Below are 72089 nucleotides of genomic sequence, written 5' to 3' on the forward strand. Positions count from 1 at the left end.
AATTATAGTTAATCAATAAATACAAATATAAAAAATGAATCAAAAATAATATAATATTAAATATTAAAAACACAAATATTTAAAATTCTACCATCATAAAATGGATTTGTAACTAATTATCAATATACAATGATTAAAAATGATTATAAAATAATTTAATTCTCAAAGATGCATCGAATAATGATACTTACAAAATTGGATGTTGGATTGTAGCAAGTTTAGCAGAGACAATAATAAAAGATGGAGATTTAGTTAGAATGGTAGAACCAGGAAATAGAAAAACTTAATATCACCAATCCAAGCATAATTTATGATCCACTTATTGTAATCCAATGGATTGTACAACAATTGGCCGACCAAAGTGAGAAAATAATTGCTCATGTAAATAAATTTCAAGATAAACTCATAGTTCAAGGGAATGAAAATATATCCACTATAATTCAAAAAGATCACAAAGAATTTTCCCATGAAAAGCAAGAGTTAGAACAAACATTATATCATAGAGCCCATTACTTTTAATATTTTCCCAATATATTTATTATCCACATGTAATTGGATATAAACTCAATAATTTCTAATTTGAGAATTCTTCTCTCGACAAGTAACTCAACCTCAAAAAAGTCTACCCATGAGAATTAGGTTTTAAAGAGAAAAATATTAATCCTAACTACAGCAGGAGGAGAGACAATTGTTTAGAGAAGGAAGAGAGTAAAAGTAGAAAATGGCAATTTTACTGATGTAGGGTACATATCACTAGCTGACAACGTACAATATTTGTAATATTTAAATAATTTGATGCCCCTAAAATAATTACAAGACAGTCATTTGGCCATCACTTAAGCCACTAAAGGAGCTAATCTCAAAGAACAGAGGGCGCCACCAGGTCAGCAGTGTGGAGCGAAAGGCAAAGGTAACAAACCAAAATACCTTTGTTAAACTCATAAGCATAAACAAAGAGGGTTAGAGCAAAAATTTCTGTGTCAAAATGACTAATAGAGTAGAGCCAAAAACATTTCATAGTTCTCAGTACCACGATGACTGCATTGCAATTATAAAATAAAAACAATGGCTACCCTTATTGGAGAAGTTTAATGGGAGCAATGAGGAAGTAACTAAACAATTTTCCTTTACATTCAATGGGGAGAAAGCCTTGGTAGGTAATTTTTCATTTAGGGTCTCAGAAGACACCATAGCACAGTCCTTAGGGATCATCCCAGAAGGAGAGAAATACTTCAAGAAAAAACAATTCAAAGAAAAATCATGGACCCAATTCATGTCCAGATCGAGGGTTTCACCCGTTAACTGGAAGAAGGGTGTCCCTAGGAGCTGGTTGATGCATCCATGGGACGAAATGGTGTATATCATCCAAAAACTTGTTACTTGTGAGGGCCGCTACAACATAGTTTATTTATACCACATCAAACTACTGTTACATTTGAAAGGGCAGTGCACTATTAGCTTACCATATTTCCTCTTGCAAAGCTTAACCAAAATGTCAAAAACCATCCAAAAGCAAAAAGGTAATGAGGACAAAAGCTTATATCTTTTCGGGCTAATTAAAATTCTTATTGAGTATGAAGTGCAGAAAAGGGGAAAGAAATGGAAGGAATTCCTGATTGCCAATCATATCAAAGATGGAGAGGATGAACAAGAGCGGCAAGAGAACTCAGAATTCATGCTTGACATTGATGAAGATATCCCTGTGCACAAATCAAGCAATGTCCCTCCACCCGGTAGCAGTGTGAGGACGAGAAAGATGAGACAAGAGGCTGCCCAGAAGATGGAGCAGGATAAAATTTTTACTGCATATACAAGGAGATCTAGGAGAGCACAAAATACTCTGCCACAAGAAGACCAACCAGAATCAAATGCACATGTACCAATGGACATCGAGAGCAGTGCTCACTCACATCCTGGACCAGAAGCCGAAATGGAGGTTGAGAGAAACAATAAGCAAGAAAAAGAATCACCACCTGCAATCAGGAAACCAAGGAGGCTGGAGAAGCAAATTGAAAAGGTAAAGGAAGAACCGATGGAGGCCAACATGCTCGAGAAAGTCATTAAGAGGGAAAACAAAATGCTTAGGACTCAGATTAAGGAAACCCAACAGAAGAATGAAAAGCTTAAGGAGCAAGTCCAAGAGCTCAAGGTTGAACAAACTGACCTTTGCAAATGGGCAACCAAATGGTATACCCAAAAGAAAGCCCTCAAGGAGAAATACAAACATTTGAAACATGAGCTCCACATTCAGAAAGACACCCAAGCTAAGAAGAATGTAGATGCATTATTAAAGGCAGTAGAGGTATAGGCAGGAACAGAGTACAGAGGCAGTACATCAAGGTTAGCATGAGGACATGCTAAGCCATTAAGCTTGGGGGAGATGTTGGTACCATTCCATTACCATCCCTTTTCTTCTTAAAACACATCATTTGTCTACCTTTTTCCTTCATAGAACCCTTTTATCCATTGAAATTGATTAAGTAATAGTATTATAGTTATTAGTTTGCAGTAAAGATTAATTTATGAATTTTTATGTTAGAAATTAGGAATTTTTAATAAAAAGGTTACAGGAAGTAATAACATACTGTAAATGGTTTATCATCTGACATGTGGCATGACAGGCAAGCCAAAGCAAGGGATAGGAACAAGAACTGGAATGTACAAGCATGGAGAAACATCGATCCTACAGCAAATCAAACACCCCTAGTTATGCAGTCAACCGTGGTCAAAACCCCAGCCTTTTGGTGACAAAGGCAGCAACAACCATAGGTTTCCCAAACAGGTTTTGTTTTGTTTCTTTTTGGAAATCGGTTTACAATGGAAATGACCATAAAATCATTCCATAGTAAAAGCGGAAACAGTTGCATAGTGAATGTACATTCAATTCAAATGAAGACCGTGTATTAATTATTTTTAAAAATACAGTTATAGTTACAGTTACGAATCGTGTTATCTATGTATCGTTTTGAGAACAGAGCTTTTTGTATGATCTTCAAAACTTAATACCAGAACTCGATTATAGTCACAGTTTTATTAGAACATTGTTCATGCGTTAATACCTTCGTTGCTTGAGCGTATTGCAGTGTACCATTGAAATGCGGATGGGCCCTGCGTGGATTGGTATACTGCTCTTTTCATTTCATTAGCAGCTTTTGAATATTGAATAGCATGCATAGTAATTAGAGCTATGCTTATGATTTTGTTGATTTATGAATGGTGTTTATGGTGATAGCTTAAAGGATTTATCGCTAGATCATTTAACCATATCTTGTAAGAGATTTGATCCATCGTTATGTTTTTAAAGCATCTTCATAGACTCTGTTTACATGTATTTAAATTTTTTAGTATGCTCTTGATCTTTTATGAATGCAGAGTGTTAACTAGACAGAGCTTTTGTGCATAGCATCGTTGTAAGGGGATTAAAATCTCAGTCTAGCAACACACTGTGTCTTTAGAACAGTTAGATGAGTTGAGTGACCTTAGTGTCAAGGTGAAAGGAAACATATCTTAACCTTCCGTAAAGAAGCACTGTGACCCATCACAATGAACACTTAGTTAGGAATCGCATGCCTCGAAGTTTACTTACCCTGGTCGATAATAAATTTAGCCTAATCTAGCACCCTAGGTTGGCCATTACACCACTTCTCCATTAATACAAAATAATATTAATTATTTTCAACTCATCGCACTTTTACATTTTGATATGTAGATGAATTGAAAGTGGAGTTGCACGTGATCGTTGTTATATTTTTTAGCGCTTTTACAGATATTTTTCGATACCTTTAGGGTGATTTTTCGCTGCCTTTAGGAAATATATTTTATACACACCCGTGTTCAATTGAAAATTTGAGAGATAGGTAGGCTTTGGGATAATACTAAGAGTAATTTTCAAAAATTGTTCCCAAAACTTTTGGATTTTTTTTAAGGCACTGGTAATATGTTTACACAACTTCAAAATTTCCATCCACAAATCCTCATAAACTTACTTAAAATTCACAATAAAATCCTCATAAATTTATATAAAATTCACAATAAAAATGGTAGAAAGTAAGTTCCAACAATTTTATTATTTATTTAAATTCATGTACAACGTTGGAGGTCATTGCTTGTCTTTCCCAATTTCTAGAAAGATGAGCAATGTTCAAGTTTGTGGAGCTCCACTTTATTTGGAAACTTCTCTCATGAAAGTATGACCTTCTTCCAAAGAAGTTAAAAAAATTTGTATCTTAGTTACATTTAAGAAAATAAATACATTTAAAAAAAGAAACAAAAAAAATTGTGCCACCCAAAAGAATTTTATAGTCTTAAACTACCTTGTATTAAAAAATTATAAATGTTTTTAAAAATTAGAAGTGTTTTTAAAACTAGTGCAAAGTCCAATACCCATACAACTTGAAGGGCCATAAAACTACATGTCCCTCATTATTTATGTTTAAATTAAATATTTTATATCAAAATATTTTTCTCGGTTCATTTTAAATATTTTATCTCAAAATAGTTTTCTTACATTATATAATTATATGGCAGTTATTTTTTCTATACAAACACCATTTACCTTCCCAAGAGAAAATAATTTTTCCCATTCCTCTTAGTTTCCATAGTTATAGTATTTCAAAATAATAAGATGAAGGGATGACAATTAACCACAGGTTTTTATTTCCTTATAAAAACTAAGTATATAGGAGGAAGACCGGAGTTTCTAGTACCATTGGGTGCGGTATAGACAAATTAATGATTATAGCTAAAAGGTTTTGATAATTTCAGGTCGGTGGTGGTCATTTCAGCTTCATTTTCAAAACTAAAGTCAATGTTTTATATGAAGTAATAATTTAGAAAAATCACATCCTTTTACTACGACCAAAATGATATGATTTATTACTATTTATTATATTAATAAGCTGTGTTTTTTAGAATAAAGTTTATTAAATTTCAAAAATATACCAACTGGCGATTTTGTTTTGCAATAAGGGGATTGTAATAGATGAGCAAACCCACAGTGACACAAGCTGATCTTATGTTGTTTGCTACGAGTGAAAAAAACTGAATATTCTAATTTCAAGTCCTTTTATTTATCAACTGAAAAAACTGAAAAGCGTGCTTCCAAAATTTTTATGGCTCTTGAGAAATCAGCGGTACTTCCTCTATACAGATAATTTGTTTACTACATCTCTAGGCTCTTTACTTTGAATTTTTCGTGTTTATTGTCATTGTTAATTCAAGTGCCTCAATTGAGTGATGAAGGTCTGATCCTAACGCCTAAGTCACTTTTCTACCCAGAATAAACACGGGGTTCATCCATCCACCCATTCATCACATGGCAATTTTTGGCTATCCAAAATGTTTATCAAATCTGGATTCCGCTGAGATACGTACGTTATGACTCGCTCGCCCATTTTCTGTCAGCAAATTTGTAGTTATAAAGATCAAGGAAATGGAGGCAGATATCGACAACCACTCCAATTTGGCTTCTGCGAAAATTTTCAACGTGCTGTGTTTGGGTAATAGTCACGAACTTAATACTCTTCTTGTGCGTTTCAGTAATGCGTTACTGTCGCCAATATCTGCTCGGTATCCATATATGGTTTCAGGTATGAATGTTTCGTATAGGGTTGGTTACGTCATATGCATATTCGTTTCTTGGTTATCGATACGTGCATTATTCAGTATCAACGAGGTATTCAGAGGACAGATATTCGTTATCAACGCGGTAGTGATACGTAAGTTATTCCCTATCAACGCGGTAGCGATATGCCATTTATTTGCAAGATATGCTGTCAGATATGCCAAATGTTCCGGCGGATACGCGAACTTTTCGTAACGCGAGCTATTTCCGACAGTTATTTCTGGCTATCCGAGCCATCTTTGGCCGATACGCTAGTAATTTCTGGGCAATTTGGGTTAGTTATGCCCGATATGCGAATTATCCGCCTGAAACGCGCCTTATCTATGCCGGATATGCTACTTATCCTTCCCGTGTACGCGTCTTATCTCGCCGGAGATAATCGGAATAATAAATCACGCGTTGCATATAATGGCCATCGTAAGTCACGCGAATACTGTGTTGCTCGACGCATAGTCTCTCTTGTTGTAGGTCAATATATAAGTGAATTGCTGTAGGATCAGACAGCCTAACCATTCGGTCACGAAGTCCCTTCGCCGTGCGGACTTTACTGTGACGATCTTTACCTGCAGTCAGCCCAGATAGGCGCACTCAACAATCGCTGCTTTTCTGTCCTTCTCCCAGTGGCCCTGCGCTTGGAACCTTGCCATCGTATTGCTTCGAACCCTTGCTTTCGATCGCACAGTCTTCTTGCTGGCGATTCTCGTTAATGGACTCCGAAAATACCGCAAGACCCTCATGAACCCGGCCTGCAAATCCTCCAAACTATTGCTCAACATCGTACCAGAATAAGCATGGTCAAATCTGCTCGGTTTGGACCGGAGACTTATCTCCTACATACAATTTCTAGTTTCGAGCCACACTTGTGCATATCTCGGCGCGAGTGTAGTTGCGAGCCTGGAGGGACCTTTCTGGCTATCTGCAGGATCATAGTAATGAAATCAAATGAAAGAAATGACCCTTCCGGCGTACTCATTCCAAATTTGGGAACACTTCAGTGATCAAGTGAGGCGGAATCAGTTCTGCAACATCAAATCTATCCAATATGAAAAAAGTAAGTTAGTTTTCATAACGTCAAAAATAAGTTAGTTTTCATAACGTCAAAAACAATTCTAATAGTAAGCAAAACAAAGAGTAAAAAAAAATTAAATAAACTATTATAGAATGTGACAAAATAAAGTAGTATAGAGTGTCCTAAATGACATTCAAATTCACCTAGTCATTATGTAATCACTAAAGGTTCCAACTATTTATAATTTTATTAGAACATTTGAAATATAAGTTCAACAAGGAGAAACATAACATTTTGAATGGAAATCTATGATGAGATGACATGTGAAACACATGAAACCAACCACCTTTTTAAAGATATGGTTATAACCCAAACTGGAAATTTACCCTTGACATTTTTTTATTATCAAGTAGCTGTTTTTAGTTCATTAAAATACCACAACAATTTTTTTGGGGTCTTCTTCTCCCCCGACCTTATTCCTACCAAATTTATTAACTAGGAGAACGATACAAAAGATGATACCAAAGTGCCAACAATTTAGAGTGTGTCCATAAATTAAATGCAAAAAGCATAAAAAACACACAGAATACATATGAAAAGAACTTTCATCATGGATTGTGAGGGGCTCTAAGGGCCCCGTAAACATACATCTCTAGGTGGTCAATATGACCCTCAATATGATCTATTAACTTATTAGTCCATCTTTGGCTCATAATAATTGAAGGCATCTTGTTGATAATTTCCTGTTTATTATGTTTTCTGTTAATCATGAATGTTATCACCTCATTCTATTCATCATGTCTCTACTTCCCTAGCTCCTCCAACAGTGTGGTAATAGTCTACAATTGCCTATAAAAAAATTCTAAATATGGTGGTGCTTCCACATGGTTAGGTGAGGAAACATGTTCATCAACCAATTCACCCTCACAAATAACCTCAATGGCCCCATCACCTTCAACTTCTCCCACCCACCTGTCATGGTCAACCAAGAGTTCGTGAGGTCACCCAAATCACTTGACATGGCCCCTTCGTCTAAGAATTCCACTATATAATCCATACCACAAAGACCAATTTAATTCAACCACCCAACTGTTGTAGCTTGGTAATGGAGTCCCACTTGAATAGTGTACCCCAAGGAACCAAGGATAGAGGTAGTGAGCTTGAGACCTCAAACTACCAATCTTAACCCCAAGGAAATCTAGAGATAGAGGCATGCAACAAATACCACTAAAGAAGATAGGGACCATGACATATTCTTGAGATCATAAACATGAGGAAACCCAAAAAGAATAGATGACCACCTCATCCAAACTTCCATTTACAAAGGAACTCCTAGGGCCTAGAGGTACAACCATATTTATTACTAGACAAGGAAGATAATAAAACCATCCCATTTTAGCTCCTGTAGCAAGAAAATTTAGTAGTGCTCTTGTCCTCACCACTTCTCACGATCCAAATGATAGCTCGCCACCTTTCCGCTCATTGAGGTGCCAAACTGTGCAAGTTAGCACACCATAGCAACCAAAGCACAAGCCCCTCTAGCTTACATTATCCTTTCACTCTAAGGGAACCACTTGAGTGAGCATACATAGGTTGGGGTCTATGCATATTCTACATTTCCCTACCACCTTCCCAAACTCCCATAACTAGAAAAATTGGATTCTGTAAAAAAACTATCGTTTAGGAAATAATCTCATTCACATGTCTCTAGAAGCTTTTAGTTATCCTATGCCACTTGTCTACGGCCCCTCTCCCCATCTATCCCCCATGTTGATCAAGGTAAAATTTAACCTTCATGTTATCTTAGTTTTATAATATATATAAATAATCAGTATTTATATCAGTATATATATATATATATATATATATATATATATATATATATATATATATATATATATATATATATATATATATATATCACCAACTAAATGAAAAAAGAACTACATATCTCTTTCATTTTGAGTTACTAACCACTAAAATGTTTTAATCATAATTTACTTTTTCATTTACCAATATAATATACACATAATTGAAATTGGAATATTTATGTATACTACTACAACATAGACACACAGACACACACATTCGTGCCATATTTCAACTCCAAGATAAATAAGGAAAAAATTACACATCTCCTTCATTTTGAGATAGACACCGTTAAAAGTTTTGAATCATTAGTTATAATTTTTTCAATTCTTTTATGTATTAAATACATAGTTGTCAATCTTCCCTTTTTTAAATGTATTTTAAATTCGAAGACGAAGGAATTATACATCTCCATGATGTCATTGAATTAGAAAGCACAAATTAATTAAATGAGAAATATCCTTCACTTTATTTATTTATTTTTACAATAAATTTCTTCTTTCCATCAATATTTTCTAAATGTTTGGTAGGAAATTTTATTAGGTATTTAATAATTTTAACATGTGCATGATATTATTGAGTGGAAAATAATTTTAAACAGAGGAAAAAATATTTTACATTCAATTTTTTCTCTTTATAAATGTTAATTTGATATAAAATTCCCCCCTAATTTGCGTGGCAATTGATGGTTTTCCTGAATGCATTTACCTTCACCATGCATTCACATAGACAGTGGCTCTCATCCACATTTAATATGCCCACTCAGTCAGCTAGTCCATCAGCTTTCATGATGCTTGATCCACTGCTCCATATCCTCTATGTGATCTCCTTGTACTTAACACTAATGCCTCATTAACCTACCTGGCGATGGAAAACATTTTTTTTGTCTAAATATTTCTTGGCTCTTTTGTCACCCAACTTTCTCATGCTTCATCACTCACCTTTTCATACTCTTATTTCTTTCCTAAAGAAAATCTACCATTCCCTCAGTGATTCTAAATTCCTCATCCTCATTCTCCCACTTGCTACTATGGTTTAGGAGAGTAGATGTGTAACTAATGGAGGTGATGGATGTGGTAGTGAGTGTCATCCCCATGATGTAGAATTTGACAAAATCTCTAATCTCTTCATCCCAAATATTCATGAAAGTATACCACACAATGTATCCTCCATGGAAGATGATGAATTAAGGTGCCTAGGTGATGGGCATTGGGCCTCAAAAGTTTACTAACGAGACATTTATGGAAGCAACAACAAGCCAAATCAGCTTCCATAAGGAAGGATGTTAATTCTAATGAATTAGTAGTCTCCACTAATCTCTACGAGACCTTATCCACTCCTTCAACATCTCCTTCTCTCCTATCACACTATCCTATTCCCGAAATAGCTCCCAAGATGGCATAGACTTCCTTTCAATCTCACCTGCTTCCCCTAGTACCTTCCCCTTCAATCACAATTGACGATATGAAACTAAAATGTTGAGTGAGTGGAGGAGCTAATAAGGCACAAGCATAGCAATTGTTGTGTTCTTATGGTTGTCTTATCATTGAGGACGAGCCAAAAGATGCACTAGGACAATTGTGGCCCAACAACACACTTGGCTCAACAACCTCCAAAGGAAAAAAAAAAATTGAAATGTCTTTTTGAATGGATTTTATGCCTAGTGCTCAACAAAATTCTCAAAGGATTTTCCTGTATTACAATAATTAGTTATGTATGCTACTAAGTTTGGATTTGTCCACGAATAGATATTTCTTTGATCCTAACTTTCAAGCAATGTCTTATTTGTTTCCCCATGGTGGGATTATGGTTCCAAACCTGATGGCTCCAACTAGTTGTGTAAATGTTGTACATCATTTTTGCTAATATGAAGTTCTTGAAAAGCTTACAAAAAGTATATATAAAATTATTTTATTTAAGGTTCACACTAAAATATTATATATATTATCAACATCATAATATTTCTTTCACTTTATCTTTGTGAGAATATGTATAGAGTTGATATTGAAATATATGAGTTGGTATGAATATTCAAATATTTTATCCAATTTTGGTACTCAAATAATTCTAAATAAATGAATTAAACATCTTCCCAATATTGAAAAGAAAAATGGCAACACTATCTTTTTTAATTGTTTTATATCTCTCAAATAGAAATAAAATATTGTTTGTTACCGTGGATATTAAAATTTTTTGTTTATTTACCTATTATTTAATATGAATATTAATCTAAATTTCATGTTAGCTCTTTAAATAATTACACATTTTTTTTGTGCTAAAGAACTAAAACGGAATTCATTTTGTTTTTATCATTGTTATTAATTTGATTCTTTTTTAATGTAAATATTTTTATTATTTTTCAATCTAATGTTAAATCACAACATATATCCATAATGTAAAGCACTTATTAAAGAAAAATACAATTTATTTGGTAGGTTATGTAAGGAATATACTCAAGCTTATTGTGATAAATTTTAGTGACCAACAATCAATTTTTTGTTGAGGTAATAAATAACTATATATATGGGAATATATTATCCATTCACACATTCAAAATAGATTGTAATTGGATGAATACATGTTTTGGTATTTTTTTTTAGCATTTTTTAAATAAATTTTTCTTGAAATATAATAGATATTTTATATAATATAAAGGTTTTAATTCATTTATATGTTCGAAGATTAATTTTAAAATACAAGAAATCTCAATCTTACTTAAAAATATATGATCTAATTCAAAAGAAAACAACCAAAAAGTTTATAATATAGATTAAATGTTTTCATATATTTATAAGTAAGATAAACTTACACTATAAAAAAATGATTATTATTAAATCAATCATATTAAAGGATTATTAAAATATTTTTTTAAAGATTTTTTAAACAACCAGAAAACTTTTGATATTTTAGTTGTTAAATTAAGATTAGGGATAGCCATCGCTATCTCTTAATACTACTATCTCTTAATTTAGGTTTACTCATCATTATTCATGAAAAGACACATCACCTGTAATTACATTGATAGTGTTTAGTAAGGTTTCATACTTTCTTTATAATTATCATAAAAATATTTGTTTATTGTTGCTAATATTTATTTAAATATTACATCTTAAATTCGAATTATTTTCCTATATGATTAGGTAAGAAAAAGTATTTTATGTACATAAAAGAACTAAAATTAATTTTATGTTACAAATATTTTTTTATTATGATTTTTGTGTCTAAAAGAAACTAAATATAAGTAAATTTAAATTCAGAAAACTATAAATAATAATTCACTATTCAACTTTAAATATACATTTCATTTATCATTTTTAAGATAAAAAAATCATATCAAAATTTTGATTTTGTTAAAAAAATAATTGAAATGTAAAAAAAATTATCATGTTATTAATATAAAATATTTATACATATTTTTAAATTTTACCATAGCTAAGATGTAAAACTGAAATGCAACGCTTTCAATTCCCTATTTTTATGAATATACCATCATTATGTCCATTCAAGAAAAAATGTTATCATAAAATTATGTAAACCTTTTCATTGAACTTGTTGACAATTGTGTATGAAATGCAAACAAAATTACCATCTTTTTTTCTCTTATTTTAAAATAAAAACAATTTTTTAATATATAAAATTTTGATACATTTTTATGTTTTCTGATTTTTTCTTTTCACTTTTCATACATTTTTTTAAAATCTATTTTAATTTATAAATTATTATTTTGAAGTGTATTTTAATTTTTAAATTCTTACCTTCATTTATAGCGTTTTAAAAATCTTACCAAACCATATTAATAATAATAATTAAAAAACAAACAACTCCAAAAATAATGGAAATTCAAATGTGTAAGAAATTAACGGGTTACCTAATTCTATTCACTTAGAAAATGACATGAACACAAATAGTAAGCTCCTTTTCAAATAATTAACCACCACATCAAAATTAGGTTATTAGGAAAAATGAACGGGTTGAAAAAGCTTTTCTGTTGGAAGAAGTAGGAGTGGGGACCTCGGTAAAATAGAAACAATTATGATGGATGACTTCGCTAGAAATGCCTAAAAAGTCGGAGTGAAAGCTGAGAGTTAAGAAATGGGAGTGAAAGTCGTTCCCTAAAGTATATTCGTTGATTTGGAGAAAGCCAAAGAAAACCGATGAAGAGAATTGGGCATATCTCTCTTTTATGTTAAAGGAAGGTATATCTTTTTCTATTTTTATGTTAATTGAAAAAGAGGCGGAAGCATCTATAAATTTCAAATCTTCACCCTCTTTCATCCGCATGCTCTATTTATTCTTCGTTTGCGATATGATTTTTGGAAAGTGCCTCCATTTGAGTGTTTGGTTTTTGTGTCTTTGTGGAGAGTATGATGTTCCAAATCAGACACTCTGTGGGTAAAATTTAATGTCTTAAATTTGTATGTTGGCAGAAGAGGATGACAATCGGTAAAATTTAATGTCTAAAATTTGTTTGTTGATAGAAGAGGATGAGCACAATGGATTTGGCATGTTCCAGAAGATCCTCTGCTACATCCAATTGATTGAGATCAATGCAATTTCTTGATTCAGTTATTCATTTAGATTACACTCTACCACTTGTATATCTCAAACTAAATTCATTTATGATTTGATGGACAAGACCCACCAAGGGTAGATTTGTTCACTCTTTTCATTGCTACTGTGCAAAGCGTTATTGTGCTATTCTCTTTGACTGCTCCAAATTGGTTTCAGGTACTCAATTTTTTTCGTGTGTCTTTCTTTAAATTTAATGTAATTTGTTGTTAATGTAAATTTGTTGTTCTCATAAAATATCTATTTCTTTTTCTTTAGTTAGTTTAACGTCCTTAGCCGTAGTTTAGTCTCTTCAAACCAGGCTCCTCTCCTTGTTGATTTTGATAATTAGTTTATCATGTTCGATTTAGGTTTCATTTCTATATTTTCTTTCAAATTTGTGTTGGTTGCAACAAAAATAACTTGTAATATTTTGAGGGTCTCACTTAGGTTAGGCTTCTAGACTAAGTATAAACTCATTTTTCCATATTAGTCTAAAATTCATAGAGTTCTTAATACGAATTTCAACCAGCCAACCTAGGATCAAAATATGAAGCCCAAGATCAGGAGACAATGCTTTTTTTTTATGAAGCACAAGAACTATTCAATTACTTGAATACTATCCTTCATTTCCATTTTCGATAGATTTAGAGGAAACTGCACTAGTTGTATTCTGGCTTAGTATGTAAAACATAGGCAATGTTTGTAACTCATCTCATCTTTGGAGGAGATAATCTTCCATCTTCATATAATTCGTCCAAACCCACATGAGATTGAATCCTTCCTCGGGTGTGCAAGCAACAGAAAAAATGGTTGGAATCTTTAACTGATTTCATGCTGGTCGGCTATTCGATCACGACATCTCATTATATGATCTGATCTTAGTAGGAAGACATCGTTGGATTAGATGAACTCTCATCACATAAATATATTTTCCCACCCTACACAAAACCTATACTACTATATAATCAACATAAATGGTAGGGTTAAGATCTTAAAAATAATCAATATTTTAATAACATATAGTTGTGTAGAAGTTGCTTATCGACTCTAGGATAGACCTTGTTTATAATTATTAGGGTTTAGGGTTTTTGGGTTTAGGGATAATTTGAAATGATGAGAAATTTTTATACATTTATAGGACACACCTATTAATACTTTTCGGGTTCCATTATACTTTTGTTCACACATTGAAAAGTATGAGCACTTAATCATCAATATTCGTCTGTCCTCGCACTCAATTACAATTAGTCCTCAAACCAACCAATTAAATTTGCTTCTGAGAAATAAACGAAGATAAGTGTAAAAGTAGACTAACTACAATTAGTTGAAATAGAACTGAATTGCCTCTATTTTGCTATAATCGTGATCAATTAGTTAAAACACAAAGAAGGTATTGAAATACACCTATGTATACGAGTGAAGGGATTAACGACATACTTTTGTTTTTGTAATCTTGTATTTCATCCACCGTAACCTCATTTGGTCTAATGATGAGGAACATATTTGTAGTTCCATTTGAGACCAGATATGCGAGTTTGTAATATTATTATTACCGTCGAACATGCATAGTGGTGTTCGATTGCTATTTCCAGCTGAGGTGTTTTTTGTTTGAATGTTACTTGTATTTATATTTAGGGTTTCTAGATTGTTGTTTATTTTATTTATTAAAGATTTTATATAATCAATTTATTGATTTTAAATAGTACTAGAGATTTAGAATGAATATTGATTTTTGTGCGAACTCTCAATAGCCTTACATATTATTTATATAACATTTATAATTTTTTATTAATTAAATTTTTTTTCTTATAATTACTAATTTATATGGCAATTTTTTTTTAAATACTATTTGTTACATTATCATGTATATATTGATCTCAATTATCAAGGTAAATCATGAATTAAGAAGTATTATAAATAAAGAGAATGAAATGATATACAATTTTTTTTTTTTTTTTTTAGTTTTCTAAGGAAGAGGAGGAAAGAATTGCTCAACAAGTACTCTAAATAAAGAGAATGAAATCATATGCAATTTTAATTTTGTTTTTAAGTTTTTGGTGGAGGAAGAGGAGGAAGTCGTGGTGGATGGGAAGGAGGAGGTGGTGGTGGTGGTTGTAGTGGGGGAGGTGGTGGACCCCTGTCATCCTCCTTTGCCTCCTCCTCTCTCTCCCTCCTCCTCTCTCCCTCGTCCTGCAAAGGAGGGGAAAGTGTCTACTAGTAATTGGGGTGGATGGAGACACATCTAATGGAGGGAGATCAACTTGCATATCAGAATCTTAATTTTGTTCTTGAGGTTGGGAATTGAGCTCATTTTCTTGTTGAGATATTCTTGTTGTTTCTTCATATCATCTTCCTCTTTCCTCCATTTATCTTCCTTGACTTTCCTCTTTTGATATTCTTTGATTCTTCTCTTCTCTCTCTCTTCATCTTATTGTTTTCTTTTGATCTCTTCTTCTTGCCTTTGATTTCTCTCCCGCTCCCCCTCTTCTTGCACTTTCCTGACTTCTTCTTCCTCTTATTTATTTCTCTATTTTGCCCTCTTATGCCCTTCATTCTCCCTCTTCCTTCATTAATCATTCTTCTTTTGTCTCTTCCTCTTCTTTTCCTCTTCCTGTTGTCACTACTAGAGATCCTCAAGCTGTTGGTCTCGTATCTTCTATGACTACTTCATATCTTCTTCCCTTTTCCTCCTCAACTCTTACTTCTTCCTAGAAAGGGTTGCATTTATTCCTTCGATGGTTTCATTATCTTCATCTTCCTCTTGCTCCTCCAAAGGGCCTTCTGCTTCATTTCTCTTATACTTTTCTTGTTTTCTACTTGTCTTTTACTGATCTTTCCTCCTTTCTATAAGGGTTGTACTAGATTGTGGCATATGCTTTCTTATGACTACTTGGCCTGATCATCATCATTTTGCTATTACTTACTTGGCCCTATTTCCTTGTCATTATTATACTAGTTCTCGACCTTGTCTTCATGGAAATGTTTTCTTTACATGTATGACCAGTTGAAGCCTGCTTTATTGCAGTGTGCTACCATAATCCCCTTAGGTTCATACCTTTGGTGACTCAGATCTAAAAAGTAGAATCACATCATCTCCTTAGCTTCTATTTATAATTCCTTAAAATTCTCAATGGTATAGGCCCAAATAGTCAGAGGGAATGTGGGCAAAGGATTTTTCTTACCTTTGTGTAGTGCCTTAGAGAAACCTATGGTCATCTGGTATCAAACTTATTGCAGTAGAAACTTATCTGCCACAAATATGGGGACAACATAAGGAGGATTATATGAGCCAAATAATTTGATCAAGGTTCTCTCCTAGATAGGAAAATAGTCTACCACTCCGATGACTATTTCTCTATACCTCCTCGGCATACGTAGGGCCTCTTCTCCAAAGAGTAATTAGTACAAAGGAGTGATGAATGATTCAGAGATGGCTTCATGCATACCTTTATAGTTTGGGTCCCAAACTATCTTGTAATGCAAATGCATGATGTTTGACACCTCGTGGGTTTAGTTGCAGCTTCGTTCATCAAAATTGCACCTTGCACACACAACATTTAAAAGATATAATGCCATATAGAATTCTGATGGTTGGTCCCTCTTCAAATTCATTGCTACTTGTATGTTGGTCTTCATAGATTAAGCTGGAATGCTCGTCGAGTTAAAAATAGTGGCCATAGCTGCAACAATGTACATAATATGAACCCAAATCCCAACAAAGGTACCAAAACCTGCCATATAACTAGTTCATCATCACTGGCATGAATTAGTAGACCTTCCTCAGGCCCTCTATTCTGTAAAATTGATTAGCCTTATCCCAAAACGTAGATGGTTCATTCCACCATGATTTCAGGATGTCCTTAGTTTCCACTAGGAAATATTACATCCGCCTCGTATTAAAGGTATCCTCCTTCTTTCATAACTTATAGCAGAAAACAATATCTGTAGAATAAATGGAAGCAAAGGCTTAGCCTATGTGGCTCCTCGTTACCCATCGCCCTATATTGTGTTCTACAATACCCAGTCAATGGTCTCTACACATCGAAAGATAGACATATTTGTGGCCACTTTGTGAATCTGGGACCTCTTGATATTAACATATACCTTGAAATCCTCCTAGTCCTATGGAACATTTTTCATATATAACTCTAAATATATATGAAACCAAGAGAGTTTAGTGGTATTATTGATTTGAGATGTCGTTTCCTGGTAAATTGGTAGTGGTGGTCCTTCTGGAACTTCGTGGGCACTGGTCTCGACACTTTTGTAGGAGGAGTTAATCACTAGAGGCACCATTTCTCCAGAGAAAGATGATATTAATATACAATCGAGAAAAACATCAAGATAAACATCATCTGGAATTTAAAATGATCAATCCTAATATTACAGTGATGACATAAATAATATTAACCAAAAGGGAGATTGTAAACTGAGCTTCAAAATGTAAAGAATAAGATGAGCAGATCTGGGCCGAGGATTAGCTTAGAAATAGGTTATTGGGTCACAAAACATAGGAGGTTGCAAAGGCTTAGACAATTAAATCCTTGACTTGGTGATTGGAGGTTACTATGTTTTAGGATTTGTCCTATTGTGATTTTTTAGGATGCTATCGGGTTCACTTGACATTTGCGCAGAAAATCTATGGTTTGAAATGAGAAATTTGATCTCAGTAGACCCTGGAAATCAAAAGTGCCTAAGGGAAGGGGAGATGAACTTTAGGTTAGGCTTAGTGTCGAGGAGATGGGGTGCTAAATGAAAATATAACAACGCTGGAGGGTTTTTAGGGTGAAATGAGTTTGAAAATGGCTCAAAGGAGAAAATAAAACATACCAGAAGTGAATACAGTGGGTTGGAGGTGAGAGAAAGATAAATGGAAATAAAAATGAATTTAAAGGAAGGGGAAGAGACACCTACTTGGAAATGAGTTGGGTGCTTTCTCAATTTCCATGTCTCTCTATCATTCAACATTCTAACCAATTGAACAAATGAGCTATGGGGCAAGTAGTTTATATAAGAATTTGTTTCACATGTGAGGTTGGAGAGGTCACTAGTTTACATTTTAGTACATGTCACAGAGATGGTATTCATGTGTCATGTGGCCTGGGGACCATGTCACCTCAAGGCTAGAGCTTGTAGAGTTGAAAGGTAAAAGGGGTCGCATAGTCATGGGCCAAATTCTGTCAAAAGTTCCACTTGACGACTGTGAGGCACGAGGGCATGTAGTCGCAATGTAGGTGGTGTCGCAAAGTTGGAGGCTAGATACGTAACTATTTTGTGACCTGGTGACTTTAACTGATCATAGTGTAATTTGGAAAATAAGCAGTTTCAGGTCAAGATTTTCACCTTAAGTAAATCCTACTTTTTTGTGACTTGCGAATTTGAGTACAGTTAAACTCTGGATTCTTGCAAACTCATACTCTTTTGAGAGGCCTAAGGGAACTTGTGCTACTTCCAAGATGCAAAATCTAATTAAGGTGTAGATGGTGGATAGATGCTTAGTGAAGGGGCTCCAAAATTTTGAGAGATTTAAGATTTTGGGGGTTGTTGGGACTGCTACAATAAAACCAAAGGCTCACATCATGGTTTTGAATCCTAACACAAGACATCCATAGATTTCATCGTCCCTATTATGGAGCCCAAATTTTACAAGCACCTTGGCCATTTTTTTTCTTTTGTTCATGTGAATTTATTTGAGAACTTTTGAACTTCTTAAAACATGCCAATAGCAGCTAAAATCATCTTTTTATGAGATGAAATCTAATGATGTCATTCACACCATTTCCTATGACATTCATGCAAACTATTTCATCACTCATTTTGATAGCACTATAATATTCAAAGTTGTAAAGCCTTACATTTTCTATGTTTGAGAGGGTAGAGATCGACCTTTTGTTCAGAACAATGGTTTTTATCCTGCCAGGTACCCAGGTAAGAGAAGCCTCAATTTGAATGTTGAGGAGAACCATGGGCAATCCAGAGGCCTGAGAGGCAATGGACCAAGTGTAGGCCCTGTCCATCATATCCTCCACATCATTGTAATGTTCAACCTTATAGTCTATGGTGTGGGGAATGATGAGCAGAAAGGAGAAACCTTCATATGATTTATTCATCTTCTCCTCCCAAGCATATGTGATGTATTCATCCTTATGTTATGAATGACTATAATATCTCGATTATTAAAGGATGACACAATCATTCAGGGTGGATTCAACCAAGGGAATTACATAAATAGGATCATTGACGGCTCTGAGAATGTATTTTTTCTTCTTGGGAGCATCATCACCTAGTATGATGTTTCCCTACAACTTGGCCATGAGGACATGCCTCCATGGATCTTGAATCTAGACTAGTGCTCCATGCTTACAAAAAAAATTATGCAACCCACTCTTTCCATTCTTGGAGTTTAAATAAAGAATAAAATTAGTTCTGATAGAGAGTTCCTCCACAAGATCTCTAGTCTAAAGCATGTCGTCATTTCATTACTCCCTTTTGGATTTTCTTACAAACCTTTTAATGGCTACCAAAGCCATAAGGTTTGATCATTTTCTCCACGTTGATGATTTCACGAGGGATTCACTAGTCATGAACCCTTTGGACGTTGTTGATGGTTTCACCAAATTCGAATGGTGACTGATGTGAAAAAATAAAAGGATTAACCCTCTCCAAGGGGAAATCCAATCTACCACCTGAATAATAACTAGAATCTCAAAGCGATTGCGTGGACTTGTTATTGTTAAATCAACTTGGCTCTAATACCACTTATCAAGATCTCAAGGTATGTGATCTAGGAACCATAAATTGTGAGAGAGAGTAGGAGAGATAGAAAGAATACATATATGCATTGAAATTATTTTTATAAAAACCTTGAACATAAAATAAACACATTGAATACATAACAATATATTAGGATCATATAATAATTTTTTAAATGGAGAAATCCTTTATCCTACACTATGGAGGACCCATTTGTCATTTTATAGGGTGAGTCTTGTTACTTATAGTATTCTCAATGCCCTCTTGAGTTAGAATAACATGGGTAAATACCATGGGTGCATATCCTGGGTGGATAACGTGGGTAAATACCATGGGTAGATGCCACTTTCCATTTAGATCATAGGTATAACATGACCGAACACACTTTTATAGGTTATCAAAGTGACTAATCAAAGCATAACTTTAGCTCAATTGGAAACATCCAATGGAACTCACATCTAGAATAATATAAGAGGGGACCTTCATTGCATAGCTTTTAGACTAGATAAATTCCTTTTTTCAAAATACTTAATGATCATAAAAATTGGCTTTGAAACCTCAATTCTCACACGTATGGGCTTGAATTACTCGCTAATAAGTTTGAAATTAGATTGGACATCAATCCAAAAGAATTATCCATTTAGATTTTAATGGTTTTAGCTAAATAATCCATATATTTAGCAAAATTTGGCTAAATAGTGGAAGAAGCTCCAATGGGAATTTTTATTGCAATATATCACTTCCGTAAAGAATTAAATTATCTTGATTTATCTTTGACAATGTAATAAAGATGAATTAAAAGACATTTTTAAATCCTAGAAGGATTTGATCGAGTAAATGGAGCACATTTAGTATAATATCATCTTGAAAGGTAGAAAAAGGAAACTTATCAGTGGGGAAAACATACATGAAATAAATTTGGGTAGTGTAACAAATAGGAGGAAGTCTTCTAGAAGCAATAAGTAAAATATTGATGGCTAAATGAAGGAGAGAAGAACATACAATTATTCCATTTATCCATGTTTTAACATCAACATCATAATGTAATTTCAACCCTAAAACACAATTAGGGTTTGAAGTTATACTGAGATGCTAACATTGAAAAGGAATTGACAAATTACTACTAATATTTTTCTCACTAAAACAAAAAGGTATTTAAGTGATTCTATTGAAAGAATTACATAGAAAATTCCCAGTTTCATTACTTAGAACCACAACAACCTTTCTCATGGAGATATCAATTCAAGACATGGAACTAGTAGCCATTTAAATGTTCAAAGAAAAACTCCTATACCAAATGGCTTCAGCTTAGACGTCTTTCAATCATATTAGGCCATCATTAAGTAACATGTTTGGGAATTGGTTTGGGATTTTGCATAACATCCCCAATACTCACAAACACAATGCCGCCTACTTCACGCGTATTCCTAAGGACACATGACAAAGAATGTAAAATCTCATCTTCTAGGAGAAATTTAGCTATGGTGAAGGTGGAAAAATCCTTTATAGTATCATTTTGGTACATGAATTGATTCGATCTATAAAGATTTCAATATTTGGGTATGGTCATTAAGCTTGACATGCTCAATTATTTTGGTAGACTCAACTAGCAATACATCTGTCACATCCTTTTCACCTTTCGATTTTCTAACAAATAGATAAATTAGATTATCCCTCTTATTTCCAAGGCCTTCTTCTTTACTCTCATAAATGGACCACCCTTCTCAACATTTAGTCCAACTTCTATAATTAGACAATGTGACCCATTATCCTACTTCTTTTTTCTAATGGGAAAAAGGAATGAGCTGAGCTATTAAGGCTATGGTACCCTCAAACAAAACTAGGGGTATGGAACTTCATGGGGATGAACGAATTGCATTTATCAACAATTTGTAGATGAAACTCTTCTTATGTTTGCACAAATAGTAGGAGAAGCTCATGCCTCCAAATAGGTATTAGAATACCTTATGGTAGCTTTGGGGACAAGTATAATTCATGGTAACTTGCATATATTCTTCTTCAATGCTCCTATTGCTATTCAATTACATATTTCCAAGATTCTCAGATATCAATGGAGTTACCTTCAGTCTAAAGACATGGGTTCTTTATGTGTTACAAAGGCCCTTTGTTGTGCCTTGTGGGAGTATCTTCACCTTTACTTCCATAGTTTCTTTTTCATGATCGTTGTTATGGTCACAAAAGGATTGTAAGCTAAATTAGTGATATTATAGTTAGAATCAAAGTTATGAAGCTAATGAAGCATTGAGATAACGAGCAATATTTTTCCATTTAAAGCATTGAGAATGCATTAGTTGAAGTAAGCATGAAAAATTATATTAGATAAAGCTATTGATTAAAATATAGAAATCTTTATATTTTATTATACACATATTCACTGTAATAAATGAAAATAATTTTCTCACAAAACATGGTCAACCATGGTCCAATGTCACAGTATGACAAGGATTGTCTTAATATGAAAACCAACCATAGCCAACCATGGTTAACCATGTTTATTTGAGTGTTTATAATATTTATCTTATATTTTTTATATAGCTTGGGTTTATAATATTAGTCCCTTGGATTTAATATTATTCCCTTGGGTTCATAATCCCTTAGGGTTTTAGTATTAATCCCTTGAATTTATTATTTCCTTAGGTTTATAATATCAGCCCATTGGGTTTACAATATCGATCATGGTCAACCATGGTCAATCAGAGGCATCCATGGTCAACCATGGTAAATCGTAGCCATCCATGGTCAACTTGGTCAATCATAACCGTCCATGGTCAACTATGGTCAAATGTCGCATTGTGACAATGATTGTTTCAATATGAAAATCAACCATGGTCCAGCATCGCATTGTGAACACTATTGTATTGATATGAAAATTAATCATGCTCGACCATCATCGAACATCGCATTATGACAAGGATTGTCTCAATATGGAAATCAACCATGTTTATTTTAGGGTTTATGATATTAAGCTGAGGGTTTATATACCTCAGTTCATAATTATTATCCTTTGGCTTTATTAATATAAGGGTTGATATTCCTAGGGTTTAGTAGTATTGTCTCAATATGGAAATCGACATCAACCATGGTCCAATGTCGCATTGTGACAAATATTCAGTTGATTTGAAAATCAAGCATGGTCAAGCATGGTCCTAGGTCACGTTGTGACAAGGATAATCTGAATATGAAAATTCACCATGGTAAAAAAATTGCATTTATTTTAGTGTTTATAATATTTATCTTAGGGTTTATCTAACTTGTGTTTATAATATTAGTTCGTTGGGTTTAACTACCTTAGGTTTAAGATATTAGTATCTTGGGTTTATCTACATTGGTAAACCATGGTCAACCATGTTTTATAAAATCAAACATGGTCATCCATGGTCAATCATGATCAACCATGGTCAAACGTCACATTATGACAAAGTTTGTGTTAATATGGAAATCAACCATGGTCCAACGTTGCATTGTGACAAGGATTGTCTCAATATAAAATCAACAATGGTCAACCATGGCCAAACTTATCGATTTTAATGTTTATAATATGTTTCTAAGGGTTTATATACCTTAGGTTTATAATGTTAGCCCCTTGGGTTTAATATTATTCCCTTGGTCCATAATCCCTTACATTTATAATATTGATCCCTTGGGTTTATAATATCAATCCCTTCAGTTTATTATTCCCTTAGTTTTATAATATCAATCATGGCTAACCATGGTCAATCATAGCCGATCATGGTCAACCATGGTCCAATGTCGCATTGTGACAATGATTGTCTCAATATGAAAATCAACCATGGTCAACCATGGTCTAATGTCACATTGTGAAAAATATTTTCTTGATATGAAAATCAATCATAGTCAAACATGGTCAACCATCATCCAACGTTGCATTATGAGAAGGATTGTCTCATATGGAAATTAGCCATGGTTAACCATGTTTATTTTAGTGTTTATAATTTTTATCCCTTGGATTTATTGTTTCCTTGGATTTATAATTATTTAATTAATTAACAATATTAACAATAATAGAATTGCCTTTCGGATTAATTTCGGGCATGAATGCTTCTCTTCTATTTAAACATTTGCGAAGCTTGATCCTTTCACATTTGTCGCAAGGATGGACCACATTAGTTGGTTCGAAAGGTCGACATAATCTCAAGAATGTGATTAATCTGAAAGATAATTCTATTATCAATATGGATCACAAAATTCTAAGATCTAACAATATTAAAAATATTTAATTAACAATATTTTTATTAATAAATATTTATTAATATAGATATGGCTAACTATATTAATAATATTTATTTATATATATACTATTAATTAAAGTTGATATTATTTAATTAATAATATCATACTTAAAGTTAATTTGAATACTATTAAATTTGTCAATAAAAAAGAATTATTATTAATATTTAATTTTAATAATAATAAATAAAAATAGTTAATAATAAAATAATGATTATTAATATCAATATCTTGGCTTAAATTAATCAACAATATTAATTATTAACAATATTAATTATTTCATTATTGTTAATATCTAGCCTCAAGGGTTAGCTCAGTTGGTCAAAATCAGTACCTCACCATTCGGGAGGTCACAGGTTCCATTCTGCCTGAAGCCCTTGGGCTTAGGCATTTTTAGTGGGTCACGGGGCTAGATTCCCTTTGGGGTCAAACAACTTAGATATTTCTGTGGACGTAGAGACCACCTGTTGATCAAGGTGTCCGTGAACCATAGCAAGAAAAAGAAAAAAAAAAAGAATAAGAAGAAGATTATTGTTAATATCTATTAATAAATAATTCTATTAAATTAATTAATAATAATATTAATTAACAATAGTAGTAATATTAATTATTATAATAATTATCATAATCATTATAATTATACACCTTTTTCGTATACCAATCACATTCAGTAATGTGATTGTGCTAGCTTATAAGGTAACATCAAGATTAAGAACTAGTATTAATCGAATTCTAATAATTTAGATTTATATTAATTTAATATTAATACCTTTTTGTGATATGATTTCTCCATTTTTCTGTAACATGATCTTGATTGGTATGACGTATATAGCAAATGTTAGCATTTGTAATTAATATTTATTTTTATTTTTAAATTATAGTTATGTAAAAGGTTAATATTTATTTGGCTACATTAATTTAAATGTTTTCCGTTATATAATAAAATATTATATACTATACTGTTTAATTAAATCACATTTATAAAACAAAATATTCAAAATAGGATATTAAAAAAAATCTTATATTAGTTTGTTAAATCAAATAAGAACATTATACTTATTCTTGTTGAGAAAATATGGGAAATATTGGGAAAATTTGAAAAGACTCATTATCATGACAGGGTATAATTTTTTAAGAGCAAATGAATACACTTTATTGAATGTAAGGTTTACAAAGGTAAATTTCTTGCAGAAACATTGATAAAATATCTTAAATGTTTTATATGTTTTTATTGAATGAACTTATTGTTTCTAATTAGAGGTGGGCTTAGCTCTGTGTGTGTGGAGGTGCTTTATGTGTTCATTAGCTACTAATTTGAATAAAATATGGAATAGTGATTTTTACTAATTGGACTCATTAAAAGAAAATCTCGCATTTGGTGTGGCCTCAACATGATTTATAATATGTTCTTAACAATAATTTATGATTTCATAAACACTAAGACAAATTCTTGGAGTATGCCTAGTGGTGGTCAATACATGACATAACCTATCACATTTTGCCATGCTTTGTGTATATGTTGATAGAGGAAATGCTAATAGGAGTCAGAGACCTGGGTGACAGATGCATCATACTGATTCAGGTTGGATGTTTTTTTAGTTTCAGAAGTTGTAGTAGCAACAATTCTAAAGAGAAGTGTTGCATGCAAAACATTCCAAAGGTACCGGATTAGGATAGAACTGAATTTCTCTGTTGTTGAGAGGGAATTTTAAAAATAGCATTAGGAAATATCAAAAATAACATCTAAAAATTCGAATTTAATTTGTCCTTGAATTAAATTGAAATTCAATTCTCATAGCAACTTGTAATAGTTAATTAATTTAAATTGACTTAATTGACTTACGAAATTAGAGTTGGAAGTCTATCTAAAGCCATATAGAGTGACCCCTAAATTTTATGGGCCTGGGTAGAGTTGTCCGCTATACACCTTTTTTCTATTCGCTCTACCATATAGCATTTGTTTCTTTCACTATTGTTAAAACTAAAAAAATGGCCAATAATGAAATTTAATTCTCATATATTGATTTTTGATTGAATTTAAATACGTCGATGTGGCTTTGAAGTAATTAGGGTGATTTCAAATAAATCAAGATCGGAAGTCAATTTCACTATTAAGCTAACTATAAAATTTGAAATGTTTTGTTATTATATTTTATGGTAATATTTTTAATATAAAATTATAGTAAATAATTATAGTTATAATTATAATAGATAATTATATTTATTGAATTTAATTTTTTTATTAAAAAAATTTACATTAGTATTTTTATTAATTATAGAAGTTTACATTTTGTGATTATGTGTCTAGTTACTATGTCGGCTAGTTTTATCATTTATTGGAGCATTATTAAGCCATTCGATCTTGTTGAAGAGGAATGGGCTATTACTCAATGTATTTCAATGACATAGTCTAATTAATAAATGTAATAGATTTTTTTTCTAATTAATTTAGTTCAAATTTAAGATTTTAATGAATTGTAAGTTTAAGCTGTAAATTTTTAGAGTGTGAGAAGAGTTTAAAGATGCTGAATTTATTTATGCATTCAAAAAATACATTTTAAACAAGAAATTATATGACTAGATTCTAGAGAAAACAAAGTCATTGCATCCATTAGTTTGACTCATCCTATATGGTCAAGAAAACAATTAACTTAGAATGAACATCATATCCTATAATTCCTCCATACAATAAAATTCACTCCTCTCCCATGATCTATTTGGATAATCATATTTTTACGAGTCCCAAAGTTATATATAAATAATGCATAAAGAATATATCATAATTTCTCATAATTTCATATTTTCTTAAATAATATATAAACTCCTCTCATTATACATGCATAAAGGTCCTTATGGAAATCATGCAAAAAGGTATTTATGGGAATCTATTCGCATTCCAAGTATCTTAATGGATTATAGGGAATAAAATATTTCTCCTTGCCTAATGTTGTCACCACTTTTAAAAAATAGCCATTTAAATTGATTTTTTGGTAAAGTAATATAATTTTCTTATCATATAATAGTTGTTTAAATAAAAGATAATTCTCCATAATTATTATAGGAAAAGTGAATACTTGTAATTTACACTTGGTATGTTTTTGAGGAAATGCATTTCACTACTCTCATGTCAAACACCATATGGAAATATTATATGGAAGGACCCAACTTTCTAAAGATAGTGGATTGACGAAGAAAGGTAAATTTATTGTAGAAAAAAGGATAACATTTTGATTAATTGTGCATCCAATTTTTAATCTTTTAACTCCTATATTTATGTTTTGAACTTTGAATTTATATTATTATGTGGTTTAATTATATTGTGGTGACATTTATTGGATTTTTAAAATGTATATAAAAAGGTAGAGTAAACACATAAATACCAAACGAAAAATTAATCAATAATTATAAAATTATTATTTTATTAAAAAAGATTTAAAACATAATAAAAAGATATAAAATATATATTATATGAAAAAACTAAATACAACTATCACAAAGAATAACAATGCCATATTAATGTGATATTTTAATAAAATACTAAAGATTTCAACCAACCCTAAATAGTAAAGATGTCAACTAACTATTTATAATGCCACTTCTATATACAAAACATAAATAAATTATATAGTAATGATATTTTGAAAATAATAATATAATATAAAAGAGAATAATAAATGTATTCCTCATAGACGGATAAAATCCACAAATTTCTTAACCAAATAAATGTCCAAGGGAAATTAAGTGGAATAATATCACCATTATAGGTGAATGAAATGTAAAAATAAAAGTAAAAATCATGATTAACTAGTAGTAAATCTACATATTTATAATCTGACTCCTACATAGCTGTGAATAAAAACATAAATAATAGTGACAAATAAATCCTATTAAATATATTTATTTACATCTTCATATCAAAAAATATCAACATCAACAACTTTATTAAATTATAATGAAATATAACTAATGGTAAACATGTCATTTATTTTTTTCAATGATTAAAAGTAAAAAATCATTAGAAAAATATCTAAAAATAATATATCACTATTGTCAACAAACCTGTTTGAATATGGAAAGGAGGAAGCCGAGCCAAGACGTGGAAAGGAAGGTGGGTTCTAATTTCATATCTCTTATTCATTTTCCATAAAACTTCATGAGTATGTGCTCAGGCTTCATCACATCTAATTTTCCATTCAACAATAGAGGATCTCCGTAAACAGAATCATAGCTAAAATTGTAGATATTTTTGTTGGTGGTTTTAACTTTCCGGTAATAAAAAGCATGCATATTTCTATTTGTCTTTTGAGTCAAAAGAATTTATACATATTCTATTAGCTAATGGTGGTTTCGGGTAAATGGGATTCATACCTACTGGAATCTAGCAGAACCTGGGCTTGACAATATAAACTAGAATTCATACCTATCGGAATCCAGCACAAACCGAGCTTGACTATATAAACTAGAAGTTGAATTTATACCTATTTTATTCGCTAATGGTGGTTTCGGGTAAATGAAATTCATACCTACGAGAATCCAGCACAAACCAAGCTTGACTATATAAACTAGAAGCTGAAGGAGGCCTAAGAAAACAACAGAACAACTCTCCTGAGAGACGTAGTACCTGTATTGAGCTATAAATTCATCATTAGAAATTCATTTTTCTTGACCTATAAATTTCATATTACAAATATTTCACTATGTCCATTTAAGACTCACGAGTGATGACCAAATAGAGATGGATATGCATTGACCACAAATAGAGAAATAACAAAATTCATTTTAGTTAAATATATTTATTTATGTTTTATTTATATTAATTTGCTTAAATTAAATTATGGTAAGAAGTAATTGATAATAAATATATTATTTATTTTTTTTCAAATCTTAAAAATAAAAAATTATTAACAAAATTTCTAGAAACAATATATCAATATTGCAACTATATTCATAAAAATATATGAAACAATTATTTATATGGTATTAATTTCAAAAAAATTACAATAAAAATAATATAATAAAATATTTAGAAAATAAATATTTATTTTTCAAATTTAAATTATATAAATTTCATTAATCAACACTAAAATGATAGTGATCAACAAAAAAATGTAATGATAAACTGGTCGTAATCAATAAAAATAAAATCCAATATAAAGTAAAAAAGAATATCCCAAAACAAAAATATAGCTCCATTGGTACCTAACAAAGAAAACTAATAATTATAATAGCTCGATTGCTACCTAATGAAGGAAACTAGTAATATTCTAGTGAGAAAAGCATGGCTAACCACTAAAACAAATTTTCTTTAATCATAAAACTACTTTGCTGCAAAACTAAGAAGGAAGAAAAAACATACTAAAAAAGGATTTGTTGCTACCTTTGTTGCCATTAGTCGTTTCAGACACATAGAACTTTGTTGCCGTTAGTGGTTTCAAGTACATAGCATTCATATACATTGAAGTTTGGAAAACCCCTGCTAGCCAACCCCTGTTTGACTTCGGAAAGGACGAAGCAGAGCCAAGACGCGGACAAAGAAACAACTGTTCTGAAAAGGCGAGGAAAGGAAGGTGAGTACTAATACATTTTCCGAAAACCATCATGAATATGTGCTTAGGGTTCATCACATCTCATTTTTCCGGTCAACAATAGAAGGTTTCCGTAAACAGAATCGTATATGTGCTTAGGGTTCATCACATCTCAATTTTCTGATCAACAATCGAGGGTTTCCGTAAACAGAATCGTACTTATTTCTATTAGTGGTTTCTGTAAACAGAATCGTACTTATTTCTATTAGAAATGTAGTAAAGCATGCCTAACCACTAAAACAAATTTTAAAAAAATAATTGAATTCCTTTTTTTTCTTTAATCATAAAACTATTTTTGCTGCCAGAAGGAAAAACACACTATATAAGAAGGATTTGTTGCTACTTTTGTTGCCATTAGTGGTTTCATTAGTGATTTTAGGGACATAGACCTTTGTTGCCATTAGTGGTTTCAGGTACATAGGATTCATACCCATTGAAGTTTGGCAAACCCCTGCTGGCCAACTCCCGTTTGACTACGGAAAGGAGGAAGCGGAGCCAAGACGCCGACAAAGAAATAACTAATCCCGTCAAATAAGGAAGGCGAATACTAATTTAGCTTAATGGCACTATTCAGAAAGACCCTAAAAAATTAAAAAGAAGTGGATCATGAAATTTAAAGAACATGGAATCAAGAATTCATCAAAACCGAGAAGTACTCCCAATACTATCCAAAATCACGGCTGTAATTATTATTATTTTCCCCAAATCGGAAGTACCTGAAATTCTCCAGCCACACACCGTAGAACAATTTCCGAATCTCTCTGGTGGAAGACATCTGTGCATCATCGACGCTGCAATAACGCTGAATAAAAATGTATTACTTAAAAGAAAGGAATTATAATGTTTGATCTTGATACCTAAGTAAACACCAAAAACAGATAAGCAAGCCAATGGATTGCTGGAGAATGAGGAAAAAAAGAACGAAACCTTAGAAAGAAAAATGAGAACAAGATACACTACACGAGAAAGAAAAATGAGAACAAGATACACTACACGACAAATAAAGAAGATACAGTGCACGAGAAATAAAAACAACAGGAAAAACATACACAGGAAAATTGAATCCAATAATCGACAGCCAATAAACCTTGGATGAGAAGAATATTTGAAACAATAATTTGGTACACCATAAATCGTGAAAAAACTTGACCTCTGACATACCCTACCCCCTCCTAAACAAGAATGCTAAACGATGGTGTTCTGTTCACACATTTATAAGGTTAAACATGTCATTCCAAACTATAATACAACGCTTTTTTTCTTCTTTTTTACACCGACACGGGGTTTTTTTTAAACGGTAATCGATCTTTCTATGAGATCTTTTTCCGACGGAGACAGGCCTACGTTGAAACGGTAATAGATCTTTATGTAAAAGCTTTTTTCGAACGGTTTTACAGTGGCTTATGATGCAATTTACACCCAACGAGCAGGAGTGAGGACTAGTGCATCAATTTACTTCAAACCCATGGGATTCTGGCGAACGACTACATCAATCAATCTAATTCAGAAGCATGGGATTCCCGCAAATGCGTGTCAGTCATGATATCCATCTCATTTAAGATGTTAGGCGTCATTAGAGTAGGAACTAATAACACATAACGCGACAATTATAGGCTAGTGGGCAGTTGTACACATGCCAACGTGGCCACCACGGAAAAGACCCCTAAAAAGATTGATAACCGAAGAAAGCGGCCATAGAATAGAGAACATGACCTGTGATTCTTTCTAAAAATAAAAAATATACTAAGAAGGAGATCGGTAGCAGGTGATTCTTTCTAAAAATAGGAAATATAATAAGAAGGAGATCGGTAGCAGGTGAATCTTTCTAAAACTAAAAATTGTATTTAAGGATTTAACCACAATAAAGTCGAAAAGCTAAAAGCCTAACCATTTGCACGGATTTGAAAAGTTTAAGAGATCATTTTTGTGATATGCAGCTACTTAGATGAGCGGTGGGGGTTGAGTCTGCTGGATATTTGATATTTGTGGCATTTGACGGGGCTGAGTCCGCTGGATATTTTCTATTTGTGGCATTTGACAGTGGCTGAGTCTGTTGTGTATTTGATAGTTGTGGTAGAGTGGCTGGACATGTGTGGAATAGGAGTGGGTGTATCTATGATTAGATGAACAGAATTGGCATGTATGAAAATGAGTGCGAGTAGAGTGGAGGAGTTTTTTGGGTTTTCAGATCCGAGTGTGCCTTTGTTTTTGTTTTCTCTTTTCTTGGGTCAAGAATGGCTATGCTTATGAGTTTTAATAACTGTTGTCTGGTGTGTGCTTGTTTTTTCTTCTTCATTTGTTTTATATTTTGATTTGTTGTCTAGTGTGTGCTTGTTTTTTCTTCTTCATTTGTTTTATATTTTGATTTATTTTATTAGCTTCCAGTTTTTATAGGTTTGGGTAGAAAATGAAGATAAATATGAATTAATAACGAATGGGTTTATCAGCATTTTGGTAAAAATTAAGAATTCGGTATGGTTATCCACGAGGAATTTGTTGTTATATTTGTTTGATACTTAAATTTATGGACAGAAATATAAATTATAGATAATTGTATTGCATTTGATTTGTATTCTAGAATTATTAACTATTTATTGAGAGAAAAAATGTAAAAAAAAAAGAAGTAAATATTACATATCTATCAAAGAATTATTTCACATGTATGCCTTCCGAGGCTTGGGAAGAGAGAATCTTGATGTTGAATAAACCACCTTCCTATGATAAGCCTAATTTGTTTTAGTATAAAAATTTATATGATCATATTGAACTTTGTAAGGAAAACATTGTAAGCAACTATCACTCATGCATTGAATGTAATAGTTGCAGAGCCGTAGAGTAACGTTCAATGCATGTAATGCAGGGACTAGCTGTAGAGCCGTAGAGTAACGTTCAATGCATGTAATGCAGGGACTAGCTGTAGAGTTACACTGAATGGATGGATGCAATGTTGCAGAAGTTGGAAGGCCAATGGTGGTGTTGAGGGATCCAGACTTAATTAAATCAGCTCTTACAATCCATTCATATTTAAGGCGTTTAATAAATAGGTTTCACTTTAATCTTAAAATCCCTAGCTCAAATAGTTATTTTTACGAGTCCTCAAAATAATTTTACATAGTCCTAAATACTTTTTCCATCATTTTAAAAATTCTCATCAGTTACATGTCTGCATTTTTGTTTTTGTGCTCAATGTGCAAAGAATCTAATGGCGTTGAATGTTTGGTGAGAATCGTGGAGGGTTCCTTACACAGGTTCACATGTTTGATTGTATGTTACAGGAGTCTCTGTTCGCATTTGCTTGGTAGGTCATAAGAAACGAAGTCGGAAGGGATTGGAATCTGCTATTTCAAAGGAGAAAGGTTAGGGTTCATTTCATTTTCTGTTCTTCCTTTTATAGTCATTTATAAAATCAAGTATTTAGGTTTTTGATAGGGGTAGTGTCTCCAGGAAATTTTCCTCCTTAATTTCAATTCTATCATATCTTTTTTTCTATAACGTAATGTTTTTTTAATCTATTATTGTGCACGGTTAATAATATATTCAAGATTTTTCTGAATTCTCGTTTTATTCTGTTTTGACGACTGTCTTTTTCTCTTCAATTTCAATTCTATTATAGCCTCTCTTTTTTTTCTAATATAATGTTTTCTATTTATTATAATCATGTACAGTTAATAGTATGACTTTATGTTTTTAAATTTGTTTACACGGACCGAGATGGAAAATGGAGTAGATACAACATGTAATTTAATTTTTTATTTTTAATAATATTATTATTTGAAATTCTCAAACATTACATCAATAAAGTTAGTATTTATTTTTAAAGAAGGGTTTTGCAAACTTTTTCTAAGTCCTCAAAGTTATCTATGAGGAATGCCTATGATTATGGTTATTTGTGAGAAATAAGTTTTTCCCAGTTTTTCTATTTTATTTTTTTAACAAATTTATATATTATAAAAATAAATTAAAATAACAATATTTTTTTTAAATAAATTGATATTAGTTGTTAAGTTAATATGTATTTGAACAATCTATATTTATAATTGATGTTAATAAAATTTTATGGTATGGAGTCATTGAAGTTTATTATTTGTTAATTTTTTTTAAGTAAAATTAAATTTTCATGAATATTTTAATCATTACATTTTAAAACTAAAAATTTGATGACATCATCACAAATAATTATGATTATGGATTTGTTTGTAAGCACCACTCTTCAATATACAATTAAAAGATCACATGTTTTTGTAGTTGCTTTTAATTAATATTTCAACAATACAAATAATTATAACATCACATATGATTATAGCTATGATTTGTTTTAAGCACAATAATTCCATACACATTTACAGAATATATCAAAAATATCTTACAATAAAATACAAAAGAAATAAATATACCATTTAAAATTTAATTTATAATTAGTTACAAGCAGGATTTTCAATGTTTGTATTTTTTATTTTATTTTTTATGTTATTTAATTTGTTCGTTGTATTTCTCTTTGTGTGTATAGTGAATTTACACATACATAACATCACAATTTAAATGACCCTGTTTATATTAAAACTATTGTTCAATTTAGTGATGTTTTATTGGTTTTGTAAATATTTATTAATTTGATAAATGCTTTTAAATTTATTGTTAATGCATTTTTATAATATTGAATTGTTGGATATTATAATTTGGTTAAAATAATAATATAAATTCTTTTTAAGAGACATTTTTAATCTATTATAACATCATAAATAACTATGATTTTTTTGTAAACATCATTATGGAATATATAAATGGAAGTGACAATTTTTCATAATTACGTTAAAGTTTCATATATATATATATATATATATATATATATATATATATATATAAACACTATGATTTTCTTTGTAAGTACTAACGTGGAATGCATATTTTAATATTAAAAATTTTCATAAACTATATTTCAACAACAAAAATAATTATAACATCACAACGCACTATCCTGATTTTTTTACAAGAACAATTATTCAATATATTTAAAAATATATTACAAACCTCTCATCATAAATCAAAAGAAATATATGTCATAGAAATTAAGTAGTCGACTTTATATTTTATGCCACACTTTTAATAATGTTTTTCAATTATTATTAGGTTTTTTTATAAGGAGTTTACACAATATTCTCAAAAAATTACACAGAAAATAAGTTGGGTAAGTTGTTGTATAATATTTAAACATTATATTACAAAGCTTTTTCATAACTTGAATGAAATATATTTTTTCCACTTGATTTTTTACGATAAAGTTTTATTTTTTTTCAATTATTACTACATGCTTTTATAATGATTTTATACAATATCATTTGCAAAAAGTACACATCAAATAAATTGAATAACTAAGTTGTATGAGCTGAAATTTATTGTATATTAACTTTTTTATTCTAAAATTGATGTCAGTTTAGTAAAAATTAATCTCTTTGCAAATATTATTAATGTAGTAAGTGCTTCTAAATTTATTTTAGTGTATGAGCTAATTGATATTTTTTAATATAGTATTGTTGGAATTTGATGTGTTTAAACAAAATAATTTAAAATCATTAGGATTATGAATATTTTTAGTCAACATAACACGTGATGAATAACTATAAAAAAGTTGTAAGAATTATTATTGAATGTATATTTGAAAGTTACAAATTTTACTAATTTTATTTACATTTATATAACTCAACAATACAAATTAGTATAATAAACGAATGTGATCATAATTTTTTTCCATAACAATTTTTTTCAATATATTTAAGACAATATCACAAAACTCTCCTTCAAATTGAGGAAATCTATGTTTTAGAAATTAACTATTCAAATCTATATTTTATGATAGAATTTTAAATATTTGTTTTTTTATATTTTATTGTGTTTGTACCATGACTTTGCACAATAACATTTGTAAAAAACAGACTTCAAGTAAATTGAATATTACATTTTTAACCTTTGTTTATTTAATATAGAAAAAAATATTACAAATATTATCCTTTAAGATATATTTCAAAATACTAAGTTGAATCTTTATCTTTTATTTTACATTGATGTTAAATTTAATAAAATTATTCTTTGAAAGGACATCTTAGTATTTGCGTGTCATATCCCTCACGTAAACGTAATTAACTCAACGTGAAATAAGTTACGAATTAGTTTGTAACTAATTCTTGATAACTAATTATGGGGAACATGTTGGCAAATTATGCGCGGAACCTATTCGTCCTCCACGTCAGTGATAACTGATTCTTGAAACGGGATCTAATGCCGGTGATAGGAGTGGGAATGATTTGAGTATGATAATATCGTTAATGGTTGGCATCAGGGATCCGGCAGTTATTGAATTTCGGTTCCTCGTGCACCTTCTTCAACAAAACTCGACCGATGAATCGAATTATGGAACCGGGTCCACTACCCGTTCTCCTCGCTTTTCAGTTGTCTCGGTATCTTTGAAGGGAAGAGCGTGAGATTGAATATCTCTGAGCGTTCGATTTGTATCCTGGAGGGAAGAGCGTGAGACTGAATATCTGAGTGTTCGATTTGTATCTTTGAAGTAAGAGCGTGAGACTGAATATTCTTGAAGGTCGCGTGTTTGACCTGTATCTTTGTTGGGAGACGTCTGAGTATATAATCGTTTGTTCGACCTGTATTTTTGTTGAAAAGAGCATCAGACTGACTATACAAAGGTTGTGTGTTCGGTCTGTATTTTGATGGAAGAGCGTCATACTGAAGCTCTCTAAAGGTCGTGTTCGATCAAGGCGCAACGCACCTACCACTTCATAACAATACTTCCAAACACGCTGGAGATGCCTCGTCGTTGGGATTCAGACTGGTTTCTTCACACACTGAAACGTTCCAAGGAAGCCCGCAGGCCGCAGTTAGGAATCTGTCAATGTTGCCTAGTCCAGCTTAGTTTTCCGAATGGCTTCCTTGAAAATAGGCAAGAGCGTGCAACAGCAATCTGGTGGCTCATCCTTTGGTTTTCAAAGTGGAACTAAAGGTGAATATGAAGAGATCAACAGTCCTTAATACTCATGCCCAGATCTAAAGATAAGTAACTGCATTCTTATAGAGAGAATTTTAGTGCATGCATTAGAAGAATGATTGATTTTATATGTTCTCTTTGTGAAGAGAATAGGTTAATGCATGTAGTATTGTATATGGTAAAAGATTGATTAATTTATCTATTTTCTTGGTTAAAGAAGTAATTAATGAGTCCATGCTTGTATCATTAAAAGACTATGTCCACTTCATATACTAAAGAAGGGATATTAGGATAAGCTAATGGCTCAAAGAACAGTCATCGTGTTAGGGAGATGTGTTCTTTGTAGGTTAGCAAAACTATGATAAATCTTGACCCTTGTGTTAAATGTTTTAGGAAGAAACATGGACTTGTAAACTAATGGTTAGATCTCTTAGAGAGAGATATGCACCAGTTTGAATAAGCATTGTGAAAAGTAGAACAAGAGTTTACTTGAATATATGTACTAGTTAACTAGTATATTATGCGTGCTCATGCATGTGAGTAGATGTTAAAAGATCTCTTTAGAGGTTGATCATTGTTTGAATAATATTGTAACTAATCTTGTTGCCAAGATTGTTGATGACTGCATTGACAGGAAACAATGGAAGATGGTGCCAAGGAAAGTGATGCTTAACTTTATGGCAGAAAAAAGGATTATTCGTCCATGCAAATGAAGTCAAGCTACAGAAATTGTCCATTGCTAGAACAATTATGCCACAAGGAATGTTGCATGTGGCGGTATGTAAATAAAAGATTACATGTAAATTGTATTAGCTTTTAGCTAGTTATGTGACAGCTTAATGATAATTCATTGTAAAGATTTTAATACAATGGTTGAGGGATGGAATCCCTTATAAGCCATTGAGTGAGGGGTGAAAACCCTCATGAGCGTTTAATAATAAGATTAAACGTTTGCTGGTTTTCACCCTACGGGGTTTCCAGGGTATATCAGTGTTCAATGGTGTGATTGATGTGATTGCCTTATGTGTCTATTGATAATGATGGGTCCTTAATGATGATGGTTCTTTATTTGATGTGACAACCATAATGTCTTAGTACATGATTATCTATCAAGGTTAAGGATATCAAGAAATGGATGCATGGATTCATGAGACAGTTTGTGTTATTACAGTGATGGTTAAAGGCTATGTAATGGTTATGAAATTTACTGTCTTTGATGGAAATTTACTTGATGCATTAATGAACACTATGTCTAATGGTTAATGATGATTGTGGAGTTATGAATGTTATAAGTTACTAGTGGGTAATTTGTATAAAAATTCTAACTTCCTACTTTTACATGCGAGGTTACCGGGGTATGTGACAAGTGGTATCAGAGCTAAAGGTTGCAGTACTGGCGCCTTTGGGAATTGGTAAGCGGAAAGGATATTGAGGTACGCCATCAGTAGGCATTAACTCAGGTATGAGTTTAATCATTTTCATATTCATTTATGTCGTACACTACTTTTGGAATGGTAGGTGTGATTCATGTTTATAACTTCTTTGAGAAGTAAGTAATAAGTTGTTGCATAACTACGTTCATAACGTTGGATTCCTGATGAGGATAAAAGACAATGAAACTTTTGTCGCACTTACAAACAAAATTGAACACTCATTACACTTAAGAACAATATTGAACACTCATTGAGGGAAGTGACAATCAACTACCAAGTTGGATTTGCAAATACGGTAATAACAATGATACATTCATTAAACAAAATTGAAGTTACAATGAACAAAACTTAATGAGCCAATGCATGAATATGAATTAGGGGAACATCCTTGAATAGGATGAAAAATTGTTTTAAAAAAAAAGGAGATTAGAAGAACCCCTTTAGATATTGAAAACATGCAATGGGTCAAGCAGCGAGACTTGATTGTCATAACTAACTTTTGATTCAGTCTTGTCATGGATGCATGAAGACGATTGGTAGTTGAGATTGGTTAGTGTTGTATGACTAACCCATAGAACTTATATGCATTAATTCAATTGGACTAAGATTGTTACAATTCGTAAACAAGTGAAGGTTGATTGATGTCACATGCATGGAATGTGTCTATGAAGATTTTTACTCTCTCTGTGCTATAGTCCAGTTGTTCATGAGAAGAGTTCTTAATTTTATTCACCATGAGAATGCATGATGGATAGTATATGCTTATGTCTTAATAGATTTAATGATGATCACCTTCTAACTAACTGAAATCCATTAGCATGGTATGTGCTTATGTTAATCATTACTTTTTGGGAGATAAAAACCATTGGAGCCTCGATTTAATGATGGTTGAATTTATCTCTACTATGGGAATGATGGATTTCTTATGCATGTTGCATTCAGTGTGAGGTTAATTGTAAATGCATGTTTAGTGGGTAACCTTTCTAGGACCCATTCATGGTATAATTACATGTGATAATTACTCATAAATAGACTACCTGTGTTAATACAGTTGTCAGTAAACTCTAACTACCTTCCCCAACTATAGATGCTTCCAAAGGAAATGGAAGCAAGGAGAAGGAAGAAGATCGTGCTGTAGGGAAAGACAAAGATAGGAAAAAGAAATTGCTAAGTCTGGTGGTGACCAGATAGCGCAAGCTTTGAGTGTCAGAATCTTGTAGAAGACGCTAAGTCTGGATTTGACTAGATAGCGCTCGATGTGCATATGAGTATTCCTTTGACCATGCTTAAGGAGTTGGAAAATGATAACTATAGTGTGTTGATGTTAATGATTTTTGTAATGTCTCCTTGAACTCGTTATTCTGAAATGGTCACATAGTAGAGTTATGATATTTGTTGCATCTAGCATCAAGTGGTAACTCTGGTGCATGTGTGACACTTAGGAGATTATGCTTCTAAATGCATAAGTAGAGTAATTGCTCCTGGTAAGGGTGGGTTAATTTGTTAGTTATGCATGTTGATCCAAGGATAAGATAAGTATCTTGCTCACTTCCTTGAAGAACACATATGAGTGTTTTATATGATTTCTTAGTAGAGAAAGTATTTGAATGCATGCAATAAAAGAATAGTTCTTTTATAGATTTTCTTGGTAAAGGAAATGTGTTAAGGCATGCAGTTAAAGATTGATTATTTTATATACTTTCTTAATAAAGAAAATAGGTAGTTCCTATTAGGAAGACTCCACGTGAGTCTTGTGCGTGAAATGCTTGTCTCTTGTCTATAAAATCCTTGCTAAACATAGCCAAAGTATCTTCTTGAGAAAAGAGGATGAGGTATATAAATGTCCTAAGGACATAGCCTGGAAGGTGGCCAAGTTTGCTTGAATTAAAATATGTATCTTTATTTGATAAAAGCTTCTTGGAAAATATATATATATATATATATATATGCTAATTGCATTATGATTCTAGTTAGTTTCTAAGTTCTAGTGAAATGATTATGCATTACATGCATGATAAAAGATAACTAAGGATGTGCTTCTAGGCACATAGATATTCATCTCTAATTTCTTGAGGAAAGAGTATATTACATATATACATAAATATAGTCTCATCCTAAGAGTATGCATACTTCATGTATGAAGATGCAGGATTTTATGAGAATTTTCTTGAAAATAAAAATAGAGGTTCTTTCCTTAAAGACACATTAGAATAGTGTTCATACAAGAACCAAAATCCTTACTTGTTTCATGAAAAGAACTATGTGCATTGAAGTAAGGTAATTGTGTTAGGAAAACACATGTTGCATATTGGTAGCTATTGTGACTTTGGAATTATGACTCTGTGTGTACATAGAGGAAGTGATCATGTTAACTTTCTTGAAGAAAACAATCTTTTGAAGAGATTGTCTTGCTAGATAAGTTGTGTTGATTGCTTGATTTTGATACATAAAGGATAAGTAAACCTTGTTTTTGTATCTTGATTTTTATGCCTAAAGATACATATCTTTAATAATTTCTTGAAAGAGAATCTTGAGAAACCCTCACATCGGAAGATAGAAGAATGAGGTTAAAATGACTTCCTTAAGAAAGAGGTATGTAGTTTGTTGTATGAGATGATGGTAGTATTCTAGTGAAGAGAATACGTGTTGCATACATTAAAAACAAGACTTATATGATAAGCAATGGTATGCACAAAAATTAGTCATTGTGATATAGAGTTATGATCTTTGTATGTTAGAGAGATTATGTTTAATTACATTAACAATGCATGACCCAAGCTAGCCATAGTAAACGTAAGATAATACTCCATTAATGATGATTTGAATTGGAAAAACAGACTATGGCAAAATTGGGAATGCTGAGAGTATTAACTCAACTGTTGTTGACATTTATACATTAATGAGTATTTGCATATGCTTTTATACCTGACAATATTGTATGCATGAACATTCTTGGAAATGGAATATGTGTTGACTAATGCATATTTATAACTAACGTTGCTGATGGGATTAAGTAGTTGTAGCTTAATGGCAACAAGAAAACTCATCACATAAATTGCTGCAATGTGAAATGCAATTATAAATGAGAAAGAATGATGTTATATGATATGCATGAATTATGTTATTTGGAAAATTTGCATGCATACAATGTGTATGATGGATATGTTTCCCATCAATCTTGATGTTGTGGACCCATGTTGGGGGTTAAGTGTAAATGCATGGTATACATGCATGTTTGTTATGCTAATGATAATGTTCATATGGTTCATTGTGTAAATTACCTTGAGAAAGAGTAATAAAAGAGAAATTTAACATGCCAGCCAGTTGTGGATAGTTGGGTTGATGATAGTTACCTGCCCGGAGGGGTTGATGGTACTTGTCTGTCCGGATTGTGAAAGGCTTGAATGCCTTGGGTTGATGACAGTTACCTGCCTGGAGGGGTTGACGGTACTTGTCTGCCCGGATTGTGAAAGGCTTGAATGCCTTGGGTTGATGACAGTTACCTGCCTGGAGGGGTTGATGGTACTTGTCTGCCCAGATTGTGAAAGGCTGGAATGCCTTGGGTTGATGGCAGTTACCTTCTCGGAGGGTTTGATGGTACTTGTCTGCCCAGATTTACTCTCCCTGGAATTCTTGAGCTGGTTGGCCAGTGGAATTCCATGTTAGACCTGCTAAGGTCTCTATCAAAGAAACTGTCTGGATGTGAAAATGACTCGGTTTGGTTGTGGAAACTAGTTCCCATGGGTTGGGAATTCTTTAGTCCATTGTGGTCTCATGGCTAAAGGAATTAACTAATCAGCTATACGTAATGCTAAAAATGAATTTTACATATAGTTGTATAAAATATGTTATGCACATTTAACAAGAAATGAGCTTAGTGCTCAATAAGGAGTAATTGGAAATTTTTATTCCTTTATTGTATTATTAATTTTGTGAACATATTAGTGGGAGCTAAGACAGTTTTTGCTTGATGCAGTGATTGACTGTTTTGATGATTAGAGAGCTAGGTGCTCTTTTGGTACTTTTAGAAGTACTTTGCGGATGTCTTCAGTGAGAATTCGTTCAGTGTGCACGTGAGCAGTGATTTATCATTTGATGATTAGTGTTTAGTGCTCTTTAAGTACTTATAAAAGTACTGTGATTTAGAAATCATCTAGCATTGCACAATTGATTGATTGTCAAACGTATTTCATTTGACTCAAAATATAGTGACTAATGTGATTGAATCTGTTAGTCATACATTACAGGAATTACTTACCATGGAAGGTTGAAGAATTGTCCAACCACTATTAAAAGGCTTACATGAAAGTATTCATGATTTCCAAGAATAGATGGTAAGTAATGGTAAGTTGACATAGAGAATTGTTTATTATGAATGAATAAAGGCCAAGTGGTGGCGATTAGAAGTTTCATATTTTTGCAACTATTGATGCTTATAACTAATGATATTTCGTATGACTATATCATTACTATTTTGTTTGTCGTCTTTTCTTGGAATGGAATCGTTGATTTCAAAGAGAAAGGATCACATTTTGTGTGGTTTAGATGATTATACAATGAGTAAAATCTCAAGTTCCGATGAAAGATGAACACCAAGGACGGTGTTCTTGTTAAGGGGGGGAGTATGTCATATCCCTCACGTAAACGTAACTCACATAAACGTAATTAACTCAATGTGAAATAAGTTACGAATTAGTTTGTAACTAATTCTTGATAACTAATTATGGGGAACATGTTGGCAAATTATGCGCGGAACCTATTCATCCTCCACGTCGGTGATAACTGATTCTTGAAACGGGATCTAATGCCGGTGATAGGAGTGGGAATGATTTGAGTATGATAATATCATTAATGGCTGGCATCAGGGATCCGGCAGTTATTGAATTTCGGTTCCCTGTGCACCTTCTTCAACAAAACTCGACCGATGAATCGAATTATGGAACCGGGTCCACTACCCATTCTCCTCGCCTTTCAGTTGTCTCGGTCTTTGAAGGGAAGAGCGTGAGATTGAATATCTCTGAGCGTTCGATTTGTATCCTGGAGGGAAGAGCGTGAGACTGAATATCTGAGTGTTCGATTTGTATCTTTGAAGTAAGAGCGTGAGATTGAATATTCTTGAAGGTCGCATGTTTGACCTGTATCTTTGTTGGGAGACGTCTGAGTATATAATCGTTTCTTTGACCTGTATTTTTGTTGAAAAGAGCATCAGACTGACTATACAAAGGTTGTGTGTTCGGTCTGTATTTTGATGGAAGAGAGTCATACTGAAGCTCTCTAAAGGTCGTGTTCGATCAAGGCGCAACGCACCTTCCACTTCATAACAATACTTCCAAACACACTGGAGATGCCTCGTCGTTGGGATTCGGACTGGTTTCTTCACACACTGAAACGTTCCAAGGAAGCCCGCAGGCCGCAGTTAGGAATCTGTCAATGTTGCCTAGTCCAGCTTAGTTTTCCGAATGGCTTCCTTGAAAATAGGCAAGAGCGTGCAACAACAATCTGGTGGCTCATCCTTTGGTTTTCAAGGTGGAGCTGAAGGTGAATATGAAGAGATCAACAGTCCTTACTACTCACGCCCAGATCTAAAGATAAGTAACTGCATTCTTATAGAGAGAATTTTAGTGCATGCATTAGAATAATGATTGATTTTATACGTTCTCTTTGTGAAGAGAATAGGTTAATGCATGTAGTATTGTATATGGTAAAAGATTGATTAATTTATCTCTTTTCTTGGTTAAAGAAGTAATTAATGAGTCCATGCTTGTATCATTAAAAGACTATGTCCACTTCATATACTAAAGAAGGGATATTAGGATAAGCTAATGGCTCAAAGAACAGTCATCGTGTTAGGGAGATGTGTTCTTTTTAGGTTAGCAAAACTATGATAAATCTTGACCCTTGTGTTAAATGTTTTAGGAAGAAACATGGACTTGTAAACTAATGGTTAGATCTCTTAGAGAGAGATATGCACCAGTTTAAATAAGCATTGTGAAAAGTAGAACAAGAGTTTACTTCAATATATGTACTAGTTAACTAGTGTATTATGCGTGCTCATGCATGTGAGTAGATATTAAAAGATCTCTTTAGAGGTTGATCATTGTTTGAATAATATTGTAACTAATCTTGTTGCCAAGATTGTTGATGACTGCATTGACAGGAAACGATGGCAGATGGTGCCAAGGAAAGTGATGCTTAACTTTATGGTAGGAAAAAGGATTATTCGTCCATGCAGATGAAGTCAAGCTGCAGAAATTGTCCATTGCTAAAACAATTATGCCACAAGAATGTTGCATGTGGCGGTATGTAAATAAAAGATTACATGTAAATTGTATTAGCTTTTAGCTAGTTATGTGACAGCTTAATGATAATTCATTGTAAAGATTTTAATACAATGGTTGAGGGATGGAATCCCTTATAAGCCATCGAGTGAGGGGTGAAAACCCTCACGAGCGTTTAATAATAAGATTAAACGTTTGCTGGTTTTCACCCTACGGGGTTTCCAGGGTATATCAGTGTTCAATGGTGTGATTGATGTGATTGCCTTATGTGTCTATTGATAATGATGGGTCCTTTATGATGATGCTTCTTTATTTGATGTGACAACCATAATGTCTTAGTACATGATTATCTATCATGGTTAAGGGTATCAAGAAATGGATGCATGGATTCATGAGACAGTTTGTGTTATTACAGTGATGGTTAAAGGCTATGTAATAGTTATGAAATTTACTGTCTTTGATGGCAATTTACTTGATGCATTAATGAACACTATGTCTAATGGTTAATGATGATTGTGGAGTTATGAATGTTATAAGTTACTAGTGGGTAATTTGTATAAAAATTCTAACTTCCTACTTTTACATGCGAGGTTACCGGGGTATGTGACATTGCGGTATATAATTATAGTTTCTTATTGATATTTTAATTTATATCTATGGTTTTTAACGAGTGTTATCATACAATATACATTTTCTAAATATAAATAAATATGACAAATCATACCATTTTAAATATATATCACAAATAATTATCAAGATGACCATGATAGGATCACAAATAATTTTTGGAAAGAACCATCATCTAAGGTACATTTTAGAATCAAAATTTTTCACATATGCATTTAATTAATATGTATTTCAATAATAGAAATAATAAAAAAATCACAAGAATCTATAATCATGTCCTGGATTAATATGACTCTACAAACAACATGCAACCAACCATGTCGACATGACTTGATGCCTTAATGGCTTGGGCAGGGTGGCAATTCCATTCAGGTTCATGTGATGAGTACATTCAATTTACAAGTGAAGGTGGAAATCACATGACCCCTAAGCACTCTCATCAGGCTCAAGACATGACATCTTGTCTCGCTCTCTAGGAAAAAAATCATTCATACATTAACTATGCTATACAAGATGTATATATCTTCTATATATATTGGTATACAACACATATCTCCATCATCCTTATTAGCCTCAAAAATAGGTATTTGGATTCCTTGCTAGCCTCAATTAGAGGTTGTGATCACCTCATCTATTTCTCAACATTGCCAATGTTTATCTTTGTTATATTTTCTCTTGGCCTGACTTCACTGGTTTTTCTTTTGAGTCCTCGTGGACATTTTAGGTCTCTATTGTCAACTTTTTCTACATTTGTTTGGTAGCAAAGGCCAAGGAACATAGTGCAGTCCTCTCTCTAGTGTATCAATGGTTCATGCAAGAGCACATACTCAACATGGAATACATGGTCATGGATGTGCTCAACATCCCCCAATTTGGAATGCTCTAAGCATGGAGTAATATGATGTGGACATGCCTTAACAAATATAGCTCTAAATTTCTACCATGGAAGCATAGGAATTTATCAATACCAGTAATGGGCATTGGGATATAAGGAATATTCTAGGTCAGCATTTGAGTGACAATGAAGAAACTCTATATCTTATTGAAGTAAGAATATATGGACTTCCATATTATTTAGGTTCAATTTCCTCTTATGACTTCACAAGGAACTCGGGAATTCAGTTGTCACCTTCTCCTCCTCTTCAAGCATCACCCAATCTACAAGTCCAATCATACAATCCAATATATTATGTTCGGGGCTCTAGATCTACCATCCATAATATTGTTTGACCTCTGAAATACAAGGAGAAAGAACTAGGTGGCTCCAAGTAGCATGATACAAATTTGGTTCGGCTGGAGAATTTCCAAGTTATTACCAGTGAAAGCAATGTCATACAAATAGAAAGGGAAAAATTCACAGGGAAATACCACTACTAATTTGCTTAGTTTGTTCATAGTGGAGTGTTACACAACATTTTGTCACTGTCCTTGTACTCCCCATTCCATGATCCTAAAGGACCTCTATAGTGAACCATACATGCTCTCCCATCATGAATGAACTCCCATCATGTCCCTCCTCACGAGCAGAATAATTCCCTTTTGCATCATTTCCCAAAAGTCTTCCTCTTACCCAAATTTACAAGATCAACGCTAATGACCTGTGTCCTCCTCTCACTGATTTGTAGAGATTAAAACCAGAACTAGTGTTGATCATAGCGACTAAGCCCTTTTTTAGTCACACTGATCCTCTTTTAGAAATTTTTTTAAATATGGAGTCGAAGCTTCCAAGTCTAGAAGCTTTGTAATGGAAGTCTGGTAAATGGTTGGGTGAGATGGAGATGAGGAAGTCAGTTTGGGCTCCTTTCCCCTATTAGGATGGAAAAATCCCAAGAGATAATTCCCTCTCCCATAGTAAGAGGAACCATCTCCCCTCCATCCAAGCTATATAAACCTCTATTTTTCCTAAGCCAAGACTAGTTCTAGTTGGAGTTTTGGAGCAAGTGTGAACAACCAAAAATTCATTTATAGCTTATAGATTGAGTGGCCATGAAACAACCCTATATCTGGCTGAATTAAAAATAACGAATATGGAATCCCATCTAATTTAGGCTCATCTTTCTTTGAGAGCCCTCTCTAGGGAGTTGGGAATTGAATTCTTACCTCCTCCTCCTCTAGCCACACCTAGTGTTCCAGTGCAATAATATGGTTCAAAATCTTATGCTCACTGATCTAAACCTCCCATCCCTAAGATTATTAAACGTAAAAAATACAAGGAGAAAGAACTAGGTGGATTTAGGTAGCATAATCAAGTTTTGGTTGAGGTGGAGGGTGCCCATATTGTTATGAGTGAAAGCTTTGCCATAATAACACAAAAAGTGGAGACTTCATAGGAAAAGACCACCAGTAATTCCTATGGTGTGTTCACTAAGTGGGGCCACCCTCGGCTTCCAAGAGGCCATGGTGACACCTTTAAATACCCTTCCAAGGATGACTAACTCCACCAACAAGTCCTATGAAAGGATTTCTAAGTTTGCTCTATGTCAGTAATTTTCATATTATCTACTAGTATCTATGTTATTCTTGTTCCTATATTTTGGTCTCAAAGACTATCCTCAGACCTATCAAGATGGCCGCCTAGTTTCCATCTTGATAGAGGATGGTCTCTCCTTATTTTTTGCCTACCTAGTATCAATTTTACATCTTGAATGTACTGTTAACTCCATGTATTATATGTAAATTTATGAAAATATATTGAAAATTTTTCCAACAAAGAAAAACATGTAACCATGAATTATTTGTAATCAAGAATTTAATACAATTCCTGCCTCCTCCATCTTTGGCCACACTGAATATTTCAGTGTAATCAATTAGTTCTAACTCTTGTATTAAAGTTTATGAACCTCTTAGAAATTAGATTTATGGACCTCAAAAATCAAAGGAGAATGAATTAGGCAGCCTGAGGGATCAAGTACAAACTTCAGTGTACGTGGTCGACTTCAAAACTGTAACCGATGAAATTACTGCGACATTCATCCAGAAAGAATAAAGTTAACATAAAAATAAATCGACCAACTCGTATGGTGCACTCACATAGTGTGAGTGACCTCATTGGATAACAAAAGGGAATGATGGACCTTTTCAGGACCGTGCCAAGGATGACCAAGCTAACCAAGAAAGGCCTCAGAAAGGTTTTGTAAAATTTTTCTCTGTCAATATTTTTCATATTATTTATCAATATATATGTTATGATTCTCACTATATTATAGACTAAAAACTATCCTCAAACATACCAAGAGGACCATCTGGTTTTCCTCTTAATGGAATATGGTCTCTACTTAGTTTACACCCAACAAGTATGGTTTCGACATCTCAAAGGTACTCTCCTTAGATAGCATTTGCACATGTTAACTCCTACTTGTCTTCTATGTAAATTAGTGAAAATTTAATGAAAATTTTGATTGCTTACAAAAAAGGAAAACAAAGCTATACTCATGAATGTTTTCTAATTGTTATTCATTTTACACCATTTTAAAAGTATAATCATGATTTTTTTGTAACGATTATTCATTGTAGATAGTTTTTTAACAAGTATTATCAACATATAACTATTTCAAAAATATACATATGAAACTATTATAAAATATCAAAAATACATCACAAATAACTAAAATTATACTAATGGCCATGATAATATCATACATAATCTTTTGGAAAAGCCATCATTCAAGGTAGATTTAAAAACGAGATGTTTTGGTAACTTCCTTTAATTAATATATATATTTCAACAAAATAATTTATTATTATTCTTATTATTATCCAATTTCAATGTATGAGACCCCTTTGTTTGTGGCACAAGGGACCCAACTTTGTGCAACAATTTGACTGCTAAGTCTATGGAAACATACAAATTCTAACCCCCTCTCGTTTTGAAGATGTCACCTCTTAGGAGGAAACACATGTTGTTAACCATTAGGCCCACTCAAGCTATATGCTTCACAAAATAATAATAAATAATAACATCACAAGTATGTGTAGCTATTTTATACTAATAATGAATCATGGAAACAAGGCATACATTACCTATGGCTTATGCTTTTTTTAGGTTTTTTAGGTTTTGAGGTTTTTTAGGGTTTAAGGGATTAGGGGTTTATGGTTTATAGCACTTTAGTAAATAGTTTTAGTAAACACTTAAATAAAAGATACAAAGCACTTTTGTAAATGTTATAAAATCCTTAGGTTTTAAGGTTTGGGGTTTAGGCCTTAGGGTTTAGTGTTTATAAGACCTTAGTAAATGATTTTATGTTTTATCCTTTAGGCTTTAAGTACTAGGATATTTGGTTTGGGGTTTGGGTTTTAGGGTTTAGGTTTTATAACACATTAATAAAAATTTTAATAACACTTAAATAAAAGCTACAAAACACTTTCTAAAATGTTATAAAATTATTAGTGTTTAGGGTTTACCATTTGGGGTTTACGGTTGGAGATGTAGGGTTTCAGGTTTAGGGTTTACGTTTTAGGGTTTATAATGCTTAAGTTACAAAAGGCTTCTTATAATATTAGAAAAAAATTAGCATTTAGTGTTTAGGGTTTAGGATTTTTAACACTTTAGTAAATTCTTTTAATAAACACTTAAATAAAAGTTAAAAATTATTTCTAAAATGTTATAAAGTGATTAGTGTTTAGGTTTTAGGGTTTGGGAGTTTAGGGTTTAGGGTTTCAGGTTGATGGTTTAAGGTTTATAACACTTTAGTAAGTTCTTTTAATAAACACTTAAATAAAAGTTACAAAAAACTTTTTAAAATGTTGTAAAATGCTTAGGGTTTAGGTTTTAGGATATATAACACTTTACTAAATGTTTTTAATAAACACCTTAATAAAAATTTTAAAACGCTTTCTAAAATGTTATAAAATACATAGGGCTTAGGTTGTAGGGTATTAGGTGTAGTGTTTGGGGCTTAGGGTTTAGGTTTAATAACACTTTAGTAAATTATTTTAATAAACACTTAAATATAAGCTACAAAATGATCTTTAAAATGTATTAAAATCATTAAGGTTTAGGGTATAGAATTTAGGGTTTTGGGTTTAGAATTTAGGGTTTTGGGTTTAGGGTTTATAACACTTTAGAAAACTATTTTAATAAACACTTAAATGAAATTTACAAAATGCTTTTCAAAATGTTATTATGGTTTAGGGTTAAGTCTTTACGGGTTTACGCTTTTGGGTTTAAGCTTGTGGGTTTGAGGTTTAGAGTTTAGGCTTGAGGGTTTATAACACTTGAGTAAATTCTTTTATTAAACAATTAAATAAAAGTTACATATGGCTATTTAAAATGTTATAAAATGCTTAGTGTTTATGATTTAGACTTAAGGGTTTGAGGTTTATTTTTTGGGGTTTAGGGTTTAGGATTTAGGGTTTTGAATTTAGGGTTTATAACACTTCCATAAAAGCTTTTAATAAACACTTAAATGAAATTTATAAAATGATTTTTTAAATGTTATAAAATGCTTAGCATTTATGGTTTAGGGTTTAGGGTTTTGTGTTTAGGTTTTGGGCTATAAGGTTTATGGTTTAGGTTATAGTGTTTAAGGTTTATAAAAATGCTTAGGGTTTAGGATTTAAGGTATAGTTTTTAAGGTTTATAACACTTTAGTAAATGCTTTTAATAAGCACTAAAATAAAAGTTACAAAACACCTTTTAAAATGTTATAAAACGATTACGGTATACGGTTTAGGCTACAGGTTTTAGGGTTCAGGGTTTAGGGTTTAGGGTTTAGGCTTTATGGTTAATGGTTTATAACACTTTTTAAAATATTATAAAATACTTAGGGTCTAGGGTTTACATTTTAGATTTTAGGGTTAGGGGTTTATGGTTTAGAGTATAGGTTTTAGTGTTTATAGCACTTCAGTAAATGTTTTTAGTAAAGACTTAAATAAAAGTTACAGAACATTTTTAAAATTGTAATAAAAGGCTTAGGCTTTAGGGATTAGGATCTAGTGTTTGGGGTTTAGGGTCTAGGCTTCAGGGTTAAGCATTTATAGTTTAGGATTTAGGGATTAGGGTTTATGATTCAGGGTTTATAACACTTTATAAAATGATTAGGGTTTAAGTTTTAAGATTTTCGGTTTAGGGTTTAGTGCTTTTGGTTTAGGGTTTTGAGTTTATAAAACCTTAGTAATTGTTTTAATAAACACTTAAAAAAAGTTACAAAACATTGTTTAAAATGTTATAAAATGCTTAGGGTTTAATGTTTAGGATTTGGGGTTTAGGGTTTATGGTTTACGATTTTGGGTTTAGGGTTAAGGTTTTAGTGTTTAGGGTTTAGGATGTATGAATGAACCACCCTACCTTAAGGGGGTATCCGCTGCTACATATTACACATAATGGATACATCCCGTGGAGCCTCGAGGAGTTATGAAGAAAAATAAATAAAATGAAAAAGGTTTATGAAGGGTGGAAAAACAAAGGTTGGGGTATCTCATGTACCACACTTTTCTCCATCCTACACTCACGTACCCAAGTGGTCTTCCCTTACTATAGATACTCATAGAATTCTTAGGGTTTCTGGTTTATGGATTAGGGTTTGGGGTTTACGGTTTATGATTTATGGTTTATAACATTGTAGTAAATTCTTTTAATAAGCACTTAAATAAAAGCTACAAATTGTTTTTAAAATGTTATAAAATTCTTAAGCTTTGTCATTTAGGGTTTAGGGTTTATAACACTTTTATTAAAAAAAATTAATATACATTTCAATAAAAGTTACAAAAAAACTCTTTGTAATGCTATAAACTAATTAGGTTTTAGGTTTTAGGGTTTATGTTTTAGGGATTAGGGTTTAAAGTTTATAACACTTTAGTAAATTCTTTTAATAAATACATAAAAAAAAGTTACAAAACACTTTTTTAAATGTTATGAAATGCTTCGTGTTTAGGTTTTAGGGCATAAGGTATAGGGTTTAGGGCTTGGGGTTTGGGGTTTACGGTTTAGGGTTTATAACACTTTAGTAAATTGTCTTTATAAGCACTTAAATAAAAGATACAAAAAAAACTTTTTCAAATGTTATAAAAGACTTAGGGTTTAGAATTTAGGGTTTAGGTTTTTTGGTTTAGGGTTTATAGTTTAGTTTTTAGTTTTTATGGTTTAGGGTTTATGACACCTTAGTAAATTATTTTGATAAAAAATTAAGTAAAAGTTACAAAACTCCTTTCAAAATGTTATAAAATGTTTAGGGTTTAGGTTTTAGGGTACAAGGTACAGGGTTTAGGGTTTCGGGTTTATGGTTTAAGGTTTAGGGTTTATAACACTTTAGTAAATTCTTTTAATAAACACTTAAATAAAAGTTACAAAACATTTTTTGAAATGTTATAAAGGCCTTAGGGTTTAGCGTTTAAGGTTTTGGTTTTTCAGTTTAGGGTTTATAGAAATTTAGTAAATTAATTTGATAATAACTTAAGTAAAAGTTACAAAACTCTTTTTAGAATGCTATAAAATGCTTAGGGTTGATGGTTTATAATAATTTAGTAAATACTTATAATAAGCACTTAAATAAAAGTTAAAAAATATTTTTTAAAATGTTATAAATTTCTTAAGCTTTAGGGTTAAGTGTCTAGGGTTCAAAAGACTTTAGTAAATCCTCTTAATAAGCAGTTAAATAAAAGTTAGAGAATTTTCTAAGATATTATAAAATTCTTAAGGTTTAGAGTTTATGGTTTATGGTTTGGGGTTTGGTGTTTAGAGTTTAGGGTTTAGGGATTATAATGCTTTAGTCAATGCTTTTAATAAACACTTAAATAGAAGTTACAATATGTTTTTGAAGATGTTATAAAATTATTAGGGTTTAGCGTTTAGGATTTAGGATTTAGGGTTCAAAGTTCAGGGTTTAGTGTTTAGGGAGTGAGGCTTAGAGTTTAGTTTTTAGGGTTTTTGGTTTACAGTTTATGGTTTTTAAAATGTTAAATGATGAGGTTTTAGGGTTTAGTGTTCACGGTTTGGGGTTTATGGTTTAAGGTTTTGCGTTTAGTGTTTAAGGTTTAGGCCTTAGGGTTTTGAGATTGGAGGTTAAGGTTTAGGGTTTATTATACTTTTTTAATAAACACTTAAATACGAGTTTCAAAATACTTTTTAAAATGTTATAAAATGGTTAGGGTCTAGGGTTTAGGTTTTGGGATTTAAGGTTTAGGGTGTAAGGCCTGGGGTTTGGGTTTAGGATTAGGGTCTATAATAATTTAGTAAATTCTTTTAATAAACACTTAAAAGTTACCAAACAATTTTAAAATGTTATAAAATTGTTAGGGTCTAGGGTTTAGGGTTTAGGGTTTGGGGTTTGGGGTTTGGGGTTTAGGGTTTGGGGTTTGGGGTTTACATCTTAGGGTTTAAGTTTTGAGGTTTAGGTTTTATGTTTTTGTATTTAGGGTTTATGGCTTTGTGTTTATTATTTAGGGCTTATAACACTTTATTAAATTAATTTAATAAAAACTTAAATAAATGTTACAAAATTCTTCTTAAACTGTTATAAAATTTTATAAAATTCTTAGGCTTTATGGTTTACTATTTAGGGCTTGGGGTTTAGGGTTTAGGGTTTAGATTTTTGGGTTTAGGTTTTAGAGTGTATGGTTTAAGGTTTAGAATAATTTAGTAAATTGTTTTAATAAAATCTTAAATAAAAGTTACAAAATGCTTTTAAAAATGTTATAAAATGCTTAGGGTTTAAGATTTAGTTTATAGCGTTTAGGGTTTATTTTTTAGGGTTTAAAGTTTAGGCTTTATGGTTTAGGGCTTAGAAAAATTTATTAAGTTCTTTTATTAAACACTTAAAAAATGTTACAAAACACTTCTTAAAACGTTAAAAAAAGATTAGGGTTTAGGGTTCCCTAAACCTTGGACTGAGAGCGTGATTATCCCTATTTTTAAAAGTGGGGATACAAATAACCCCTATAATTATCGAACAATTATGATCAGCCCTCTCTTAGCCAAGTTATATGGTAGTATTTTGGAAAAGAAGTTAAACATATGGCTTGAAAGTGAAGGTAAGCAGGCTAAAGGTCAAGCAGGTTTCAGAAGGCATCGCTCAACAATAGACTACCTTGTTACACATAGGATCATTGCAGAGGAATGTCGTAATGATAAATCCAATTTATTTTGTTGCTTTGTGGACTTTAGAAAGGCTTTCGATACGGTTCCTAGATACAACCTTTGGAATAGATTAGAAGAGCTAAAGGTTCCTCTTGAGTTGAGAGCTGCTGCTATAAGGTTATATGAGAATGTAATTGCCAAGCTAAAGAGCAATGGGGGGTGGTCGAAAGATATTAAGTGTAATTTCAGATTTAAAGAAGGTTGCCCCCTCTCCCATACCCTATTTGGTATTTACATCGATAAGCTCAAAGGCTATTTAGAGGAAGCAAGATGTGATGGCACGATATTAGCTGGGATAGTCGTCATCCTTCTTCTTTATGCTGACGATATTGTTATTTTGGCAAGGTGCCCATCTGATCTTGATAAGCAATTCAGGATTCTTAAGGATTTATGCTCTACCATGGGTGTGACTGTTAACACTGAGAAAGCAAAAGTTATGATTATCAAATCCAAGAAGGAAACTTACGCTAATTTTATGTATGACAATAATAACCTGGAGGAAGTGTATTCTTACAAGTACCTAGGAATTTATATTCATCACAAGCTCAACTGGAACCATAGCATTGAGAAAAGGATTAATGGGGGGTGGAAAGCTTATTTTGGTCTTGAAATTAATTGTAAAATAGAAAATCTCGTAATGTGGGATAAAGAGAAGTTCCTCTTTGAAACTTTAGTCACTCTTGTTATCTTATATGGCTGTGAGGTTTTGGGTTGCAGCATCTCCAGAGAATCATGGAGAAATATTGAACAAATATAGAAGTGTTTTATAACTTATAACCTGAAAATTAAAAGTAATACACCCTATCCTATTCTCCTTATAGAAGAAGGTATTTCCCCTATTGAGAGCCTAGCTATGGTTAGGTTTCTGTTGTACAAGCACAAACTCAATAACATAGACGATCATAGAATTCCTAAGCTAGCTTTAAATTCCAGCCAAAACCACCTAAGGCTCAATCGAGGGTGGCATAAAGACACAAGGGCCTGGTTAAACTATTGGGAGATCAACGAAAATGATGCATTGCAAAACATAAATAACATTAAAGATATTGTTACTTCTAAGTTCAAAGAAAAAATGTGGTGTGAGAAAGATTTAGCGGCTAAAAGAAAATTAAGTTATTATAAGAAGGTCATCAACCCCACCCTAGAAGATCAAAAGTATCTCTCTATTTTAACTAGCTCAAAGAAGAAAATTAATATACCAAAGATTAGAACGAATTCTCATGAGCTCCATAATGAAACAGGTCATTGGGCAGTTCCTAAAACGCTATGGATGGAAAGGATCTGCCATATATGTGAGAATAGGAACATCGAGGATGAAAACTACTTCCTCTCACAGTGCCCGACATACAATCACATTAGATCTTAGTTTCACAATCTTTGTTACAATACTCACCTTCCTAGCCTTTTACAATTTCAAAATTATAGTGAGCTCGGGAGGCTTCTCTCCAAGCTTTTTGAGCATAGGAATAAAATCTTAAATCAAAATAAATAATTTGTTTCTTTAGGTCCGATAGACCATTGTTTGGTCTCAGTAGACGTTAAACATCACCATCATCATCATCATCATCATCATCATCATATTCTTTTAGTAAACACTTAAATCAAAGTTACAAAACTCTTGTTCAAATGTTATACAATCCTTAGGGTTTAGCGAGATGGTTTGTGGTTTACGGTTTGGGATTTATAACACTATGATAGATTATTTTAATAAGAACATTAAAAAAGGGTTACAAAAAGCTTGCTAAAATGTTATAAAATTCTTAGGCTTTAGTGTTTAGGATTTAAAATTCTATAAAACACTCATGGTTTAGGGTTTAGGATTTTTAACACTTTAGTAAATGCTTTTAATAAACACTTAAGGAAAAGTAAGAAAACACTTGTTAAAATATTATAAAATACTTAGGCTTTAGAGATTAGTTTTTAGGGTTTAGTGTTTTGCATTTAAAATGTTATAAAATGCTTACAGTTTAGGATTTAGGGTTTATAACATTTTAGTAAATGCTTTTAACAAACACTTCAAAAAAAGTTACAAAAAGCTTGTTAAAATGTCATTGAATGCTTAGGGTTTAGCTTTAGGGTTTAAAATGTTTGAAAATGCTTAAGGGTTAGGGTTTAGGGTTCACAAGAATTTGTTAAATTATTTTTATAAACACTTAAAAAAGCTACAAAACACTTTTTAAAATGTTATAAAATTCTTAGTGTTTAGGGTTTAGAGTTTAGGGTTTAGGTCCTATAACACTTCAATAAATTCTTTTAATAAACACTTAAAAAAGGTTACAAAAGACTTTTTAAAATGTCATAAAATTCTCACGGTTTAGGGTTTAAAACGTTATAAAATTCTTAGGGTTTAGAGTTATAAAATTTAGTAAATCCTTTTAATAAACACTTGGAAAAAAGTTACAAAACACTTGCTAAAAAGTTATACAATGCTTAGGGTTTAGGTTTTAGGGACACTTTAGTAAATTGTTTTAATATTTAGGGTTTAGGGTTTAGATTGGGGGTGTGGGTATTAGGGTTTAAGGTTTTTTAAGGTTTAGGAATTATGGTTTTTTAGGGTTTAAGGTTTCGTTTTTAAGGTTAAGGTTTGCGGATTAGGGGTTTAGGTTTTATAACAGTTTAGTAAATGGTTTTAGTAAACGCTTAAACAAAAGTTACAAAACACTTTTTAAAATGTTATACAATCCTTAGGTTTTAGGGTTTAGGGTTTAGGCCTTAGGGTTTAGGCTTTACGTTTTGGAGTTTAAGTTTTAGAGTTTTTAAGACCTTTGTAAATGATTTCAAGATTTATTCTTTAGGTTTAAGTGTCAATAGACCTTAGTAAATGATTTTGTGGTTTATCCTTTAGGCTTTAAGTATTAGGAAATAAGGTTGGGGTTTGGGGTTTAGGGTCTAGGTATTATAACAATTTAGTAAATAATTTTAGTAAACACTTAAATAAAAGTTACATAACTGTTTCTAAAATGTTCTAAAATTCTTAGTGTTTAGGGTTTATCATTTGGGGTTTACTGTTTGGTATTTAGGGTTTCAGGTTTAGGGTTTAGGGTTTATGGTTTATGGTTTACAATTTATAACAATTTATTAAATTATTTTAACAAACACTTAAATAAAAGTTTAAAATTATTTTTAAAATGATATAAAATGATTAGGGTTTAGGTTTTAGGGTTTGGGGTTTTAGGGTTTAGGGTTTCGGATTTATGGTTTAATGTTTATAGCACTTTAGTAAATGCTTTTAATGAACAGTTAAATAAAAGTTACAAAACACTTCTTAAAATTTTGTAAAATGCTTAGGGTTTAGGCTTTAGTGTTTATAACACTTTAGTAAATGCTTTTAATAAACACCTAAAAAAAAATTTGAAAATGCTTTTTAAAATGTTATAAAATACATAGGGTTTAGGTTTTAGGCTTGCAGGTGTAGCGTTTTGGGCTTAGGGTTTAGGTTTTATAACACTTTAGTAAATTATTTTAATAAACACTTAAATAAAAGCTACGAAACGATTTTTAGATTTTATGAAATGATTAAGGTTTAGGCTTTAGGCTTTAGGGTTTGGCGTTTATGGTTTAGGGCTTAGGTTTTAGGGTTTATAAGGCTTTAGTAAATAGTTTTGATCAAGGCTTAAATAAAAGTTACAAATTCTTTTTAAAATGATATAAAATTCTTAGGGTTTAGTGTTTATAGTTTGGCCTTTGGGATTTAGGGTTTAGGGTTTATAAAACCTTAGTAAATGATTTTAATAAAGACTTAAATGAAAGTTCCAAAATGATTTTTAAATTGTTATAAAATGCTTAGGGTTTGGGGTTTTGGGTTTTGATTTTTTGTTTTAGGTTTAGGATTTACGGTTTAGGTTTTATGGTTTATAACACTTTAGTAAATACTTTTAATAAGCACTTAAATAAAATTTACAAAACGGTTTTTAAAATGTTATAAAATGCTTAGGATTTAGGGTTTAGGCTCTAGCATTTAGGGTTTAGGGTTTCAAGTTTAGAGTTTAGGGTTTAGGGTTTATAACATTTGAGTAAATGATCTTAATAAACACTTAAATAAAAGTTACGAAATGCTTTTAAAATGTTATAAAATGCTTAGTGTTTATTGTTTAGAGTTAAGGGTTTGAGGCTTATTGTTTGGGGTTTAGGGTTTAGGATTTTGAAATTTAGGGTTTATAACACTTTCGTAAAAGCTTTTAGTAAACACTTAAATGAAATTTACAAAACACCTTTTAAAATGTTATAAAATGCTTAGCATTTATGGTTTAGGGTTTGGGGTTTGGGGTTTTGGTTTCAGGGTTTATGGTTTAGGGTGTAGGGTTTAGGGTTTGGGGTTTTGTGTTTAGGGTTTAGGTTTTAAGGTTTAGGTTTTAAGGTTTATAACAATTTAGTAAATGATTTTAATAAACAATTATATAAAAGTTACAAAACACTTTTCAAAATGTTATAAAATGATTATGGTATAGGGTTTAGGGTTTAGGGTTTATGGTTTATGGTTTATAACACTTTAGTAAATTATTTTAATGAAAATTTAAGTAAAAGTTACAAAATGATTTTTAAAATGGTATAAAATGTTGTTGAGAGTTTAGGGTTCAGGTTTTGGGGTTTATGGTTTATAGTTTTAAGTCTAGGGTTTAGGATTTAGATTTTAGGGTTTATGGATTATAACACTATAGTAAATTCTTTTAATAAATATTTAAATATAAGTTACAAAACACTTTTTAAAATGTTATAATATACTTAGGGTTTATGGTTTACATTTTAGGATTTAGGGTTAGGGGTTTATGGTTTAAGTTTAGGGTTTGGGGTTTATAGCATTTTAGTAAAGGTTTTTAGTAAACACGCAAATAACTGCTACAAAACATTTTTAAAATTGTTATAAAATGCTTAGGGATTAGGGTTTGGGGTTTAGAATTTATGGTTTAGTATTTAGGGTTGGGGTTTAGGGTTTAGGGTCAAGCGTTTGCGGTTTAGGATTTAAGGATTAGGGTTTACGGTTTAGGGTTTATAACACTTTATAAAATTCCTAGGGTTTAAGTTTTAATATTTTCAGTTTAGGGTTTAGGGCTCATGGTTTCAGGTCTATAACACCTTAGTAATTGTTTTAATAGACACTTAAATAAAAGTTACAAAATACTTTTTAAAATGTTATAAAATTATTTGGATTTAGTGTTTAGGATTTTGGGTTTAGGGTTTATGGTTTAGGGTCTTGGGTTTAGGGTTTAGGGTTTAGGGTGTAGGGTTTGGGGATAAACCACCCCTCCTTAAGGGGGTATCCACTGCTACATATTACACATAATGCGTTCATCCCGTGGAGCCTCAAGGAGTTATGAAGAAAAATAAATAAAGGGAAAAAGGTTTATTAGGAAGGTTGGAAAAACAAAGGTTAGGGTATCTCATGTCCCACAATTTTGTGCCTCCTACACTCACATACCGAGGTGTGCTCTTCCATTATTATAGACACTCATAAAATTCTTAGGGTTTATGGTCTAGGGATTAGGGTTTGGGGTTTAGGGTTTAGAATTTAGGGTTTATAAAATTTTAGTAAATTCTTTTAATAAGTACTTAAATAAAAGTTACAAATAGTTTTTAAAATGTTACAAAATTCTTAGGCTTTAGCATTTATGGTTTAGGGTTTATAACCCTTTAGTAAACGTTTTTAATATACACTTAAATAAAAGTTAGAAAACACTCTTTAAAATGTTATAAATTAGTTAGGTTTTAAGTTTTAGGGTTTAGGTTTTAGGGATTAGGGTTTAAAATTTATAACACTTTAGTAAATTCTTTTAATAAAGACGTAAAAAAAGTTACAAAACACTTTTTAAAATGTTATGAACTGCTTAGGGTTTAGGTTTTAGGGTATACTGTATAGGGTTTGAGGTTTAGGGTTTAGGGTTTAGGATTTATGGTTTATAACTCTTTAGTAAATTTTTTTAATAAATACTTGAATAAAACTTACAAAACACTTTTTGAAATGTTATAAAAGGCTTAGGGTTTAGTACTTAGGATTTAGGTTCTTCAGTTAGGGTTTATAGTTTATGGTTTAACTTTTATGGTTTAGGGTTTATAACACGTTAGTAAATTATTTTGATAAAAACTTAACCAAAAGTTACAAAACTCTTTTTAGAATGCTATAAAATTCTTATGGTTTAGGGTTTATAAGACTAGTAAATTCTTATAATAAACACTTAAATAAAAGTTAAAATACACTTTTTAAAATGTTAAAAATTTCTTAGGGTTTAGGGTTAAGAGTCTAGGGCTTATAACACTTTACTAAATAATCTTAATAAAAACTTAAATAATAGTTAGAAAATTTTTTAAGATGTTATAAAATGCTTAGGTTTTAAGGTTTATGGTTTATGGTCTCAGGTTTGGTGTTTAGAGTTTAGGGTTTAGGGTTCGGGTTTTAAGGTTTTAAGTCTAGGGTTTAGGGTTTAGATTTTAGGGCTTAGGGATCATAGAAGATTAGTAAATTCTTTTAATAAACATTTAAATAAACGTTACAAAACACTTTTTGAAATGTTATAAAATACTTAGGGTTTAGGGTTTACAATTTAAAGTTTAGGGTTAGTGGTTTATAGTTTAGAGTCTACGGTTTATGGGTTAGGATTTAGGGATTAGGGTTTACGATTTAGGGTTTATAACACTTTATAAAATGCTTAGGTTTTAGGTCTTAAGATTTTCAGTTTAGGGTTTACTCTTTGGGGTTTATGGTTCATGGTTTAGGGTTTATAACACCTTAGTAATTGTTTTAATAAACACTTAAATAAAAGTTACAAAACACTTTTTAAGATGTTATAAAATGCTTAGGGTTTAGTGTTTAGGATTTGGGGTTTAGGTTTTATGGTTTACGGTTTGGGGTTTAGGGTTAAGGGTTTAGGGTTTAGGATGTAGGGATGAACCACCCCACCCTAAGCCATAAATGCTAAGAATTTTATAACATTTTAAAGATAATTTTTTAAGTTTTATTTAAGTGTTTATTAAAATAATTTAAGAAAGTGTTATAAACCCTAAATTTAAAACCCTAAACCCTAAACTCTAAACCCCAAAAAATAAACCTCAAACCCTTAACTCTAAACCATAAACACTAAGCCTTTTATAAAATTTTAAAAAGCATTCTGTAAATTTTATTTAAGTGTTTATTAGAAGCATTTTTCAAGTTTTATAAACCCTAAAATCTAAACTTGAAACCTTAAAACCTAAAGCCTAAAGCCTAAATCATAAGCATTTTATAACATTTTAAAAATTGTTTTGTAACTTTTATTTAAGCCTTGATTAAAACCATTTACTAAAGTCTTATAAACCATAAACCCTAAACTCTAAACCGCCCTAAACCCTAAACTCCAAACCCTAAACACTAAACCATAAACCCTAATCATTTCATAACATTTTAAAAATCATTTTGTAAATTTCATTACAATGTTTATGGAAATAATTTACTAAAGCATTATAAACCCTAAACCCTAAACCCTAAACTCTAAACCACGAAATTGAAACCCTAAATCCTAAACTCTAAGCATTTTATAACATTTTAAAAAGTGTTTTGAAACTTATAATATAAGTGTTTATTAAAATCATTTATTGAACCCTTATAAACCCTAAACCTTAAACCCTAAACCCTAAGCAATTTATAACATTTTATGAAGAGTTTTTTAACTTTTATTTCACTGTTTATTAAAAGAATTTACTAAATCCTTATAAACCCTAAATCCTAAAACATGAACCCTAAACCCTAAACATTAAACCCTAAGTATTTTATAACATTTTGAAAAGTGTTTTGTAAACTTTTTTTTTCCTCGTGGTTCACGAATACCCATGGTCAATGGGTAGCCGCTACATCCACATGACTAATATCTAGGGCAGACCCCACTTGAAGGTGATCAATACCCCTTGGCCATATCTACTTGACATGACCCCAAGAGATTTCGGGAATTTACCATGTGACCTCCCATATGACGAGGCCACAACTAACCGATTGAGCTAACCCTTGGGGCTGTTTTGTAATTTTTGTTTAAAATTTTCTTAAAATAATTTACGGAATTATTATAAACCCTAAAACCTAAGCCCTGAATAGTAAACCCCAAACCCTAAACCTTAATCATTTTATAACATTTTAAAAATCTTTTTGTAGCCTTTATTTAAGTGTTTATTAAAATAATTTACTAAAGTGTTATAAAACCTAAACCCTAAGCCCCAAACAGTACTCCTGAAACCCTAAAACCTAAACCCTATGTATTTTATAACATTTTAAAAAGTTTTTTCTAAATTTTATTTAGGTGTTTATTAAAAGCATTTAAAAGTTTTATAAACCCTAAAACCTAAATCATAATCATTTTACAACATTTTAAAAGGTGTTTTGTAACTTTTATTTAAGTGTTTATTAAAAGAATTTACTAAAGTGTTATAAACCTTAAACCCTAAACCCGAAACTCTAAACCCTGAACCCCCAAACCCTAAAACCTAAACCGTAATCATTTTATAACATTTTAAAAAGAATTTTAAACTTTTATTTAGGTGTTTATTAAAATAATTTACTAAACTGTTATAAACCCTAAAACCTAAACAATAAATGTTTTTTTTCCTTTTTCCCTTTGTGTGAAACAATATTTTTATTTTTTGTGAAACAATTTTACACATACATAAAAAGAGGAAAATGTTGAATCTTGTATTTTAACTCATTTAGGTTCATTTGCTTTGTTTACAAATATTTTAATCAAAATACATTTGAAAAATACAAATGCAGAGTTGAATTTTTATCCTTTGATTTATATTTTTGTTTAATTTAATAAACTAATTTTGAAAGAAAACATATAATTAATTTAAAAAATATACAACTATATTTTTTAAACATGCTAAAAATGTCTTTTTCAAGGTTATTGTGTTTCCTCTAGCTATAAAAGTGAATTGTAATAAGCCTTGGTAAATTTATATTATGACTTTTCAATTGAATATGCCTCTAATCAGACAAAGTGGGTCAAATGATATGAGGTCGAGGATGAGGTGAAGGATGAGGTGGAGGATGAGGAGGAGGTAGAGGTGGTGGAGGAGGTAGAGTTGGGTGGAGGAGGTAGAGTTGGAGGTGGAGGAAGAGGTTGTGGAGGAGGTAGAGTTGGAGCTGGAGGAAGAGGTGGTGGAGGAGGTGTTGAAGGAAGAGGTGTGGGTGGAGGTGGAGGAGGAGAAGAAGGAGAAGGTGGTAGTGGAGGAGCTAAACATGGAATTGGAGGAGGAGGGATTGGACACTGTGAAGGTGGTGGTGGAGGTGGGGGAGGAGGAGGTGGTGTAGGTGGATATGGTGGAGGAGGAGGTGGAGTTGGAGGGGGAGGTCAAGGTGGTGGAGGTGAATGTGTAGCTGGAAGAAGGAGAAGAGGAGGTGAAAGTAGAGGTGGAGATGGTGGTGGAGAGGAGGTGGTGGTGGAGATAGAGGCAGACCTGGAAGAGGCAGTAAAGCGAGAGGGGGAGGTGTTGGAGGTGGTGGTGGAGGAGGAGGTGATGGTGAAGGTGGAGGCAGAGGTAGAGCTAGAAGAGGAGGTAGAGCGGGAGGTGGAAGAGGTGGAGGTGGAGGAGGTGGAGGTGTAGGTGGTCTAGGTGGATACGGTAGAGGAGGAGGTGGAGATGGAGGTGGTGGAGGTGAATGTGTAGCTGGAAGAAGAGGCGTAGGAGGTGAAAGTTGAGGTGGAGGTGGTGCTGGTGGAGGAGGAGAAGGCAGAGTGGGAGGGAGATGTCATGGAGGAGAAGGAAGGAGAGGTGGAGGAGGAGTTTGTGGAGGTGGACAAGGTGGAGGTGGTGGAGGAGGAGGAGGAGGATAAGAGGGTTGAGGTTGAGGTGGTGGAGGTAGAGGTGGTGGTGGAGTAGGAGGTGGTGGAGATATAGGTGGCAGTGGAGGAGGTGGAGGAGGGGGAGAATATGGAGGTGGTGGAGAAGGAGGTGGAGGAGAATGAGATGGAGGACGTGGATGTGGAGTTGGAGGTGGAGGTGGAGGTGGAGGTTGAGGTGCATTAGGAGAAGGTGAAGGTGGAGATGGAGGAGGAAGAGGGGGTTGAGAGGGTGGAGGTGGATGAGAGGTTGGAGGTTGAGGTGGTAGAGGAGGAGGAGAAGATAGAGGTGGTGGAAAAGTAGGTGGAGGAGGAGCAGAATGAGGAGGTCAATGTGCAGTTGGAGGTGGAGGAGGAGGAGGAGGAGGGGCTTTTGGTGGAGGTAGAGTAGGTGTTGGTGGATGCAGAGGTGGAGGTGGAGGATGAGGTGCAGGAGATGAAGGTAGATTTGGAGGTAGATGTAGAGGAAGTGGTGGTGGAGGTGGATGAAGAGGATGAGGTGGTGGTGTATGAGGTTGAGGTAGAGGTAAAGGGAGAGGCGTAGGTGAAGGTGGGGGATGAGATGGATGTGGAGGTCAGGGAATAGGAGGTGGAGGTGGAGGAGGAGAAAAAAGGAGTAAGGGAGGGTGAGGTGGAGGTGGAGGTGGAGGAGGGTCAAGGTTAAGGTGGCGGAGGTGGTGGAGGAGGAGGTGGAGGTGATGGTGTATGTTGAGGTGGTGGAGGAGGAGGAGGAGGAGGAGGAGAGGGTGGTGGAGGTGGAGGTGTAGGGAGGAGGAGGAGGAGGTGATTCAGTTGGAGGTGGAGGTGGAGGTGGATATGGAGGTGGAGGAGGAGGAGGAGGAGGTGATGTAGTTGGAGGAGTGGATGGAGGTGGAGGTGGAGATATGCAATGCAATTTAGGATTCATGTCTTAAATTAAAATATTAAATTGTCACTATCTTCTCCACTCTTGGAAATGAAAGCTACAATGTCATGAATGAAGAACATATCTCTTCACATACATAATATGATACTATTAAATGATAAATGATACATTTAGGAATATTTCCTCCATGCACAAATATAGTCATTCAAGTACAAGAAATTTCTTTAACATTTAAGTCTGATACCTTCAAGAATTTGAAGCATTTTTAAAGATTAAAATATTACTATTAATGTTCCAACATATTCCATCGAGCTGAAATATATTCCTTCAACTTAATAATTAAATTATAACTATGGAATATCTATTGTTCCGATTAGCATAATTATAGACATATCCACTTGTGAATTTGCTTTAAATTTAAGTTAAAATAAAATATTAACATTAAATTAACAAACTAGGGAAGCCATATAAATTAAAAATACATAGAAATTAACTAAATTATAACTTTATTACAAGTTATATTTCTATTATCTATATTAATATCTTTTTGCATGTACATTTAAAAAAAAAAAATCTTAGTGGAAAATTTTAGTGGTGAAATTTATCCCTTGGATAAAATTTAAGGTTTCAAATTTTGAATGGAATACTTTTCTGTACAATATTGCATTATTAATAGTAGCCCCAAAAATATTTTATTAGAAAATTTGGTATAAAGGTTACGATATTTCAAGGGAGATCTACAAAAACTAAAATAGCTCGTGAAATTAGGAGCTACTAATTTCCATTCACCCAAATTTTCAAGGACAAGGATTTATGGTAGCCATTTCTCCCTTATCATTTCATTCAAAATGAGATCTTTATTTCACTAGCCCTTATATCATGGTATTAAGATTAATTTGCAGAGAACAACCCACATTTAAGTATTCCATAGTCTCCTTCCCATTTTCTAAGTTTTCATATGAATAATGATTGTCATATCTAATAGATGAGGCTTGTGAGGCTTGAATATTTTTGCTTAATTTTTGGGAATTGTAATAACTTTTTGTATGGAAAATCCCCAAGAGTTGGTGTTATGATTTAAAAATTACACTTCCTTTATTACAGTTTTTGTATCTTATGGTTGGAGAAAAATACACTTTAATTAAAAATACCGTTTAATTTTTAATTTGTGGAAGCCATGTCTTGAAGTCTACATTTTTCTACAAAACATTTCTCTTGTAAATTACCCTTTGGAATTCATTTATAGTCTTTATTAATGCAGATAAAATTTTAGGGGAGATTTTTTTTTGGAGTGTTGAAATTTGAGGGTTCAAGGCTTTGGAGGTTGATTTTTTATCGCAATAGTGATTAAGGATGATTATCAAAAATATTATGTTAAATGTCTATATGTTATACCATTTTCTCCCCGGTAAAAGAAAAATAAAATTCATAGAAACAAAAGTTCTCATCCCTACACAATGACCAAATGCTCAATTAACCTTTATGTTTAGAATCAGGAATTTTTGTAAGTGATTTGCCTTAATTTCTCAAAAAGGTTGTTATTTAAACTAATTTCCTTGGAAACCATAAAATTAGGGTTTTATGGCAATGGTTTCAGACATGTGTTTTGATCATGTAACTATTTTTTAATATCCCATGGAATTTCATTTTCTCCAATGTATTTCCTTTTGGTTTTGTAGAAAAAAATTCACCCACAACATCCTCCATAGATATTCATGGTTTTATGGTTATTTTTTTGCAAAAGGAAACTTCAATATACTTTATATCCATACATCTTCCATTAATTACATCACTTCTAAAGGGCTATACCATTGGTGAATCAATTCTCATTCTCGTGCACCTAATTCAAGAGGAGAAGAGGAGGAGATTCTATTGACACTCGAAGAGAAGATTTTCCTAATAGATCATGCTTATATATATATATAAATATATATATATATATATATATATATATATATATATATATATATATATATATATATATATATATATATATATATATATATATATATATATATATATATATAGATATATATATATATATATATATATATATATATATATATATATATATATATATATATATATGATGTACAACAAGAGAACTATGCTTTTCGTATCAAAAATTTATTTGTTTATGAAAAAATAAATTTCATATTCTTTTTTTTATGTTTATGAAGCAACATCTCATTTGGATTTTGCAGACACATGTATTCCCATCAATTTTTTTTTCAACTATTACACGAATAGTAAACTAAGATGGTGGTAACTTTTGAATAATTTTGTTTTGAAAATTTCTTGTTATTATTTTCTCATCCAGCCTCATTAAATTTGTCAAAAAAATGAAGCACTTACCCCTAAACACTTAAATAAAAGTTACAGTTTATTTTTAATTTGATAACAATTCTCACAAGTTAAATTCCTTGATTTATTAAATTCATTTAATAAAAGTTAAATTCCTTGATCTGTTTTAATGATCTATGCCTCCTATGTTACAATAGATCATTGCTTCTCAAGCAGAAATTGGTCCTTCAAGGAATATACCATTTCAAAAACATGAAATTCATAAACACTGATTTGGATTGTCATGTTATGCAATCAAAGGTAGGCAAATTGTTTTTACAAATTCAATAGGTATTTCTTTTACAAAATTAAATGTAGTTTTTACAGTATTATTTTAACTATAGTTTTGTTTAACCCTATCTAATTTTATTATATTGAGACTATGGAGTTGTTTACTCTTATCTTTGTCCTATCTAGATTTCTAATTTTAGGTGGCATTTCGTTATCCCTGGAAAAAATTTCTTGATTTCAGCTAATTTTTATCTATGTTGATTATATTTCAACCAAGTTTATCTATGTTATTATATTTAAACATGTCTTGTTCACCATGAAACCCATTTATTTCAAGGAAAATTTTATTATTACTCATCCCTTGTTCTTCTCCAATCTCTGAATCCACCAAAACCCTAGTTCTTTCATTTCTACAATGTAGTTCGTTATTGTTAATTTCTTAAGCATTTTTGCAAAGTATTTCATTTTTGGCTCATCTCACCCTCTATTATCACAACAAGAATGAAAGAAAATATCATCATTCCTCATTGAAGAAATCCTAGGGATGAGAAATTGTCATTTCAAATCGTAGTCAAGTCTCAAACCAGGCCAAATGAGATCGCACTATGGCCCAAATTGCAAATACCCTCCCTAAACTTTACTAGACCATTTTTAGAAATGGAGTACATATTTATAAGATTAAATAGTTTCTCTATTACTAATTTCATTAAGTTTAGCTTTGTTTAACTTCATCTATTTTATTATATCTAGATTTTCTACTCATTTCGTTTTATAAAGAAAGTAACCACGTTTCATTTTTAATTTTTTTTGGTTGAAAATGAAGCCATATTTTAAACCATTTGATTTGGAATTTCTAAACAAAACAATTTAAAAAAATATAATGTAACCCACTACTATATATGGTTAAAAAAATGTTGTCACGCTTCATCATTGTTTGGTTTAGAATGAAGTCAGGTTTGGCACCATTTAAATTGAAAGTCAAAAACATTTCAAAAAATATAATATAAGCCACTACTAAATGGTTAAAAGAGATGTAGCCACATATATTGAAATTCAAACACATTTCCAAAAATATAATACTATATGGTTGAGAAAGAATTCACCATTTAAATTGAAAGCCAAACACATTTCAAAAAATATAATGTAAGCCACTACTATATGATTCAAAAATAATGCAACCACGTCAATTGAAATTCTAACACATTTCAAAGAATATAATGTAAGCCACTACTATACAGTTCAAAAGGAATGCAACCACATTTCATCATTTTTTGGTTTAGAATGAAGCCAGGTTTGGCAACATTTAAATAGAAAGTCAAGTGAATTAGAATGTAAGGGGGTAGCCAAGTTTTAAGATTTTTCTTCATTTTGAAATTCATTTTTATCTAATCTTGGTACGGGTATTTATTTTTCCCTAATTCTTGTATGTGGTGATAAGTAATAGGCAGGCTAAATTTTTAATCATCATTTGGTAAAAAACAATTTTAAACAAAGTTTAAACACCTTATTTAGATATAAAAGAAAGTTAGTTGTTGCAATTTCATCGTTCATGTAGTGGGGATGACAAGAGAATATATTGGCATATTTCAATTTAAACCATAAATCAAAATGATTAATTAAAAAAATAATTTATATGGCCAATTCCAAAGGGGACACCTATTGGTATAAAAATTAAGATTTTGAAATTTCAATACAAAAAATTAAAAGTATTAACATAGAATAACATAAATTAAATAATAATAATGTTTAGTATGTTAGTTAAAAAATAATAATTTCTATACTAAATTATAGTTTCTTTTATATATTTGAAAAATATATATTTATATTTTTCTTTTTATATTTGACAAATTAAAATTAAAATTAATTTAAAAATAAAAATAAAAAACAAAATAAGAAAATGTTTAATCCATAAATAAATTTTATATATGTTATATCTACATTAAAAATAAATAAATATATATTTAAATAAATAAAAATTACATTAATTATATTTATGATATAAATAGATAAAAACAAAAAACATGTTAAAGATAAAAATAGAACATCAAAACAACAACACTTGACATGAAACAAAGGAAAAACGGAAAATCCAGAAAGCACAAAAAAATTAAAGAGGAAAATGAAAAAAACACAAAAAAGTCGATAACCCTGCAAGTTGTAATAAAGCTTAATTCGATAACCCTGCGGTTGTAATAAAGCTAAAAAGCATTGTAATAAAGCTAAAAAGCTCCGTAAAAACTTGGAGAAAGTGTCACATGCCTACTACATAATACACACCCATAAATGTTTTTTTACATTTATAAAGCATACACTTAATTATATGCCGACTATGAAGTGCCACCACCTTACATATACGGTAACCTTAATACGTTTATGGTGTGGCAGGTTATATATGATATACCTTGGTTTAATCATTGTGTTATCCATTGACTTTATAATATCACAGTTACTATGGTTCAAAGACTTTATCATTCCTCCTCGAGCCTACCAGGGTTGTCCTGCACTCGACTGTTGGCGTTCTGAGCGATTGACACTTGGCCACAGTACTGGCCCTCATCGTCCTATTCACGTGGCTGGAGTGTGGATGTCTTGTCTGGCATTCTCCCGCGCTTTGCATCTGGGCATTGGTGCCTTGATCGACGGTTGGATGTCTTTGCATGAGATCGAGGGTTATGAGCACTCCACGTTGCCTCTGCTGGCAGGTAGGGTATATACGCATTCTCTTCCGGATTCTTCAAGGGTTTTGCCATTCCGCTTGGCGCTCTACCACCTCTCTTCTCCTTTTCTCTTTTGCATGAATTCCACCTCAGGGTTTCGCGCCGAGATCAACCAGTTCACCAGGCCGCATGCCTTCGCGGGCGGAATTCTACTCCACGATTACTCGCTCTTCGAACCGGCCAGGTATGTTCTGTCGGTTTGTCTTAAGGGGTTGAATCATTAATTTAGATTAACCAACTGCAAGATAGAGTAATTCCGTTTTGCTCATTGCATGACAGGTTTCATGCAGCTAACACCGGTTTCGATGGGTCGACGGATTCTTCCAGATAGGGTTCCTCTGAACCTACTCAGGTATTTATTCCTAACGGATGTATGAATTTTGGTTCTTCGGTTCATCTCGCCTCTGAGTAAAAGAGATTATCCTTTGTGCCCAGGCATGGCCCCAACCTTATCTTTGCACGGTTGGCCGCAGATTCGATGGACGGATGTCTTGTTCCGGTTCCATGCGTTCTGGTCTGGCTAAGGATTATTAAGTGATACTGCTTGCGGCGGTTCTGGGGATTTCCACTAGTTTACAGGGCTGAATATTTTGTTTAAATTTATGAACCATATGTATATTTTGTATTTATCAATGTACTGTCATCTATACAGAGCTCTGGTCTTCAAATCAGCTCGCTTATTTCATCTTGGACTGATACGACTTGACGGCCATTATTTACTGCAATACAATGTTTTTCGTAAGGCTATGGCTTACCATTTTTATTTGCTATCGAACAAGTTATTGTGAGATATATATAGGGTTTGATATTTCAGGGTTAGCATTACAGTTTCCCTTCTGTGCTTTTGCTTATTCACTTATAGTGTAATACTCTGGTTTACGGAATGTACTAAAGATTATTTCCCTTTAATCTATGTATTAACAGTCATGTATATGTGTATCATTGGACCGTTGCGCCTGCCTCTAGTTGCCATAGAGGTATGGTCGACCGTTCTGGGTTTTTCCCCATACCCGATATTCTGGGGTTTTGAGTTACATTATGACTGTAATTTTCCTATTAATTTGTTTCTCGTTTCGTCTGAAATTGTTGGTAAATTTCACCTGTTGTTTAACACTGTCACCGTATGGCATGCATGTCCGCATGAATATATATAACATGGGTCTTTACTTCTTGTGATTTTGTGCGTATTTACTGTTGCATTATTTAAAGAATTCACTCCATGTTTTATATATATATATATGTATCAAACTTTTAGCTTAAGGTAATAATTCTGGTTTACCCTGTCAGCTCAGATTCGTTTGATGTTTATGTGACTCATGGTTTTTCGGCCTCCGCCGCTATAATGAGATCTCCGGGAATACGTTCTGGCCTGGTTTGGTTTCAAAGGTTCTGTTAAATTTTGATACCCTCACTGTTTACTCATTTCCTAAAAGTCCGCATTCTTGGAAATACCCGACTGTTTACGGGATAGATAGTCATTGCCTCACGATTTGCGTGGTATTGTTTAGCTTACAATGAGCAATACAGTCAAGATGTCGTTTGACCCAGAACCCATTCTTGCATGCACAGTCGAGTTCCTGTTCCGGGTCTCCCTTTGACTGTGACTATTAGCCGAGAAGGGATAAGGGCCTGTCCTCAAAATGCATTGATTTTCTGAGTTCAGGTGTCCTCATTTCTCCATCTTTAAATCTACAGACACGTTGCCTGTATTCATTGGACAGTATATATGTAATGACACTATATTTGATTATTTTACATCAATCAGTTTGTATCTGTATACTGTTAATTCTCAGTTTATACCCTCTTGGATTTATACAGCAATATCATGCTAATCTCGGTTTAAACTATATTTTATATTTGTACAGCAGCACTGTGCTAGTCTCAGTTTAAACTATCTTTTGTATTTGTACAGCAACCTTGCCTATAATTTGTACAGATAGTATACCCATTTTATATACTGATCACTACTGCTGCACAAATAATAATAAACATTCTATAATATTACACAGATAACTGTGGGGACATAAAGGTTCCGTTACTTACCTGGTCTCCTCGGATAAGGTGAGTCTGGAACC

This window comes from Pinus tabuliformis, chromosome 1_1 (assembly GCF_031772625.1).
Source record: "Pinus tabuliformis cultivar Carrire ecotype Pingquan chromosome 1_1, CPIR1, whole genome shotgun sequence".
NCBI lineage: Eukaryota > Viridiplantae > Streptophyta > Pinopsida > Pinales > Pinaceae > Pinus > Pinus tabuliformis.